This window comes from Diabrotica undecimpunctata, chromosome 4 (assembly GCF_040954645.1).
Source record: "Diabrotica undecimpunctata isolate CICGRU chromosome 4, icDiaUnde3, whole genome shotgun sequence".
In the NCBI taxonomy this organism is placed as follows: Eukaryota; Metazoa; Arthropoda; class Insecta; order Coleoptera; family Chrysomelidae; genus Diabrotica; species Diabrotica undecimpunctata.
The window spans coordinates 138,328,566-138,400,654 of record NC_092806.1 but is presented as its reverse complement, the minus strand read 5'-3'; the positions used below and the strand labels follow the sequence as shown (position 1 = coordinate 138,400,654).

The 72,089-nt window shown below is 34.0% G+C and overlaps 2 protein-coding genes across 4 annotated transcripts in view; both read right to left on the bottom strand.

Moving 5' to 3' along the window:
* Nucleotides 1-11,779: 11,779 nt before the first annotated feature.
* On the bottom strand, nt 11,780-50,288 carry LOC140438444 (transient receptor potential cation channel subfamily A member 1-like). Of its 3 annotated transcripts, none has more exons than XM_072528122.1 (5): nt 45,366-45,416; nt 35,376-35,522; nt 27,037-27,573; nt 18,459-18,910; nt 11,784-12,401 (listed from the first exon to the last, which is right to left on the bottom strand). In XM_072528122.1, exons 2-5 carry the CDS (start codon nt 35,477-35,479, stop codon nt 11,983-11,985), a joined length of 1,512 nt encoding a protein of 503 aa, XP_072384223.1. In that variant the 5' UTR covers nt 35,480-35,522; nt 45,366-45,416; the 3' UTR covers nt 11,784-11,982. The 3 variants fall into 3 exon arrangements, with proteins under 3 accessions (XP_072384224.1, XP_072384223.1, XP_072384222.1); XM_072528121.1 differs by lacking the exon at nt 45,366-45,416 and adding an exon at nt 50,162-50,288 and having other exon boundaries at nt 11,785-12,401; XM_072528123.1 differs by lacking the exons at nt 35,376-35,522; nt 45,366-45,416 and adding an exon at nt 50,162-50,288 and having other exon boundaries at nt 11,780-12,401.
* A 9,024-nt stretch (nt 50,289-59,312) lies between these two features.
* Nucleotides 59,313-72,089, bottom strand: part of LOC140438443 (uncharacterized) — a 16,380-nt gene continuing 3,603 nt past the window's right edge. Inside the window, exons 3-4 of the mRNA XM_072528120.1 lie at nt 66,447-67,382; nt 59,313-61,777 (exon numbers count right to left, since the gene is read on the bottom strand). Coding sequence (XP_072384221.1) covers nt 61,706-61,777; nt 66,447-67,382 — 1,008 coding nt within the window. The 3' untranslated portion in view covers nt 59,313-61,705. The remainder of the gene's footprint in view (nt 61,778-66,446; nt 67,383-72,089) is intronic.

Genomic DNA, 72,089 nt, shown 5'->3' with positions numbered 1-72,089 from the left:
TTGGAACTACGCCATTCAAAGTCTTGTCATATGCCTAAAATAACTAGTTCTTTGAGATGTGCCAACTGCAGCACGACAGCAAATGTTAGCAGAACACAGTGGAAATGTTTATCTTGCAATGTCGGACTTTGTTTTAAACACGACAAAAATTTTTTTGCAACGTTCCATGCAAAACAATAGGAAGAATAGGAAGAAAGAACCTACCTTGTTTTTATTTTTCATTTAATTTTTTGTTGCGCTGTGTTCCTGCTGGTATCTTGAAAATACCACATCCTGTAGGATTTACTTCAGGATCAGCATTGTTTATTTTGACTGAATTTGTTTTAGCAGTTCACTAAAATAAATAAATTTCACAAAAATCCTGTTTTTTTTAATTTAATAAAAATCGTGTTTCAAAGGGTTAAATAATAGACCATTCTGAAGTAATTCCAAACTTTCACCAAATGAAAAACGTGTAATAACCCTTGACAACAGTCAGTTCCTCTAAGGCGTAAAATATAATTATTGCTCCTCGTAAACAAAATGTCTTTATAAACGAATTGTGTAAACTATTCCGTTATTGATTTAGATACCCACCTCTTAATTATTTTTAAAAGCACAATGAAACAAACGATTACTAATAATATTAAGTCAAATTATTTTATGGATTTCAGCTCGAATTAGACATGCTTCTTATTATAATTGATGAATCTATAATTGTTTTTCAAGGTTGATTGATTGGTTATGAAAATTATGTAACGTTGGGGAAAAAGCAAATGTTTAATATTTATAGATCACACATAATTTTAATGACTAAAATGAAGTTTTTGAAATACATTAATTTGCTATATAGCAAATATGATCTAGCTTAACCGGGGATGCAGCTGTTTTTATTGCAAACGCTGTTTTTTATGTGTATTCCTTTGTTATTCATGTTTAATTGTGCTATAGTAACCTAATTACTTCAAGTTATACTGGAAGGAAAAGTACAGGGCAAAAGATCAGTAGGAAGACGCCAGAACTCGTGGCTGAAAGACCTGAGGAGATGGTTCGACCGCTCATCCGCAGAGATCTTTCGCGCAGCAGTTTCCGAAACTATAATTGCCATTTGGATCGCCAACCTTCGAAAGGAGACGGCGCAATGAGAAGAAGATAGTAACCTTTTATTCATTTAACTTGGATGTTTGTAATAATACGATATAGAAAAGCTACCCAAAAAATCGTATATTACTGATATCTACAAAATTCGCCTAATATACAATATACAGGGTGTTTCATTAAGAATTGTCCATATAGTAACTGGAGAAACCTTAGCACAAAATACAAAGATTTAACCTAAAACACTTAAATAAAATATTCCTTTCTTCCTTCCGTTGTTTTAATATCTTCCAATATTTGTTGTTCAAACTTGACAAACAGTTTACACATGTTAAGAATACTTTAACTACTGCTAAAAGATAGTTTTTCGCTATTACCAGAGGCGTGCTGTAGGAATATATACTTCCTTTTCGCCTCTCACAATCTACGCCACTGTCGTAATAATCATTCCATCATGTTTTTTTTTATATTTCATTACTTTCTACGTGAATATTATCCTTGTATCTCAATGCGATAGAGTAAGTAGTTTTCAGGTTATTTGCTTTTAAAGGTAATGTTTAAAATAGTTCACTAACATCCATTACTAGTGTCACTAATACAGTTTTACAATATAGTAAATATCATTTCAAATGATTTTTTCATATTAATGTTTTAGTTCATAAAAAAGCAGAACTATGATTATTATTATCCTAAAACAATTTCTCTTTCTTTCTTTTTTTCTTTTTTATGTTTTCAAATCGAGCTTGTTAATAAAATGATGGTTACATAAAACAAAACTATTGAAAAAAATATTTAATTGGACTATTGCAACAACAAATAAATTCATTGAAAGCGGTCTTCATACAGTTTAATACAAGTTTAATACATTTTTGAACTCTATCAGAAAAATTTCTCCTAACCATCAGAAATATGTTCGGTTGATTTCTAATAAAATTTGCAGCATTGTCTTATTTGTAGGTATAATTTTTGTCGGACATTAATTGCTTGAGCGTACACAAGTGTCTTCATATGTCCCCAAAAATAAAAATCTAAGGCTAAGGCATTAACATCAGGACTTCGAGCAGACCATGGAAACTCACTTCCTCGACCTATCCATTTATGAGGAAACTGATTGTTCAAATAATTTCGCACCAACAAGGGAAAATGTGGTGGGGTGGGTGCCATCTTAGATAAACCAATATCTATTGTTTGGTTTATTAGTAACTCTTTCAGTTCATCAAAAAGGGTATTTTGAAGAAATTCAAAATACGAATTGCCGTTGAAATTTGTAGGTGATTCAAAGCGACCTTTATATTATTTCTAATAAATATACATTTCAATTCCATTAAACAAAAAATATTGGAAGGTGTTAAAACAATGGGCTAAAATAATTTTAGAATATTTGTAATAAAACACTAGGTATATCGGTAAGGAGGAATATTCGGAACATTGGTAAGTGTTTTAGGTTAAATCTTCGTATTTTGTGCTAAGGTTTCTCCAGTTAATATATGGATAATTCTTAATGAAACACCCTGTCTACATATTTACAGTCACTTTTTACAATCTTTACACACTGTAACAATATTGTGCTGTATAGCGTACATACGTTCCTTTTGCACTAAGCACATATTTTATTCACTTTGTTTGCTCTTTGGACACCCGTAACACCTTTCCCTTTTTGGATGCTCTTCGTTGGGTTGAATGTACTCCTCCAGGATTTCGTCTCCATTGGTCCCAATTGTATCTAATACAGTCTTTATATTATCCTTTGTCTTCTTAGTTAATCTGAAGTATATAGCAGGATATCTAATTCTGTTTCTTATATGGGGTTCTACTAACTCCTTTGCCAATTACAAAGGAAACAGACGCATTTTATTTGAATTTGCTTAAATTCCATTTCGGATTGAGATTTTTTTATAAAATAAATGCATTTACTGTAGCTATGTCAAACTACTGTACAACCAGGAGATTAGAGCACACATCGGAATAGCTAGATCCACCTTTAATCGGATGGGGGTCCTCTTAAAGAGTTACAACCTCTCTCTTGATACAAATGTAAGAATGCTGCGATGCTACGTCTTCTCTGTTCTTTTTTATGGTGTTGAATCGTGGAGCTTGAACGAAGATATGTGCAGAAAACTGGAAGCATTTGATGTGGCTATATCGGAGAATACTTAAGATCCCGTGGACTGACCGAGTCACAAATGAGGAGGTCTTCAGAAGAATGAATAAGAACCGAGAAACCGAGAGGTACTGACCACCATTAAATCTCGAAAGTTACAATTCTTCGGACATATTATGCGAAATGAATCCAGATATGCACTCCTTCAAGCCATCCTGCAAGAAAAAATATTTGGAAAAAGAGGTCCAGGAAGAAGAACATCTTGGTTAAAGTACCTCAGAATCTGGTTCAATACAACATTTGTGGAGCTTTTCCGCGCTGCTGCAAATAAGATAAAGATTGCGACGATGATCACCAACATTCGTAACGGATAGGCACATCAAGAAGAAGAATGTCAAACTAGATTTATAAACAACATTCCTGACCACCTTTTAGACTGTCTATTGCAATTATATTCTGCCACCATCTTGTCTAGTTTATCTACCGCACCCTTAGTAGCGTTATGTAATTATCTGGCTTCTTTTTTTCTTTATTAGAAATATCCATATTATGATGTTCGAACGATAGCCTTATTTATTTCTGATACATCTTACATCGTACGATCTTACATTGACTGATTGAACTCCAAAAATGGATGAATATAGGGGTCGATTCCTAGATGGCAAAAAATCTGCAGGAATACAATTCTTATTGCTTCGTAAAGTTCCAATTGTTGTCAACAAATTCCTCGGCTAACTCTAAGGGCTCCCGCATTATTTTTAACCGTACAACTATTTAGTTGTTTGTCAAAAGACTACTGTATCAAATGGAGGCTAGCATACTATCGTCTAAATGATTGCTTGCCAGAATAGTCATAAAACCTAATCTAATCGATTGCCTTTTGACTGAAAAATCGCACAATGAACGATAAGCAAATCAATTTTCCATGGTACCAGATGGCTTCGCGCATACACTCAACTTAACAGTTGTCTGACTATGAAATACTGTGAAGCAAATGAAATACATCATAACAGTTGTTTAAACCTGTTCGTATTGCCATAGGACAGACACTTTTGGGACAACAAAATAAGGCAAGTACTGATGGATATTTAAAACCCGTTAACCTTACAATGAATTAGAAACAAACTTTATTTAAAAATATCCTTTATAAACGATTTGTTAATATAAAAACTCTATCGGGCCATTTATTTCTATATATACTCGGTTTTCGGGATGGCTATTCCATCATCAGTGCTTTCTAGGTTTACATATTTGAAGCCGCTAAATACATGGGTAAAACCCCTTTATAGTTAAATTAAATTAATTAATTACATTTTTGATGATAAAATACTGAGATGTTTAAGTTATGTAACTTAAACATCCTTAAACGCTTTGGGATGTACACGGAATTTTCTTTTTCTTTTTATTATCTTCCATATAAAGTATTGCACAAGCAAGAACTTTTTTGCTATACGACATGCTGACACACTGAAATCTTCAATGCAACTATCATAACTAAATAGTTTAGTCGAGAACAAATCGCAATACCGTCACGATTCGACTAAACTGTTTGGTCGTGAATAAATCGATAATATGCGGGGGCCCCAAGGAGGTAAAAAGTTGTCTATGGTGATGCCTTGAGCGGCAGTCACAACAGAAACCAAGTCTAACACAATCTTTTCCTTGATCATGTTGTGAAGCGTCTTCAACTGTTCCGAGGTACATTGGTAAATTCTTGCAGTATGATATCCCTGAATCGGCAAGAACCCAAATCTTTACACTATATTTGACAGGTTTGCTCTTCACGTACATCCTAAGGGGGCACCTGCGACGAAATAACACCAGTTGCTCATCTACTGTTAGATGACAGCATGGATTGTACTGCCTCTGTCAGTAGCCGGGGGATGCGCTCTTCTTCTAATCGGCGTAAAGCTGAGCGGGAAAAGAACAAATCTCAGGGGACAAGTTTTGCACGGAGAGTCTTAGGACTTTGCACCTCCTTAAACTATCCCAAGACCGCTGGGTACCCCCAACAATGATTGGGGGTGTGTAATCAATCTTTGATTGCACCCTTCACGTGGTGGCCCTGTTGAAACTAAACTCAGCGGATCTAGACTAGATAGTCGATAAACAATCCCCACGCCAAGCCGTGAGACACCGTGGTGAAGGCTGTGAGGCACTGTGGTGACAGTGTCGCAAACGGTTCCTTTGGGGCAACAGGTCACACCCCTTAGTATTTAGACCTTACCCTCGCAAGTGGAGCTCTGCGAGGGGTTGACTGTCTTTCCCTAGCTACGCGTGGGATCAATATGGAATCTCAAAAACAAACAAAAACAAATACAAAAAAAACTCAAGGCCAAAGGGTTCCCGATGCCAAAGGTCCAGGGAACTCCGGAGCCAAAATCACAGTTCCTAAAGCCGAAGGGCAGGGAGCTTCTGGAAAAAATCCGAACGCCGAAAGGCCCGGAATTTCTAAAGAAATCTCCCAAGCTGATAGGCAAGGAAACAAAAAGGCTGTCAGAGTAACAGCGTTGGAAGACGTTAATCTCATGACAGACGAAGAAATTAGGGCTGCAAAGCTATCTGGCGTTTCTAAAGCCAAAATCAGTAGGCTGGTGAAATAAGGCCAAGATTACGTTCAAGCCAAAAGGGCTGTAATCAAGGCCAATTTCATTAAGGCGACTGAAAGGGCAAAAGAGATGCCGTTAAAGCCAATAAAGGCCATGACAAAAGTAATACAAACCCAGAAGATCTATGGCCCAAAAAGGCTAAGGTCAGACGGAAGCACACCATCCGAAAGCCAACGCAAAGGGAAAAGGCCAAGAACCGAAAGTGTGACTTTCAGCGAAGCTGCCGCTTCTGTTAAGGTTGCAGTGGTCCTAACAGGATTCCCGGAAGCCAAGATGGATATAGACAAGCTTAAGGCAGTCGAAATAGCCATCTTGGTTGCGTATGACAAAATTCCGGAAGCAGGACCACAGGTTCGCTTTCTGAAGAGTACATACAGGCCGGGTTTCCTGGAACTTAACTGTGCGGACGACATAAGTGTGCGGTGGCTGAAGGAGGTGATTCCAACCCTGAGGCCTTGGGAGAGTGCATCTCTCAGGGCTGTGGAGGGGGAAGACATACCCAAGCCGCACTCATGCACTATCTTCGTACAGGACGAGCATGGGAAACGTCTTGAGTCCAAAAGGATCCTTAATAGATTAAGGATGAGTAACAATGGGCTCAGGACACATCTATGGACAGTCTGGGGTAGAAAACCTTTAGAGAAAGGGGTGTTATGGACCTTCTCGATGGATTCTGAATCTCGAGAAGAACTCCAGAAATTAAAAATGTCACCCTTTTTCGGAGTAGGACGGTTAACGTTCCGACCCAAAGAAGGGAAGACAAAAACACGGAATGAAAAGCCAGTAGCAACTCGTTCCAGTGAAACAGGGGAGACCTTCCTACATATGGAGGTTCAGGACGAGAAACAACCTTCTTCGGGTGGAGCTGACACACCCATAAGGACTAATGTCCAAGAGTGTGTCAGACCCACGAAAGAAGGAATGTCCACAGATCCAGAATCGGCCATCTCTTCGCAATGAAGAGAGAAATAAGGCTCCTGCAGGCCAATCTTCAACAAAAGCCGCATTGGCAACGCTAGTTAGAAGATTGGAACAAGAAGGCATTGATGTGGCCCTCCTGCAGGAGCCTTGGAGGATAGGTGAGAAGATTGCTGGCCTATCAACCAAACAAGGTAAGGTTTTATACACACCCAAAGCTATAAGGCCAAGGTCTTGTATAATTCACAGTAATAGAGTAGATTGTACATTAATCCCGGTGCTCTGCACTGATGATATTGTTACAGCTGTTCTAACTATAACCACGGAAGTAGGAGAGAAGAAACTGATGGTGTGTTCAGCCTAATTTTCAGGTGATGAGGCTCTGTGTCCACTAAGCATTATAAGCGACATAGTTGCATATTGTCTAGGAAAAGGATTACAACTCATTATAGGATGTGATTCCAACGCACACCACACCGTGTGGGGAAGCACAAACATTAATGCAAGGGGTGAGTCTATTTTGAATTTCATCTTATTCAAAGGTTTGGTTATATCCAATATAGGAAACAAGCCAACTTTTGTCACTAAGGCACGCAAAGAAGTGTTAGATTTAACACTCTGCACGAGCAGGATAAGTGATATAATAACAAATTGGGTTGTGTCTGACGAACCCTCATGTTCGGATCACAGACATATACGATTTGACCTTGATATTTTTCCATCGGGAATTAAATACAGGAATCCTAGGGATACAAACTGGGTAGGATATAGGGAGTCCCTCAGTAAAAATCTCGAGGAATGTACGATTTCGTTTAAAAGCCCAGAGGTTATAGATTCGGCGGCAGAAACGATAAGCGAAGCTATAATGGCGGCTTACCAGGAAAATTGTCCACAAAAAATAAGGAAAAGTACGGGCAGTAATACAGTCTGGTGGAACAACGGATTAAAGAAGATGAGGTCGGAAGACCGAAGCCTATTTAATAAAGCCAACAGTAACCAAGATTGGGATGCCTACAGGTATAAGCTAACGGTACACAATAAAGAAATTCGGAAAGCCAAAAGGAATTCATGGAGAGAGTTTTGCGAGGAGATTACAGATATCCCGGCATGTTCTCGAATCCATAAAGTCCTGGCAAAGGATGGTGCTACAACCAAAGAAGTAGGTTTCCTAAAGAAAGCTAATGGCAAATTTACGGACACCAAAGAGGAAAGTCTTAGAGAACTAATGAACACGCACTTTCCGGGCTCAACAATTCTGGATGATGCAGATAGGCAAACCAACATAGACCAAAGGCTCACTAGACCAAGGTCTACAGATTGGGAAATAGCCACAGCAATCACAAGACCAAACAGAATTAGATGGGTAATAAATAAGTTTCGGCCATATAAGTCTCCAGGGACAGATGGCATATATCCAATACTGTTGCATATGGGATTAGAGGTATTGATACCACACCTATGCAAGCTCCTCAAAGCAAGTTTAGCATGGGGGGTCGTACCGGAAATATGGCAAAAGGTCAAAGTCATATACTTGCCTAAGGTAGGTAAAGTATCAGACCTAACACCAAAGTCATATAGACCGATAAGCCTATCTTCTTTTCTATTAAAAACACTGGAGAGGCTTCTTGATAGGTACATTAGAGACGAAGTGCTAAAAGATAATCCTCTAAGCAATCGTCAATATGCATACCAACCTGGTAAATGTTGCAATCTGCGTTGGATGATCTAAATAGGCTTATTTCAAAGTCAATGGAAGGCAAAGAGATAGCAATGGCCGCTTTTTTAGATATAGAAGGGGCATTTAATAATGTTACCACCAGCTCTTTGATAGGGGCTATGAGTAGACGAGGCGCACCTGCGGTAATATGCAGATGGATAAGGGCATGTCTGGAGAATAGGACAGTAATGTCCACTCTGGGTAAAGCAACCATCAAAGCAAAAGTAGGTGGAGGCTGTCCACAAGGAGGAGTTCTGTCCCCTCTACTTTGGGCAACTTTGGTAGATGATCTCCACAGAAATCTGTCCACAGAAGGCTTTTATTGTCTGGGATATGCTGACGATATAGCAATCGTTGTCAGGGGCAGGTTTGCTCAAGTAGCGTCTGAGAGAATGCAAGCAGCCCTAAATATAGTTGACGACTTGTGTAAACAAGAGAGACTGATAGTCAATGCTCAGAAAATACAACTTGTCAACTTCACCAAAAAAACAGCACTACAAGGCCTAAAACCACCGGTGCTGGGAAGAACAGAGATTTCATTTGCCAAAGAAACAAAATACCTTGGGGTATATTTTGATCATAGGCTTACATGGAATACTCACATTCTAAAAACCACACAGAAAGCTACTATGTCCTTGGGCAGATGTAGAAGAATGTGCGGTAAGAATTGGGGACTTAACCCCAAAATGACTCTATGGTTATATACAAGGGTTATTAGACCCATGATAACCTATGGCTCGGTGACGTGGTGGACAAAGACGCAGCAAGTGGGAGCAATAAGGCTGCTAGGTAATACACAAAGGCTAGCATGCTTGTGTATTACGGGGGCCTTAAAAACAACTTCTACTGCATCGCTGGAAGTCGTGTTGAATCTACCACCACTTCATATCTTTATACAGGGCGAAGCCAGATCCGTGATGCACAGATTAATCCATAGTCAGCGACATATAAGCCAGATGCATGGTACTGACAACAGAAAGCTAATCGAGGAGCTAAACGCCGATATTGTGATGGGGAAATCTATCGATGCAACAGTTACGAGATATAGCTTTAACAATAAGTTCACAATTAAGATACCAGGCAGGGAAGACTGGAATAAAGGTGTACCCATACAAGCTGCTGCTTGTATGGGTACACGGATGGCTCAAGAACATCGGAGGGTGTGGGAGCCGGCATAGTAGGGACAAATCAAGGGATAGATTTCCCGGTAAATCTATCTAAGGATGTGACAGTTTTCCAGGCGGAAATAACTGCAATCCATCACTGCGTGGAAGAAATAGAAAGGCAGGAAAGAACGTTTTGTTCAGTTGCCATCTTCACAGATAGTCAGGCAGCGCTTAAGGCACTCAATTCTGTAGAGGTCAATTCTAAGCTAGTATGGGATTGCGTGTGTGCCCTAAATAAACTAGGAGGCCGTAGCAAGGTTACGGCAGCCTGGGTACCGGGGCACGAGGGTCATAAGGGCAATGAAAAAGCAGATGAAATGGCCAAACAAGGCTCATCATTGCCATTCATTGTACCGGAACCCTTCTGCGGAGTTGCTAAATCAGTAACAAGAACGGCTACAAGGAAGTGGGTAGCTCACAAATCTCTGGAATGGTGGAGGAATTCACCAGGACAAAGACAGGCGAAACAGTTCATTACAGAACATTCGCCAAAATTAACGGCAGACCTAATAAGCAAAGACAGGAAAACAGTCAAGGTCATAGTAGGTCTTCTAACAGGGCACTGTAAGCTGAATAGGCACTTGAAGCTGATGGGATTATCAGATGATGACCTATGCAAATTCTGTCACCTCGAAGAAGAAACAGCAGAGCACATTTTATGTCAGTGTGACAGTCTGGCAAATGTGCGGTTCTTTGCATTAGGAGGAGAAAATCCACCGGCAAATAGCTACATGGAAGCTACAGTCTCGAAGCTACTAGACTTTATAAAAAGGGTCAGGCTAGAGAATGTTATCTAGGACTAGAGGACCACAATAGATCTGAAAAGGTCGCAGTGGAATAGGCCGAAAGGCCACCTCTCTTAATCTAATCTAATCTAACTGCCTCTGTCAATTTTTTGCAAATATCTCGAATAGATCGCGGATTGATGCCAATTTATCTATCTTTAAAATTAAAGACAGTCAAGATTTCCTTTCACGCAAAAATAGTCTATGTATCTGTTGATACGTATTTCGCTTTAATAAAGCTCATCAGAACAGTTATTCATAGGCTTTCTCAACGTGAAAATTAATCTTTTCCTGTCTTTGTGAAGCAACGATAAAATGAATTGTGTTTCGAAACTATTTTACGGATTTATTATCTATCTTTCTTCGTTCTTGCCTGGTATTTATGTCATCAAAATCACATAAAACTTGATATTTAAGAAAAACGACTTCGGAGCATCCGGAAATCTTCATTTCACAGCATCTTTACTGGCTCGCGGTTACTTTTCGAAAATCCAGCATAGATTAGTAAACCTATGAACGCATATAACTGTTTGATGTACATTTTTCCACACCAAGAAATTTTCATTATTAAAGTTTTGTATTTCTAAACTACACCTCTGGTTAGTATAAGTGACTATTCATTCAATAATTTTAGGAAAAATGAAAAGCTTAAAGAGGTCTGCCATGTAGCATGAGGACAATATTGATGGAGCAGGTCCTGGTGGTTTCCCTATTATATTTTTTAAACGATTTTTTTTTGATGGTAGGTTCCTTCAGCCACATAGTATCATCTTTACCAAAGAACATATCTTGGAAGCTGATGTTGATGTCTTCCAAGTTATCTAACCTCTAGCGTTACCTCATTCACATCTTCATTAAGTAGTCTGCACAACTAAACAGGTACCAAATAGATTTTCAGGATTATTGGAAAATATATCGTCATGTAAAACAACAGTTAAATTTATTCACCACAATTTGAAGCAGCAATTCGATCAACCTAATCAAGAATTCTTCTTGTTCAGGACGAAACTTTCAACGCCATTGAGAAATAGTACTGGTCACTTACTATTTGTTTTCGAAAAGCACGACAACAATAAAAAGATTTTTAGATTTCGCATGTAGTTTATATAGATCAGAATTAAAATTTTATTACTTTCAGAAGACTTTCATTACATTATAAAGTAAGAACGAGTATCACTAAACACTTATTTAGAAAATGATTGTCCACGAAATCCTAAATATCAAAGCTAATAACCGATAACAGAATTAATTACTATTTAAATGAGAATAAGCCACAATTAAAGGTTAAAATACGTTTATTGACGTTTCAATTTTCACTTCGGAAATCGTTCTCAAAATTTTGTATTTTGAGTTTTTAAGACATTTTAAGGTTTAATAGATTATCTATATAGGTATCTTGCCTCGAGAATCATTTAAAGTTCGATCGTACGGTAAGAAGCTTAATAAAACTATGAAGTTCTTAGTTTAATGTACGCATAGTAAGATGCATTTACTTTATTGATAATAGTAAAAGATGTTGCAGAGTTAAGATATTTAATCTGGATTAATTTTTTAATGTCTTTATTTTTTTTTTAACATATTAATGTAAAATATATTACAATTAATTTTATCAACTGATTTTACAGACGGACAGCATGAAATTTTTTAAATCATAGGTATTTAGGTAACTACAAATTTTAACAACTATTTCTGGAGGCAACTGAGGCAAAATTCCATTAAATACCAAAATAAGTTCATCTATAATTAAATTTCTTTCTTCGGCAGCCTTCAAATTATGTGGAATCGTCTCTATAACCTTTTCATACTCCGGAAATATTGTGCAATATATATCATTACTGATCCAATCTGACAAGGATTGGATTATTGATCTTCTTTTTAGGTAGTTTGCAAGTCGGTGTTGATTAAAAATGTGTCTGAGGATTGTGTATAAGGAAATATTACTCCCCTCAAAGACAAAATCTTTCATTTTATTAACAGCATCTTCACAATTGTCCCACAAAAGTTGTATTGGAGAACCTGTTCTAGAACCTAAAAAAATATGACGGTTTAAAGATTAATGCATCGTTTATCAACCTATGGGGCGCGCATCTATATAACTCTACATGGGAGGCGTCGCCATATTAAAATAAAAAAAAACCTATAATTACCAATAAAAAAAATTAAACAGGCAGAAAAGCAAATAATAAACATTCTGACAGAAAAAATTAATTACAGTACACGATTAAACTAATATACTAAAGTAGAAACCCTCAATTTAGAAGAGTGATATCATAGTTTAAACGCGGAATATCCTCAAATTTTAATGTACACAGCGGCCCTCGAAAACTGCCTGTTTTCTCGATTGCAATTTGCGTTTCCTCATAAGAAATTACAGAATATATAAAGTAGTATATTTATTTGTGCTTCTCTATAGTAGACTTGACCAGAAGTTGTCGAACAGTGTAGCCAATTCTTGTTCACAAGTAGTAATTATAGTCATACAAAACCTGTATTCTTCCATGCAGCGATTATTACCGTCATAAAAATACAAAAAACTTGATCTTTTCAATAGTAAAAATTAAGCACAAAATTGTAATGAAATAAATTTTATTTATATGTTCCGTTTCGTTACATATTTAAATTTATAAAATAAAAATCGATATTTTAAAACAATATTTTTCAATCGTTTGGCAACTTTGGAATTAGCGACGGAACCCCGTTTCAATTCAGGTCCACAGAAAACCGTCAAACTAGTTTTTGTCGAGCGAGTGCCCATCAACAATAGGTTATTTACATTGGCGTATCTGAGAGTAGGGTATTTTATGCGATAAGTTTGTGTTATTGATAAAACGTGTTATTGATAATACGAGTGTTATAGTTTGTCGTTTTATAGTAAATGTTTAGTTATATTCTGTGATTATTTGGTTTGAGTTTTATTGGAGTTGGACGAAAAACCGAGTTGTTCCAAGAGAAGACTGCAAAATTCTGATGTTGATTCCAAAAATGAAATGCCGCAAAAGAGACGGAAAATGTTAACGTCCGAAGAGAAGGTAATAATACGAAACGTTTATGAAGCAATTGTCGGCAGAAAAATGGAATTAAATGTTAGCCAAGCGGTCGACATTTGTAGCAGTTTAATAAAAGTATCCGTTAGCTGTATTTATCGTGTACTTAAAAATACATCGGAAAATAAAAAGCAAGAAAAAGGTAAAACTAGAGGTAGGAAAAGCATTGTTTTGGATGACGAGACAAGGAATATTATACGTCGAAAAATTCATTCATTTTATTTTCGGAATGAAATTCCAACACTGAAAAATATTTCTCAAGAGCTCGAAAACGATGACTTCTTACCCAAGATATCTCGTAGAGTCTTAACCAGGACCATGCGTGAAATGAACTTTCGATATGTAAAACTCAACAGAAAAAGTATGCTATTAGAAAAAAATAAAATTATTGTGCGGAGAAGAAAATATTTAGAAGAAATACGCAAAATTCGCAGCACTGGACGCAAAATATGTTATTTGGATGAAACCTGGATTAACCAAGGTTGGAAAAGGTCATACAGTTGGAAAAGTTTGGCAAGATTTAAATGTCAAAAGTAAACGCGAAGCATTTATAGAAGGCTGATATATAGGATTAAAAGCTCCATCAGGAAAGGGACGGCGTTTAATCGTCACCCATATAGGAAGTGATACAGGGTTTCTTGATGATGGTTTTCTTCAATTTGAGTTAAAAAAAACAGGTGATTATTAAAGAAATTGAAAGGGAGGATTCAAGAATGGCTTACAGAAAAGGGGATTGCATACGAAGAATCAATGCTCAAAAAATTTAGCTCCTTGACATTGCACGGTTAAGGAAAATTGAATATCTTAAATATGCTGTAGATGAAACTGCAAAAGATTATGGTGTCAAAGTTCTGCGTCTACCACCTTATCATTGCGAACTTAATCCCATTGAACTTATCTGGGAGTAAGTGAAAGGAGATGTAGCACGCAATAACAAAACGTTCAAATTAAACGAAATTAAGAAACTTTTGATTCAAGCAATCCTCCATGTAACTCCAGCGAAATGGGCTAAATGTATAGGCTACATAATTAAAGAAGAACATCGTATGTGGGAACTTGACACTTATATCAAAGTTTTACTAGAGCCAATTATAATTACATCAGGTGGTGAAGATAATGACAGCGATAGCAGCACTGTATCTTCAGGTTTAGACAGCGAATAATATTTTCTAATAGTTTAATAAGAACATCAGCATAAAAAAACCAAAAACAAAAAAAAAACGAGAAGAACATAGTAAGTGTGTATAGTGTTTGTGTTTAAACACATCAAACATTATTTTTATTTTGTTTTTATAGAATTTTATTTTGTTTTATAGGATTTTATTTTGTTTTGTTTTATACTGTTTAAGTGTTTTGTTCATTTTATTTAATAAGACAATATGGCTCTTGGCGAACACCCATTTAAAAAAAGTATCGCGCCACAAGACATACCTCTGGGGTGGTGTGGAAACTGTCTTAAAATTTGTTTTAAAAAAATTTTATTGTGTAACTGTTTAAGGACGGGTCACGTCAAAAGACGTTTTAGCGTAACTTCCGCGACAGCCGGTTGGCATCAGTAAACTTTCTGCAAAATTACTTCTTTTTTATAGCTTTTTGTTTGTGGCATTCTGTATTTTTAGGGGAATGTAGGGAATGAGCCACAAAATATTTATTCATATGTTTATTTATTGACGTTTCGATCTCTATATCCAGAGACCGTTTTCAATTATACAAATGATAGTACTATTTATTTTCTATGGCTTTTCGCTTGTCGTTCTGTATTTTTAGAAATGATGTTGGGAATAAGCCACAATATATTTATTTAAATGTTTAATTTACGGACGTTTCGATCTCTATAAAGAGACCGTTTTCAAACATACAAATGACAGATATATTTATTTTTCTATAGCTGCTTGTTTGTGGCATTCTGTATTTTTAGGGAGAAGGTTGGACATAAGGCACAATATATCTATTTACATGTTTAATACATTGACGTTTCGATCTCTATTCCATTTTTAAAGATAGAAAAAAAAAGAAAATAAACAATATAAGATTATAAAAATATATAATAATAAACAAATAAAATAAATATTACTATCATTTATATCTTTGAAAGCGGTCTTTGGATATAGAGATCGAAACGTCAGTAAAAACTTGTAAATAAATATATTGTGGCCTATTTCGAACATTAATATTTGAAAAATAAAATATAATTAACGTTAAAATAAAAGTAAGTGTACGTCACTGGATTTCCAAACAGCTTTCCGCATTTTTGGGCCTTTAAACGATGACTCACTCTCTCAAATAGTGAAATTATACCATATTTAATTATTAAAGTATTAGTATTAGCAGCTACAGTCAAACAGGTATTTCGTGAAATTAAAAAGTCACAGCGCAGAAACAAATTTAAAAGTTGGGGTTCAGCAAAACCATTCATGCAGTTAACGTTATGCAGTAAGGTGGTGGCTATTTTTACACTATTGGATTAATTCTTTTATTATTTAAATTATAATAATACGTCAATGTTTACAAACATTGTTAGTATAAAGCAAGCAGCATTCGAAGCCCTTGGGGAAAAAGAACATATAACAAATAAACAGCACTATTATGAAATAAATGAACCAACAAAAAGAATAATCCAAGAAAAAAAGCAACTATACAGAAAATGGCTGACTACAAACAACGATGAAGTTTATAAAGAATATAGAGAAAAAGATAGAGAAGTGAAAAAACAAATAACACAGCAAAATAATGAAGAATGGGAAAGAATCTGCTTAAATATTGAAACATATATAGGAGGTACAAGAACTTCGGAGTCATGGAAAGTACTCAGAGGATTGAAACAAAACTCAAAAGAAAAAATTAAATTGGGAAATATACAGGACAAAGAATGGAAGGACTACTACAAGGAACTATTAACAGAACAAAGACCACAATTCATTGGAAAAGAAAACAGGCGAAGACGAAGCAGATTCCCACAACAAGAAATAGAAATAACAGATAGGGAAATGAGAACGGCCATAAAAGCAATCAAAAATAAGAAAGCACCGGGATCTGGAGGCATCTCACCTGAGCTTATAAAATACGGATCAAAAAAATTACACCGGATGATACAATGGATATTTCAGAAAGCCATAAATGGAGAACAGCTCCCAAAGGAATGGACGGCGGCATATATGACATCTATATTTAAGAAAGGAGATAGAAAACGATTTGAAAACTACAGAGGAATAAGCGTAATATCATCAATAGGAAGATTATATGGGAAGATACTGCGAGAAAAGATAGAGCAAGCGATAAAAGGCAAAATCGGAGAGGATCAGGCAGGCTTCACGGCAGGAAGATCATGCATAGACCACATATACACACTGGAACAACTGTTGGAAAAGAAAAAAGCAAAAAATAGAGATATACACTTGGCATTTGTGGACCTGAGAAAGGCGTATGACTCTGTACCAAGGTCAGAACTTTGGGAGGCAATGTACAAATTAGAAATACAGACGGAACTCATAGAAGCTACAAAAGCTCTGTATAAAGAAAATAAAGTGTCCATTAAAATGGGAACAAGAATCATAGGAGACTTCACCACAACAAAAGGGCTCCTGCAGGGTTGTTCCACATCTCCAACCCTATTCAAAATATACTTAGAGAAAGCCTTGACTACATGGAAAAGAAAATGCGAAGGCATGGGAGTACCGGTACGGAACAAATACCTATATACATTAAGTTTTGCAGACGATCAAGTAGTGATTGCACAAGACCAAGACGACCTCAGCTACATGATGAAGAAACTACAAGAAGAATATACCAAGGCTGGCCTAGATATTAACCTCGCGAAAACAGAGTACCTCTCTACAAGTGAAGAAGACATAGAAGATCTACAGATTGATGACAACGTAACAATCAAAGGAAAGGATAAATTCAAATACCTGGGGTTTATAATCACGAAAAAGGCAACAACAGAGGAAGAAATTACACAAAGATTAGGACAAACAAGAACAGCAATCCGACAACTTAACTCAGTATGGTGGGATAGACACCTAAATATGAAGACAAAAACGCAGATTTATAAAACATTAGTGCGAAGTATTATGACATATGGGGCTGAAAATTGGATCATAAACAAGAAAACCTGCAGTAAGATAGTAGCAACAGAGATGGAATGCCTGCGAAGATGCTGCAGAGTAACAAGAATGGATAGGAGAAGTAATGACGAAATAAAGCAAAGAACATCAATAGAAACAGACATACTAACATATATAGAACAAAAAAGACTAAAGTGGTATGGACATGTAAGAAGAACTAGCGACAGCAGATGGATAAAGAAAATAACCGAATGGAGCCCCATAGGAAGGAGGAAAAGAGGACGACCCCGAAAATCCTGGAGGAACGAAGTAGACGACGCCATGAGTAAGAGAGGACTAAACGATGGAGAATGGAACAACAGAGAGAGATGGAAACGGTTGAGCGAGGGAAGGCAGTGAATACTGTAGAATCCCTAAATATATATGTTTACAAACATAGAAGTTATAGTGAAAAATAAAATTTTAAATTTTCACTTTAACACCCTGTATCTTTCTTAATATCAATATTATATTTAAGCAAATTGGCTTAAATCGTAAAATAAATAGTGTAGAATCTAGTGTTTTTTTTTTGTACAAATGCTTAAGGGGCAACCTGTATATATTCCGATGATAATGCAATAATAATCGACGCGGATCAACCCGGTAGACCGCTGAGATTAATATTAATTCTTGTAATAGTAATAATATTAGCTCAATGTTTAATCCGTAAGTATTCCCCATTTAAGACAAACCCTTTTTTAAATTTTAGAAACTGTTGTTACCTACAACTTCTTGCATTTGCTAATCTATTAAATTTATATCATAACTTTGCAACACTGCACAAAATTATTCGGCGAGCTGTTCCCACGTTTTCGAATTTTGCCACTGTGCACCCAGAACCTGCGTCTCTTCTCTATTTTTGGCTAATATAATATGTATATAAATTTTTTAATTCACGATCTACTACTATACACATAATAATTGTTGTATTTACTTACTTTTCATAAATAGATGCTCCTGGTCGTATTGCCATAAAACAATGTATTTAACCATGTTTCGTTGAAAATCCAATTTAAAAAAACGATCAAAAAAGATATTCGCTAAAGGAACATGTCCATAGTTATCTTTTATATTAATATTTGCACCATTTAATATTAGAAATTCGACCATATGATATTGAAAATTGTCAACGGCAATATGTAGAGCAGTTTTTCCCCTAGAATCTTGTGCATTAATATCAGCACCTCTATCTAAAATAACTCTTGCTATACACGTTATATTCAATTCTGCAGCTTGGTGCAAAACAGTAGTACCAGAGTGTACATTTATATAGGTGTAGGTGTCATTAACTACTTTATAGATGATTCCATATTTTTGTAGTACCTTTCGTGGCATTTCGAGTAGTAGACATTCTGGCAGATTTTGTGCCGTTAAGATAACGCTAGCCCCACTAAAACAAGTAACAATCTGAAAAAGTACTAAATTGTGCTGAAAATATATGACATAAATGTAAAATACGAGAAACTTTAATCATTGTTATTTGATAATTCTTCTAAAAATACTAGAAAGTGCCATAAAATGCTTATATGGTCTAAATTTTAATGAAGAGATTTACCAACCAGCATCTATACTTAGTAAGCGGTAGGAGACTGGCAACATTTATGGATTTAATTTAGTGGCTATTGTAGGCGAGGACTGAGTATACTCATACATTAGTAACGCCGGTATAAATATGACCGACATTTGTTGATTGGCTATAGATATTGTAGCGTTTTACTAATAAAACGAGCTGTTGTAATTTATGTAAATATATTTATTTATCAGTTACCAATACGATATTATCTTATTAACTAAACTAATTTAAAATCAGCGCAGCTTATATATACAAGTTATTAGGTACCAGAATAATTTAGAATAGTCCACCTCTATTCTCGCTTGTATCAAGGTATTCACAGAAGGACTCGATCTAACAAACAGTCGATACATCATGAACATTCTCGAATACACATCATCGACTCGAGATGCAACCGGTATATGGGGTACGTCGAAATAAGCTTGTTCGTTATACTGCTCCCCTCTTAGATCTGAGCGTCCCGATCAGTAAATCTATATGTAGGCCGAGGGTGGTGAATCTACAGGACTCTCTAGTTCTGCATGAACACCTCAAGAAGAAATAACAGTCTATTGACTTTAATAGGCACGACTTCTTCAGTTATTTGCAATACACAGTAATTCGTACGCTGGTTTTTTGGAAGATCACTTCAAGCATGCTTCTCACAATCTTTCAATCTAAATTTTCTAGTGCATGGCCTATCTTTGGTACAGCCAAATGTTTGACGTCATGATTGCACATAATTTTTTTTTAATTAGTTAAAGCACGCTATATATCCTCGTAGCTTGCCCTGTCCGTATAAGACTTCCTGGTCACCATATACATCAAAGATCGAAGACCATCTTTTAATCGCAGTACTCTTCCAATTTTAGGCTGCTGATTTTTGAGCTCGTCTAAGCGACCGAACTTCTTATAAAATACGGACGAGATTCCTTTAGTCATCTCGAGGTCTTCTGCAACACAGTGGGCTAGAGAGAGATTTTCCAGAACAAAAAAGATCCCGTTGAACTTTTGTGGTTACACCGAATCTAGCATTTTTTCTTTTTGCGTAATTATATTGAAGGGTCTGTGCTTCTTTTGTTTCATTTGAGCCAGCATAAGATGCCAGACGATTTATGTGAACAACTTTTGAGTTTACCTTTTGGCAACTTCTAAATTCGGTAGATTAGGTCATTTATTCTCTTTTTAATTTCATACGGACCTTCCCATTTTCGTGGCAGTTTAGAAAACAAGCCTTAACGACTTTGTGGATTATAAAGCCAAACAAGATCACCTAATTCAAAGCTTTCATTTTTGCATCGAGAATTATATTGACCTTTCATTCTGTCACTGGCTAACTGGATGTGTTGTAAGGCAAGTTCATGAATGTTGTTCATTCAAAACTTTAGGTGGTCGACATATTCTTCACTTGCCAACATTAGGCAGGTTGGAGTCTGGTCTGTAGTTTCATTCACGGCCGAGTGGTAGGCCATTAGTAATAAATGAATGTGCTGGTCCTAATCTCATTAATGTTCGGATACAACTTTGGACAGGTGTTTACCCATCGTTTGATCTATCCTCTCAAGCGTTCCATATGATTGAGGATGCAGAGGTGTCGTTCTGGTCTTACTGACAGAAATTAATTCATAAACGTTTTGGAAGACGGTTGACTTGAAGTTTCGCCCTTGGTCGAAGTGGATTTCCAAGGGAACGCCAAATCGGCTAACAAATTATTCAACAATTACCTCTGCAACGGTAGCAGCTTCTTGATTTGTTATCGCATAGTCCTCAGTCCATTTCGTAAAATAATCTATGCCTACTAGGATATATTTATTTCCCTCATACGTTTCTGGAAACAGACCTGCAATGTCAATTGCTACTCTTTCCATAGGACTACCAACATTGTACTGTTTCATGGGTGCCCTCTTTTTACTAACTAGACTATTAGTGGTGGCACACAGTTCACATTTCCGGCACCATATTCTTACATCATCTTTACAGTTCACTCAATAAAACCGATCTCGAACCTTTTGCAGTCTTCGTAATACCAAAGTGTCCACCTGATGCATCGTCATGTAACTGACGCAATACTTCTGACACTTTACTTTTAGGTACAATCAAGTGGAGCTTAGATTCTATACATCTAAAATCTATTGGAGCTCATGAAGAGGAGGATTGCCCAAGAAATTGTCACAAATAAGCAGCAAATTGCGAGACTCATTGCTATCTGGCACAGAGAGGATAAAATAATAAAAAGACTGTCTGAAAAACATTTAAAGCATACCACGAAGGATCAAAGCTGTCATTGAAGCTAAAGGAGGTCACACGAAATATTAAAAAAAAATGTTATTTAAGATGAAAGAAAAAAATATTTCATAGTTTTATAAAAGAAGGTGTTCCTGATCTAGTTTTATATTATACTCATATCATTAGATGCTTATAATGCAGTTTTATCATTTATTAAACACCAAAATACAAAGTTTTTGCAATGATCATAATAATTTGATCAACCACTGTAGGTACTAGGCTAAAGTTGTCTTTTCTACTGCACTGTAAGGATGTTTCTTTGCCACTGTGAGGTGTTCTTACTTTTCCTTTTCCTGTTCCTAATTTTTGACAGATTTTACGTTTTTTATAAACTCAATTTATTGTGAAAATCAATACGGTTTTCATTTGTTTATTGTCAATTTTGACGCGCTATTAACAGTTATTGCTATCGTTGTCGCTATTTAATTAATCCATTCCCTGCCAACTTTTTTTTCTATTTGTTTTTTGTTAAAAGTTTGCCTTTTTGTCTTAAAAGTTACATAGTTTATTGAATACAATTTAAAAATTTTCGTTTTGTCGAGTTTTTTGTGATTTTTTGTGATTTGTGTCCCAAATCGTGGCAGGTGTCATGAAAAAAAAACGGTTAATTATTAAAAATATATTTTATCGAAGATTTAAAGGGGATTTACAAGGCATTAATTTACACTAATTTTAATATACATTTGATGCATTATTGTCTAGCATTAATCTTACATATTGCACATTTTCTTTGTTTATCTTTGTTAGTTCTTTCCAAAAAATGACCTATAGGATATTTCCTAACTGACTGTGGTACACGTTTAAGATAACTTTTGCAATGAGGGTCGGCCAAGATTTTTAGATTGAAAATTGACTTTACTTGAAGAAAAGCTCTAACTATTTCCCTTCTAAATTCCAAAATCGGTATAGTCTTATTAAAGTGACAATATAGTACATACGCATTTACAACTGTTATATCAATAACGTTTGTAAAAATGGGGAAATACCATTTATTCCCGTATTTGTATTCGATATTTATTGATGTACAAATCCAATGTATCCACGCCACCCGTAAATGTATTGTAAATATATAATATATATACAGTGAGATTGTGTCATGTTGATCTGTTTATTTTCAGTCCGTGACCATCGATTTATTTTGTCTAATGGACTCATCCCTTGGTAGTTTGATAACATTCTGACTTTATTGTCTTTCCATATGACACCAAACACATCATTTTTGGTATCAAATCTATAATCTATGGCACTTCTGTCTTCCTTCTTCAAGTCTGTTTCTGACTTCAGCAGACAATTGTACATTCTGTTAGATCCCACTGTACTGGTGGCTGCTATTTTTTATCCGTTAAAACCTTTATTAAGTTAAAACTTGCGAAAAAATTGTCAAAATAAAAAACGCGGTTTGGGGGTTTTTTGATAACAGATATATTACTCAGTATTACAGATGCTCACAAACCTGGGGTTTATGCTTTTCATTATTTTTTCCAGTTCTTTACTGTATAATTTGTCCACATAATTTGTGTAACACATTGTCCACAGTTTGAAGCCAAATCGAATTGGCTTTCCCCGAATAAATTGTTTAAAATAATTATGCATATAGTATGCATCTTTTCGAATATAAACAAGTATGGCAAAATAATGATATCAATTGTCATGGTCATGTCATACCTATTTAAACAAATGGCACAGTTTGATCAAAGAATATAGACGCATATTCTTTGGTTTAATTATCATATTTTTTATGCTTAAAAGAAATAAAAGAGTTCTATTTAAGCAATATACAGTGCAAATGGTCTGAATTAGCAATTTTTTTATGCTTGCTTTGGTTACAGTATATTGTTAAAGATTTGGTAACATTTGATACTTTACTTCCGAATTTAGTTTTTATTTTATTACAAAAAGAAAGTGTAATTCTCCCTAAAATTAGTTATGTTTAAAAGAAAACTATTTGTTTCTAAGCGTTATCAACAGAGGATTGTTACGAAAAACGTAGAGAATATGGTTGAAAATATTAATAACCCCGATATTCCATATTTTTTAAACCTTTCTTCGGAATCCCTAAGTGATCATTTTGATGAGAGTTTTACAGTTTCAGTCCAAATAGTTCAGATTACTTCTGATTTAAACTTTTCATCAAGATCATGTTAAGTATCTAAAATAATCCAAATGGACCACGTGGGCGACCATTCTGGTTTAGATCTTTTACAAAGCTTTTCTTTTAATGAAACTGAAGAAAGGTCTAAAGATGGTTGTAACGAGACTTTTACAAAACCTTATCGAGATCTTTTTAATTTTTCTAATAAATTATGCAACTGGACTTTGTCGTTTAAAATACTAGGTGATTTATTAAAAATTCATAAAGAAGTCCCTGATCTTTCTCATTTTGCCATCAGATGCTAGAACCCTTCTTGCTTCACCCAGAGAACTTAAATTTAAGGACGTTCTCTCTGGAAAATATTTCTACTTTGGTCTTAAAAAAAACACTCTGATCCATATGATTCAAATTTCAAAGGTGTTTCTACCTTGGCAAAAAACAATGTTATACAAATTTGTATAAATTTTGACGGAATCCCACTAAAAAAGAGTTTTAGTAGTCAGTTTTATCCTAGTTTGTGTAATTTGTTTATATATCCAAAAATTGTAGGTTTAGTAAGCATTTATCATGGTTATAAGAAACCAAAATTTGCAAAAGAATGTTTGATTGATTTTGTAACAGGAGCTGTTTTTTTAATATATATTTTAAGCTAAAATAATTAAGCATGGATAATCAAGTGTGTGGGGTAGTTAGACTATTGTTACAGGTTAATTTATATTTTAGTATAATAAGCTTTGCAAAATTGGTGAGGAGACCATAAACGAATTTGTTAGAAGAAGCCTTAAGAAGCTGATCCGCAATAAAATTCAAGGAAATTATAGTTGGCTAGGGAAAACAATGTAACGCGTTTGAAGACACACATATATATAGTTATGATTTTAAAAGGTTTGTAACTTGTAAACATACATCAATTTAAGGTATATTTAAGAATTTACACTATCGCTTAAGTGGCCACATACAGTCGATGAAGCATATTGTTAACTGTATCTTATTTATATCTAATTTAGATGGCAAAATTTACCAACTCTATAAATGTTCAGGTCTGGCTATGAGATTACTTTAAGAACTACAGCTAGAGATACGAGATGAAGGTTTGTTGTTGGCCGTATATTATATTTATACACTGTTACTTTTGTTTTTTAGGTGTCAAAAGGTAGTTACTGATCATTTGGTCATTACAAATAAATACCAATGGTTGGGTTGTTATTCTTCTAGTTCAGACGAGATTCAATGAAACTACAGCACTTGAAATTCATGTGCTTAATTGTACGCTTTTGTATGATGATTTATTCACAATAAGCAAAGTGGTTTTAACATTGACGTTACAAATGGTAAATTTTTTTCTGCCAACAAAAGATATCATATCCATCTTTTAGAATTACTGGTGGGTGCTTTGTTAATTTGTACATTATGATATGACGCATTATCAGTAACAACAACAGATCCAATAGGCAAATTGGGGATTAAATGTTCTTTCATCCATTTTTCATAATTTTCTGAATTGATCTTCTTCTTTTTTAAATGCCATCTCCGCGACGAAGGTTGGCAATCATCATGGCTATTCTGATCTTCGAGGCAGCTGCTCTGAACAATTGCCTTGAGCTGCAACCAAACCACTCTCTCAGGTTCTTCAACCAGGAAACGCGTCTTCTTCCTACGCTTCTCCTACCCTCTACTTTTCCTTAAATTATGAGTCTCAAGATGTTGTATCTTTCGCCTCTCATCACATGTCCAAGATATTGCAATTTCCTTCCTTTTATTGTATTTTCCATTTCCCTCTCTCTGTCTATTCTCCTTAACACTTCTTTATTCGTGACTCTATCTACGCATGGAATCCTTAACAATCTCCTAAATGTCTACATTTCAAACGCGTTAAGTCGATTTATTGTATTCCGGTTTAACGTCCATGATTCAGCTCCATAGTAGGGTACACTGAGTACATAACATTTAACTAGCCTTATTCTGAGGGCCAATGTCAGATCTTTGCTGCATAAAATCTTTTTCATTTTCACGAAGTTGGCACGTGCTTTTTCAATTCTGACTCTTTCTACAGTATAATCGTTATTTCGTGTGATTATCGTTCCCAAGCCGTTAACAAGTCAGTAATAATAACTTTATAATTACTGTTTTAAGATAACTGATACTAAATTAAAAATTAACTTTTACCAAACTTTATAGAGTATCAATTATTAAAGATGTTATTATAACAAACAAAAAGTTTGGTATCTATAAAACAATATGTGAACAATCAAACTCTATGTATTATTTAAGTGAGTAATAATTTTTGTAATTAGTGCCATTTCAAATAATTTAATTTGTTTAATATTGCAGCGCCACTGCATGGGTCTGATGAGATATTCTATTGTATGAGCGATTAACTGTTTCGTGGAAGGGCTCGCCACTTGATTTGAAATAAGCTGTAGTACTGATAGTTTGACAAAAAGTGATGATCTGGTATTTTGATCTGAATAAAAGTTTTAATTGTAACATAGTTATACGTCTTTTTATTTATGAAAACCCTCCTATATTTTTTAATAAACATAAATAGAAAAAAACCAGAAAAAGAGATGGTATACTACGTTTGATACGAAAAAAAAATACCAGGTAGTAAAGACTGGTAGAAAAGATAGCAAGCGTATATCTGAAACTTTTTTAAAATATTACAGAATTATATACTCTAAAAGGAACCCGATTTGCTTAAAGACGAAATTTACTACCAATATGTACTGCCGCTAATTGCTCTTCTATTACATATTCAACCAGTAGTCTTACTTAATGTCTACTACACTATGTCCCTGAAAACTCTGTCAGATGCCTTCTCAAGAATAATAATTAAACTACGTAGGTCCAAAACAGAATATTTGGAATGTTCTTTTACAAATATCATTTTCAATGAAAGTAGTAAAATTAGATTAGGATGGATGAAATAGAGAGACGAGCAGAATGCTGTGTGATAGAAAGTTACAAATAGAACGAAAAGACTACCGTGAGACCATTTATGATGTGTGGTACTGAATTTTGGGCAGTAAAAAAGAATTTTGGTGTGGAAATACCAAATTACATTGTTGAAATAAAAGACGCTAATCCAATTTTTGACTTTCTAAGAAAAGCTAATCCCTCCCTGCTATTTCTATTTTTGACATACTTTGTTGCATATGTTGACATTAACGATATTAATATACAACTAGTATATTACATCCTTGGTCCACATTAATTTCGATTTCAAAATAAGAAAAGGCTTCGTTGTATAACCTTGTTTTAGGCAACCCGTCATTACATTCCGAATACGAAGACTGTTCGCGGTGCATAAAATCCTGAACATGTCCAGGACAAGTTTACGTTGACGCCTGCGCCTTAAAAACTAATCCCGAACTTACTCGGGATATGTCCGAGGTATGTTCCGCGAATACAGCTATTGTAGTTGACACAAAGCCACTTACTTTAAAATTTATGATAACTGCTGCCAACTGATACAAAAAACAACTTGATTCCCAAATGGGGATCATAGCAGGGAATGGGATTAATTAGTATCATTATTATTTTCATTACACAATATACATTATTACTATTTAAATTAAAGACTTACTTTTGCAATAGTATATCAATAACATCTACGAGACTCCGTTCAACCGCAAAATGTAATGCAGTCCAGCCTTCGACAGTCTGTTGATTAACATCTGCTCCTGCTTCTACTAAAATTCTAACCATAGTTGTAGTATCTTTCATTAAGCAAGTAGGTGGATCCCAACGGGAGTGTTTAAGGAACTTACTACCAGTATTATCGTAAAAAGAATACAGTACTCGGGGTATACTGATTGTATAATCTGATTTAGAACCGCGATTTATTATTGACCATTTTGCCATTTTCACATTTTCTGCATATACAGCTTCGTGCAAAGGTGTAAATCCACTATTGTTTTTACTATTAACATCGGACATGTGTTTCAAAAGCAGGCGTACCGTGTATATACTCGTAGTTCCGAATCGTGCTGCCAAATGCAATGGCGTGTTACCCCCTGTATCTACATTATTAACACATGCTCCTGATTTTATAAGCCACCCTGCCAGTTCTTCGTTGCCATATTTTAGAGCATTATGTAAGGGAGTGTTATTCCAGATATCCCTAAAAATAAATAATATTGAATAGTTGTGATACTCTTAAATTATATGAGATTTAAAGAATAGTAACTTTATGTACAAACAACTATTTCAATTAATGTAAGCTTATTTATACCAATACTGGATAAAGGATCCACCACTCTAAAAGGGTAGTTTTAGTTTGAGATCAGTAGGGAAACACGGCATATTTTTCATTTTTTGGTGTGGTAAGCAAATTTTTAATATTTCACATATTTGGTTGTAAAGATTTTATTTTTAGAGATAATGTAATTTTTTTAATTATGTTGATAGAACAATTCTTCTTCTTTCTTAAACTAATCTTAAAACTATTGTAACTTTATCCTTTTCTGACTTATATTGTCGCAAAAATTTGACATTAACCAATTTGATCCCACGACATTTTTTTTTCGATAATACAAGATTTTTTTGAATGTTCTTGTTGGATCTGGGTTAAATAGTAACAGTTCATTGTTATTTGACATAAAACAATTAAATTTTTTACAAAAAGTAGGTGTACTCATACGAGTACGATGAGCTGATCGGGAGTCAAAACTATAAGAATGCAAATATGTTATTCTCTTACAGTATAGATACATACTTGGGTATATGCTGTGTTATATTCTAACTAGAATGAAATTGTACAAAACAATCGTGTTCAATACACAGAGTAACTTCACACTTTATACAAATCCAACGTATTTTTTGATGGCATAAGCGACATCGAAGTTGTTTGTCTATTTTCTTTGGAAAATGCCCGCTTCCATCCAATTTTAGACTAATTTTGTTACAGATCCTGCTAGTCGTTTTCTAGAATAAGTAGATTTCCCAAAACTTCTTAAATAATGACGTACTACATCTCATTGAGAAGCCAAAAGATCCATTTCAGCAAATATTTGTAACTTCCATGATTTAACAAGAGCTGAGTTGAGCATGTGGGTTAAAATGGATCACCACCAGTTTTTACCTTGTATACTGACTCGGTCGTTATTAATCGATTGGTCAAAAAAATCAACGCCGCCCATTGAAGAGTTGTATTATGAGAAAAGTTTTGGTTGGGGTACATCAATTTTTTGTTTGGCAGCAGCACACCAACGATTCACTTTTGAAAGTGGTTCAATACTATCGTAATTTAATGCCATTGTGACCACATTATTGTCCTTTCATTAAAAAACAAAACCAATAGACTTGTTTTGTGAATAGTATTCGAAATATCCACGATTCTTCTTTTTCGTTACAGCGAAAGGTAATAAAGGACATTTTTTCATACGATTTTATCTTGCTGTCTCTGTTGCCCTAAAGCCCTTCTCTTTTAAAGTTTCCATCAAATTGTAACTAATAAAATAATTGTCAAAAAATACTTTGTGGTCAGTAGGCATATCAACGACATCAAGCATTTTTAGAACAACTTGTTGGCAACGCCGCGACTTTTGATTTATACACTAACCAGTTGAACTACAAAGCATCCAGTCCTTGTACCCAAATCTTAGTGGCTGTCCCCTTATGAACTGTTTAGATGAGTGATGCCCAAAATATGTCATCAATCGCTTCATCAATTGATAAGTCCTTGTGAAATATGCCAAATTGTTGAAATTTTTTATTTAGTTTGTTTATGACTTTATACATTCTGTCACTTTTATTAATATTTGCGAATTTATTAATTTGCGAATTATCTGTCAAATGTAGGTATTTTTTACTTTCTTGAAAACGGTTCCTTGAATTTGCATTAGTCACGAGGGGGACTTGCAGATCCTCATCTAAATACCAATAGTTGCGCTCTCGTGGCAATCTATGGTATCCACTAAAAAGTAAAATAGCCAGAAATATCTTTATCTCTTCTTGCGTTACATGAAATTGATGATTATTATTTTGAGCGGCATATAAATTTGTCTGCTGTGTATCAATGTGCTCAATAATTTCATTGTCGAAAAATTTCTCAAACATTTCTATAGGATATTTACCTCGGATTTGTTCTTTCATATTATCCAGACGACCCTCGTAACCTGTTGTAGATGTCATACTAATATCAGTAATTTATTCCGTTCAGTCAGATTTCTTGGTTTTATTTTGACCCTTCAGTAAATTTTCTCTTCTAATGGCAAGAGGAAGATTGTCTGCTTTGTCGTTATCAAAGTCATCACTCATTTAATGAACCTCTATTTCTCCAGGAACGTCATTCGATAATCTTTGAGTCTGAAGATCATCCTTATCGTTTTCCTCATTGTCAGTTTGATAGTCAGTCTCAAGAGGAATAACTACCACCGATACATTTATGAGTGGAACTCATACAATAATAAAAAAAATCTTATACTGAATAAATAAACATTACTAGTACTTACCCTTACAACAATAAAAGTTAAAAAAATGATAAATAGTGTCAAAATCACAAAATAACAAACACTTCAATGATCCAACAGAAATATGGAGGTTAGCTCATAATTACTGCGGCAAAAATTAGGAAGAAGAGCCCACCTAGGGTATAATTTATGAAAATCTAGTAGAACACTTCCTAGTAGAATCGGATATACACGTGGAGTACCACTTTTTCACCAGATGTATCACTACTAGGCCATTTTTGCTGCTGTACTTTATTATTATCATATTTTAAGCACTACAATAACTAATTAAACCAAAAAAATCGCCTGCGGGAAACGGAAACATATAGGTTTTTGTTACAGAGGTCCAGACTACTCAAAATAAACTGTTGTTGGTCTAGCCAGTTAAGAGTCATAAACAGGGAACTTTTTTGCTTATTTTTTGGCATGTAAGGGAGAAAATCGTCACAGCACATGCGATTTTCTTTACAAAATACAATTCAGTTTTCACGCAGCTTTACCTAGGAAACCCCACAATTTTCTATTTTACTCTTCTTGATTTCATCTTCCTGTACTCTCAAAGCGGCTACAGACACAACTGCAAGCTTGTCCAGCATGCTTGATCAATCTTTTTGTACAAGTATGTACAATCTGCCTTTTGCACCACACGTACAATCATGCTTAATAAAAATAAAGGTAGTTTAATAAAATATGTCGAGTTCGGACGACGATACGCTCTGTTTGGCCGCTTTTGTTTTTGTGAAAAAAAGAAAATCTTGAATAAAAAAGCGTGCCGTGTAGTGTAAACAATGGTTGATAAAAAGAAAAACCTATTCTCACATTAGCTTACTAAGTGAGCGAAAAATATATCCGCGTGATTGACACATTTTATCTTAGAATGGATAAACAGACGTATTTAAACCTTTTTTCTCTTGTATTATTGATTCAAAAGCATAATACGATCACGATAGAAGCCAGAACACCACATGAAAGATTAACGGTAACATCGCGATTTCTTGCGACTGGAAGGAGTTATGAAGACTGGAAGTATTCAACTATTATTTAACCACAAGCATTAAGTTATATAGTTCCTGAAACCTGCCACGTCATTTATAAGGTGCTAAGAAGCAGATATTTGAAGGTGAGTAAAAGAACTACTTTATCTCAGTTATTTATTAATTTTTTAACGAACGTACAAAAAGTAGGTACATATTGTATATAATATACTACATATTAGAAAATAACATTAGGCATCAATAAAATTAGAAATATAGGTAGCGATAGACTGATTGGAATTGTTATTACTGTCATTAGTTATTACTGGAGAAAGGGATTCATAATGTATCGGAGATTTAGGAAAAGTTAAGCGGAAATGGGCGTGATAAGTATTTAAATGTTGAGGTGAAGGATAATCTGTAAAATATTTAGTGTTTAGTTTACCACAAATACGATGGGACGCAGTTAACTGACCCATTTCTACCCTAAATAATATATCGTTAATTATTTTTTCTGCTAACAATCTCTAAATATTATTTGTTATGTCTCTTATTTTCAGAGCGACGTTTTCTCCAAAAATGCCATGTCTATCTTCACTTAGCTTAGGTTTTTTTAAAATGGCATTCAATTGCTTCCAACACATTTATCAATTTTGCGTTAAAGTGGTCTGGAAATGAAGCTTTTTTTGGGATCGATTGTGTGACCTCAGTTGTTTGACAGCCAGTATCATCATGTCTTGTTGATTCATCCTCTTCAATAGGTTGGTCTACATTTTCTATAAAATTTTCAGTCGGTTGGGCTTCAACTTCATCTTGAAAATAATATTTACTAAATATATAAATACATATAAAATCTACTATATTAGATATAATGTAGTTCTAATATTTCTTCTCCAGGTTCCACAAACTGAAAACGATCAGATTGTTATAGCAAAGGATTTCGAACAGATATGGAATTTTCCTCATTGTCTTGACAACCTAGATGGAAAATATATCGATATAATTACTCCATCCAACAGTATATCTTTTTTTTTAATACAAATAAACACAGTTTAGTTTTACTTGCCATAGCAGATGTAAATTATAAATTTATTTTATTTGTTTTCGGTACAAAATGGCAGAAGTATCAGAAGGGGGTGTCCTTCAAAATACGAAATTTTGTAGAAGACTTCAGGGAAACTTATTAAACATTCCCGATGAAACAGAAGTTGCAAATGAGTCATGAAAGCTACCGTTTGTTTTTGACGCAGATGATGCTTTTGCTTTGAGGCCTGATATGCTGAAACCATACAGACAAAGTAATTTAACTTGTATTGAAAAAAAAAAATTTACAACTGTAAATTATCGAGAGCACGGAGAATTGTGGAGAACCTCTTTGGGATTATGGCAATACGCTCTAGAATTTTTCACACCTCTATCAATTTAGATATATGTCAAATTGAAAAAATAGTAAAAGCTACTTGTGCTTTCCACAATTATTTAATGTTGACAGTAAACCAAACTTAGCTCCACCAAACTCTTTTCACTTAGAAGACATAGAAAGTCGTATGATTCGCGCTGGCTTGACCTCTGAAAGTTCTAACATGTCATTATTACAAAGGTCAAATATGACAGCAAATACACCATTTAATTCTAAAGAAGTTAGAGAAGAATTTATGAATTACTTTTCCAATGAAGGAGCAGTACCTTGGCAACAACAGTTTATACATTAATAAAATATGGTATATTAAGTATGTGTTGACTTTTATGCAAATAAATAAAGGTAAAATGTATAATTAATTCAATTTATGTAAATAACTACTTATTATGTACAAATATGGAAAAAAATTAAAACTCATCTCCGTCTCATTCCAGTTAGATAATGATTTTCTAGGTGTCTCTTAATCTCGTAAAAAGTGAAACAGGTAGCAATGCCAAAGTGTAGGCTCATAAGGTTTATCTGCATGCATTCCACCGTGATCCGCATCTTTAACTTTTTTCTTGAAGTTTTCTTAAAGACATGGCTGATTTTAATATTCTTAAATAAACTCTTCCAATATTTCACGGTTAACCTTTTTTAGATCACTAGTCATCAAATTACTCAAATCAACATAACGGACGTCAACTTGTTCAAGCTTGAAAATCTTGGGTACACACGTACGGTTTTGCTTGCGCAAGCGCGCTTAATTCAAGCATGCATATTTAAGATTCTTTCAATTCTCAAGCCGCTTGTACAATCACAAAGCTTGCATTTGCCTTCAGACACTCCAGCGTGTTTGTACAAAAAGATTGAATGTTCAATCACAAATTAATCCATTAATTTGTAATCTCACATTATTCTTAAATTCTTAACCTTTTATAGGGTCACCGTGTATATTTGAAACATTCTGAAACATATCGGAAACACTACTTCTTCTTTTTTATGTGCCGTCTTCTACCGAAGGTTGGCGACCATCAAACGATAGGTTTCTCTGTTTTGTGCCGCATGTATTATGTTCGCAGCTTCTGGTATTTGAAACCATTCTCTCATGTTTCTCAGCCAGGATTTCTTCTTTCTGTCTAAACCTCTTCTACCTTCAATTTTGCCTTCCACGTTAAGCTGAAGTAGACTGTACTTATCATTACGGAACACATGGCTCAGGTATGACGCTTTCCTCCTTTTAACAGTTGTTAACAATTCCACCTCTTTACCCATTCGTCTTAATACCTCTGTGTTGGTCACTCTGTCTGTCCAAGGTATTCTCAGTATGCGTCGATACAGCCACATTTCTAGAGCCGCTAACTTCTTTATAGTTGCTGCTGTTAACGTCCACCCTTCAACTCGAGAGTACGTAGAATTTCGTGGCGCGCCATCGGAGGTTAACGCTTAGGTGACGGTTGCTTAAGAGCTTTCTCATTTTGATGAATTTGGATCTTGTTATTTTAATTCGGATCTTAATCTCTACGTCTGGGTCTCACTTATCATTTACTGTATATCCCAGATATTTAAATCGGTGTACTCTTTCAATACGTTCGGCTTCAATATTCAGGTCGATATGTTGAATGTTCTTTTTACTGATCACCATAAATTTAGTTTTCTTTCTATTGATCTTCAGTCCAAATTGGTTGCCAGTTGTATTAACTCTATTTAGCATCATCTGTAAATCTTCGATGTTATCGGCCAGTATAACAGTATCATCTGCATATAGAAAATTACTTATTGGTACGCCATTAATCTTGATGCCCTCGTTGTACTCTTCCAGTGCCTCTAGAAATATTTGTTCCGTGTACAGGTTGAAAAGCAGTGGCTAAAGAATACAGCCCTATCTAACCCCTCTCGAAATGGTTACGTTTTCACTCACGATATATCCATTCTTCGTGTGGGCTGTTTGATTCCAATATCGATTTTTTATAATCTGGATGTCCTTAGTGTCAAGTCCTGTAAGATGTAATAGTTCTATGAGTTTGTCATGTTTGATAGCATCGAATGCTTTCTCATATCGATAAAACAGGCGTAAACATCTTTCTGTTGATCCAGACATTTTTGAATCAAGACTTGTATTGCAAAGAGCGGCTCTCGAGTTTCAAAACCGCATCTAAAACCGAACTGTGTTTTACTTATGCTGGGTTCTAATTTTACTCGTATTCTGGAATGGATAATACGCAAGAATACTTTAAGGGTATGACTCATTAAACTTATAAGGCGATATTCACTACACGTCTTAGACGTCTTAGAAAGAACGCTACGAAGAATGAAAAAATATAAAGAAATACTCAACACTATAAAGAAAAGAAAAATAAGCTACTTTGGTCACATACTAAGAAACGAGAAATATGAATTGATGCGGCTGGTCATACAAGGAAAGCTGGAAGGCAAAAGAGGACCGGGGAGAAAACTCACGTCCTGGCTGAAGAATCTGAGATAATTGAGTGGGAAAACGTCAATAGAACTTTTCAGAACGGCTGCATATAAAGTCAAATGGGCCATGATGATCGCCAATGTCTTTAGAGATGAGGCACGTTAAGACGAAGAAGAAACATATCGTGTAATATTTTAATAATTAGAGTCTATTAACCTGCAAACCTGTACTTAATAAATTGCCAAATAATATATTTTCTAACTGAACTTCCTAAGTGTTGCAATAACGGCCTATATTGAATTGTATTGTAAGCTCATAGTTCAAAGTTTGTTAGTATGATAGAAGAATTAACCTCTGTGCTGAGGTGTACATTATTTATGAAATTATAAATTGGGGTTTTGAGCTCATTTGAGCGCAGTCTTTTGTAGAAAGTTACCTAATTAACAACTAGAGTGTAATTATCAGTAGCTGTTAATTAAACTATAATTTTTACTTCACACTTTAACCATTTATTTACCATCGTCGATCGAGAAGAATCGGACAAAGATGCATTAGAAAACAATTCAATTCTGATATTTACATCGAATCTGTTCATTGAACAAGCATGTTGGACAAGCTTGCATGCTTACTATTGAAATTCGACGATCTATAATATATTGTAAATAAAATATAATTACTCACCTAGAATTAAGATCTATTTTTCCGAACTTTTTTCGAAGTTTCAGTTGATAGTATCTTTGATAAATGAGTTTTAAACGTGGTTGATCAGGTCTTTTTTCCTCCATGTATTTAAAATATGTTTTTATTCACTTCCTAATAACTGTTATTCTAAAAATAAAATATTTTCACAACATATACAGGTAGGTTCAGACCTAGCTAGACATTTTGTTAGGGTAAAGTTCGCTTAAGTCGAGTAGACTAGTTACCTAAATCAAGTCAAGTAGAATTCATTAATTACACCTAGTTATTGTTTAAAAAAAAGGGGTTAGTCTTTGTATGTGGGTATATTTTATTTTATAAAAACCCTTAAAAGGGCAACATTACAAGCACGAACGTTTTCGGAACAACTGTTCCATCATCAGGTTAAAATGCCTAAAATAAGTATAAACCATTTAGTTACAGCAAACGTGGTTTAAAATTTTGACTAAGGTTAAAAAACAATAAAATGGTTATACTTACAGGTTAACATGGCTGAGCCACCAAAATATTTGGGTAAAAACCCTTTAAAATGAAAAATGTTACCAAAGATTGTACATGATTTTTATAATGTTATATGATGTTTAATATTTTAATTAGATTTTACTTCAGGTAACATACACCCATGCTTAAGTGAGTTCCAGTGTCCGGAGAGTAAACCTCTTCAAACGGACTACGGTAGGCAACTGATTGATGAGATACTCATGAGCGGTGTCAAAACAAAATGTCAATGAACCATGAAACAGTGTTAGTTAAACATTATATTACTACAGCCAAAAGATTAAAAAACTTTGATGATGTTAAAATGATAACAGTAATCCAGGTGTTGGAGTTTAAAAATTTTTTTCTATAATTATTTAATATTGGATGTAAAAGATGTAAATTACTTGTGTTGTTGAAGGTCATGTTTAAGAAGATGACGTATGCATTAGGCAGCTTATGTTACTCTTTATCGTATGGAGTGTGGTCTAAAAGGTGTAATTTGTGAGGAATTAGCTGAAATATATGGAAATGTCCTTTTATGTTGCTAACATCTAGGACAAGGAAGAATAATTAGTATATATTTGTAGCTAATGTAAGACTTTTTTAAGTAGATGAAATTGTTTAATACTGCTAGTATCGTAAAAATTTTTTTTAATATAAGTGAGTCCAATAGTTTGAGAAAAATGATTGAAAATCTTCCGGCTGAAGGAATTAAAGTTATAATTTATGTGATTAAATTTAAAAATTTTTATGGAAAGACTGAGATCCTCAGAGACCTGGCAGGAATAACAGTAAATGGAATGACTAAAGAATAAAGGAGAGTGGGTTAAAGGGAAATGAATGAGTTAATCAACAAAATTAGAGATGATAGAGGTCCTTCATGCTTAAAGCATCTAGCACCCTGAACAAAATATATTTTGGTTGTATTAAAATCCGATAAATAAAAGTCTGAAATTTTATTTGTGAGTAAGGTGTACTAAGTTGTTGACTAAGAGAGGGGGGAGCAATGGTTGATTAAAGGTTTAGGTAAAGTGGGAGAAAGTGAATTCTGATGAATTGCTGGATTGTGTTTAAATGTTTACTGAGTTTAGAACTAATGGGTGGATGGTAGATATATGAAAAGACAGAGAACTAGCAAAAGAAAAAAGAATGGACAGGAATATGGTGAAAAAGTGAAGATTGTAAAATAATGAAATAGTGAGGTATAAAAGATATGATGTTAACAATAGGGGGCTGAAAATTCTTTTGGATGGAGTGTTGTGACAGTAGTGTAGAGAGAATGGTTGTTTTTTAAAAAAACAATAATTGTTGAGAAGGATTAAGGTGTTGACATTTATAGACGAAGGACAGATGAAGAAGATGGGGTAAATTTGAGAAGTGTGGGTTATGAGAAGAGTTGTCGGTGTAAGGGTTGAAAGTCACGGTTGAAAGATACATGGCGATTAACGCAGTTGGGGCTTCTTTGCTTTTCCTTGACTATTTCCAAGTCTTCATATAGATCTAATTTTAGAAAATTTTTTTGGGGTATATTATGTAACAAAGAGACGTCTTCTGGTATGTTGAGGGTATGTTTATGTTGTGCAAGATGTTGTGAGAAGGTGGAAGTGTTCTCTTTTTTAGTGTGTTCTTGGGAACGGGAAGTTAGTGATCTACAGGTTCTACCTATATATGTAGCATCACAATCAGAGCACTGTAATTTGTAAACACCACTACGATCCATGTAGTTGATGCAATCTTTTGAATTGGTTAAACATTGTCCTAGATTGTTCAGGACTTTAAAAGAAATGTGGGTATTCTCAACAGATCTTTTTAGGATATATCTGATATCTCCAGAAAGACGTTCTTGAAGGTAAGGTAAGGAAGCATAATGAGGTTTAATGGTCAAGTCTCTGGGGAACGCAGCCTCTCTCAAAAGTTTGAGTTGTCTCTTATTAATAAGTTTGTTAATGAGGTTGGGGTCATAACCATTGTTGGATGCTATTTGTTTTAGAATATTGAGTTCTGTTTGGTAGTTAGATTGTGATAGTGGGATTGTTTCTAGGCGGTGAATATAACTATGGAAGGCTGCATATTTATGTGACATTGGGTGGTTGGAAGATAAAGGTATGATATGATCGGTTTGTGTAGGTTTCCTATAGATACTGAAATCGAAATGGTCGTTTAATCTGGTAATAGTAAGGTCGAGGAAATTAATTGATTGAGACGACTCTAGTTCCATGGTGAACTTTATGTTTGGGTGGATTAGATTTATTTTGGAGAGTAATAGATCAGCTGAATTCGAGTTACCTGATATGAAGACTAAACAGTCATCAACATATCGAAACCAATGGAGAATTTCAGGATTTTTCATAATGTGTGTGGATTCTAAGTGATCCATAAAAATATCAGCTAGGAGAGGGGAAAGGCAACTACCCATGGCTAAGCCATCAGGTTGTCTGTAAAATTTACTATTGAAAACAAAAAAGTCTTGAGCTAGACAAGTTTGTAATAATTGAATAATTGAGTTAGTGGTAGACATAGTGATAGAATTTGCTCGTAGAAGAGAGTGGACCAGATTAATAGTTTCTTGTTTGGGGACTGAAGTAAACAAATTGCTGACATCAAATGAAAGCATTGTGATGTTGGGATGAAGATTTATTTGTTGGAGATTGTTGACTAGATGAATTGTATTTTTGACTGAAAAGCGAGGGGTGAAGTTCGTCATATTGTTAATGAGATTCAATATGAATTTTGACAGGATAGAAACTGGAGTGTTTATAAAACTAACAACAGGACGAATGGGAATTCCCTCTTTGTGTATCTTAGGTAAACCATACAATCTGGGTGTTAATGGGTTGCTAGGTATTTTATAATATGGAGCATCATGTTCTGACAAAAATTCTGTGAAAAGTTTATTGGTAGCTTTGATTTTATTAATGAACTTTTTTGTTGGATCTTCGGGGAGTGGAGTGAAATTGTTATCTGAAAGAAATGTAGTGACCTTGTCGTTATATAACTTCTGATCAAGAATGACTAGACAATTGCCTTTGTCTGCTTTACTAATGATTAAATTATGGGATTTAATTTTGTCTTTAATAGACTTGAGGATATGGAGTTGGTCTTTCTGTTTTTTGTATGAAAATTGTGGAAAAGGAAATTTCATACAAAAAACAGAAAGACCAACTCCATATCCTCAAGTCTATTAAAGACAAAATTAAATCCCATAATTTAATCATTAGTAAAGCAGACAAAGGCAATTGTCTAGTCATTCTTGATCAGAAGTTATATAACGACAAGGTCACTACATTTCTTTCAGATAACAATTTCACTCCACTCCCCGAAGATCCAACAAAAAAGTTCATTAATAAAATCAAAGCTACCAATAAACTTTTCACAAAATTTTTGTCAGAACATGATGCTCCATATTATAAAATACCTAGCAACCCATTAACACCCAGATTGTATGGTTTACCTAAGATACACAAAGAGGGAATTCCCATTCGTCCTGTTGTTAGTTTTATAAACACTCCAGTTTCTATCCTGTCAAAATTCATATTGAATCTCATTAACAATATGACGAACTTCACCCCTCGCTTTTCAGTCAAAAATACAATTCATCTAGTCAACAATCTCCAACAAATAAATCTTCATCCCAACATCACAATGCTTTCATTTGATGTCAGCAATTTGTTTACTTCAGTCCCCAAACAAGAAACTATTAATCTGGTCCACTCTCTTCTACGAGCAAATTCTATCACTATGTCTACCACTAACTCAATTATTCAATTATTACAAACTTGTCTAGCTCAAGACTTTTTTGTTTTCAATAGTAAATTTTACAGACAACCTGATGGCTTAGCCATGGGTAGTTGCCTTTTCCCTCTCCTAGCTGATATTTTTATGGATCACTTAGAATCCACACACATTATGAAAAATCCTGAAATTCTCCATTGGTTTCGATATGTTGATGACTGTTTAGTCTTCATATCAGGTAACTCGAATTCAGCTGATCTATTACTCTCCAAAATAAATCAAATCCACCCAAACATAAAGTTCACCATGGAACTAGAGTCGTCTCAATCAATTAATTTCCTCGACCTTACTATTACCAGATTAAACGACCATTTCGATTTCAGTATCTATAGGAAACCTACACAAACCGATCATATCATACCTTTATCTTCCAACCACCCAATGTCACATAAATATGCAGCCTTCCATAGTTATATTCACCGCCTAGAAACAATCCCACTATCACAATCTAACTACCAAACAGAACTCAATATTCTAAAACAAATAGCATTCAACAATGGTTATGACCCCAACCTCATTAACAAACTTATTAATAAGAGACAACTCAAACTTTTGAGAGAGGCTGCGTTCCCCAGAGACTTGACCATTAAACCTCATTATGCTTCCTTACCTTACCTTCAAGAACGTCTTTCTGGAGATATCAGATATATCCTAAAAAGATCTGTTGAGAATACCCACATTTCTTTTAAAGTCCTGAACAATCTAGGACAATGTTTAACCAATTCAAAAGATTGCATCAACTACATGGATCGTAGTGGTGTTTACAAATTACAGTGCTCTGATTGTGATGCTACATATATAGGTAGAACCTGTAGATCACTAACTTCCCGTTCCCAAGAACACACTAAAAAAGAGAACACTTCCACCTTCTCACAACATCTTGCACAACATAAACATACCCTCAACATACCAGAAGACGTCTCTTTGTTACATAATATACCCCAAAAAAAAATTTTCTAAAATTAGATCTATATGAAGACTTGGAAATAGTCAAGGAAAAGCAAAGAAGCCCCAACTGCGTTAATCGCCATGTATCTTTCAACCGTGACTTTCAACCCTTATACCGACAACTCTTCTCATAACCCACACTTCTCAAATTTACCCCATCTTCTTCATCTGTCCTTCGTCTATAAATGTCAACACCTTAATCCTTCTCAACAATTATTGTTTTTTTAAAAAACAACCATTCTCTCTACACTACTGTCACAACACTCCATCCAAAAGAATTTTCAGCCCCCTATTGTTAACATCATATCTTTTATACCTCACTATTTCATTATTTTACAATCTTCACTTTTTCACCATATTCCTGTCCATTCTTTTTTCTTTTGCTAGTTCTCTGTCTTTTCATATATCTACCATCCACCCATTAGTTCTAAACTCAGTAAACATTTAAACACAATCCAGCAATTCATCAGAATTCACTTTCTCCCACTTTACCTAAACCTTTAATCAACCATTGCTCCCCCCTCTCTTAGTCAACAACTAGAAAGAAGAAAAACAATAATATTAATATAAAATGAGACGCACCAGCTTGAAGGTAACAACAATACCTGCAAAAGTTGGTTCATTCGTCGACAGTGAATTTGTTAAACATTGTGTCTTAACAATCGCCAAAGTATATCCGGAGAACAAAAAAATCCTTCGGAGAGAAAGTCTCAGTCTCTCTTCTAAAACTTACACCCGACGCTCCGAAGAGTGCGGTGGTAACTTTCATAAACAGCTCAAAGATAAAGCACAGTCTATTGATTTTTCTCTAGTTCTCTATTGCATGAATTTATTTTATTTTATTTTTTGACAAAATAAAATAAAATTATATTAAATTACTCTTAATAGATACATAATATATAACAAGCGAGTCTTCTACAGCTGGCGCCGCTTCTCGCATCCTAATTTCCAGCGTTTTCTGTCGAAGCAATCTTCAGTTGTTAAATCTCTGGCAGTCATTGCATCGTCGACATCGTCTCTCCAGGATCGTCTTGGTCTACCTCGTTTTCTTCTAGTTGGCGGAGTCCATTCTTCTATTTTTTTTTGGCCATCTATTTTCAGGCATTCTCTGAAGGTGTCCATACCAGTTAAGTCTTTTGGCTTCGATTGTGTCTATTATGTCTAGATTGATTTCCATTTCTCTCCGAATATCTTCGTTTCTCACCCTATCAAGTCTAGTGAGTAGTCTAGTCAACATCGTCTCCAGTAGTTCATTTCCATGGCCTTAATTTTTGATTTTGTTTCTTTGGTTGATTTCCCAGAGTTCGGCGCCGTACAGCCCAATACTTTTTATTATTGTTTTATAGATTCTTCTTTTATTTTCTTTTGTTATTTTTTTATTCCATAATAGTCCGTGTAGCTGTCTAGTGGCTGATCTTGCTTGGCCAATCTTGGAGTGTATTTCTTCGCTACTTCCTGCTTTTGATGTTATTAACATCTCTTAATAGATGTATGTAGAATTCACCGTTACACACTATTTTTTATTATCCGATTTTTGAGAAAAAAAAATGGTGCCCATTTGGAAACATTATGTATAAAAACTTTTATTAGAACCAATTGTCATACACATAAGATCGATGTATTGTCAGTATCAAACTATTCCAAATTGTGAAACTTCTTAAAACAGTTACTACTTTTAGAATGAAAGCATAAATGCACCTTCCATTTCTCGCACTGGACCCTTGATTTTCCCTTACAGTTTATCATCTTAGATCTTTCCCTGTTTACAGTCCAGTTTGGCCAGTGTAAAAACTGACCTAGGTTCAATGCATCTTCTTTTGGATGGTTGTTCGGGTGTGGAACTTCTAGACCGACCCACTTTTCTTTTTTGTAAAACACCACTGTTAGTTAGTTGTTCAGATAGAATTGATTAATCTCTTCAGTTTTTTAAATTTGTTTTTTATTCTCCTATCTATAGCCAAGCATTAACTACTGCTACATACAGCATATGATAGAAAATACAGTGGTAGCCTTTTTTGCTTTTGATTTTGATTCGATATAATCCCAATAAGGAATCTTGCAGATCCACACCGCATATGTGCCTGTTACATTGTTATACAATGTCGTACAATGTTGAGTAATCCATTTCTTTTCTAGTTCTTTCGGTGTGAAAGAATCTTTCCACTTTGGCTGTTGGTTGAGTTCCACAATAATCTGACAGTAAAGACACAATTTTGTTGTCACATCATGGACTGTATGTATTGCAGTATTCTCATAAGTACCAAAGTGTTCCTGAATGCTTCCCCTTTGTAATTTTTTAATTTCTTTCTTTTGCCAACTTATATAATTCAGAATTCGACTTTTACGGATTGTTGCGATAGAATATATGCCTTGTTTTGACAAATATGACACCAGTGGTATACTTGAAAAATAATTATCGTAAAAGAGTTTGTGGTGTTTATTGGACGGTATTTCTCTGCTCAATCGAACTGCAACATTACTAGCAGCTCCCAAATTTACTTTATTCGATAATTCTGTGCAACCATCTTTTCCAGCTAAAATTTCAAAATTATATGAAAATCCTGAGATTCCTGAGATAACTCACATCTTGTTTCCCCATTTATGAGGCTTTTTGGGATTGTATGTCTTTATACTCCAACGTCCTTTGAATGATATAACTTGTTCGTTACAAGATAATTAGTGTTCTATCAAGGGTGAGTTTTTATCAAGACTCCATGTATTTTCTAAATTAATACTAAAATAAAGAAACATTTTGATCGTTTCAAAACGATTAATAGGCATTACGTCTGCATCTTGTGAAATTCTTGTTGTCGAAGTCCAATAGCGTCTTGTAGTAGATTGTCTTATTAAAGACATCCACAGCCAATACCCCAATAGAATTTTCAATTTCCACAAGACATGTGGTAATTGGCTTTTGTGGATTTGTTTGAGCGCTGTATATACAAGTTTGTCGAACTACCACAATTATAAAATCTGGTGTCAAAAAAAAACTAATTAATTTGTAAGGAGAATTGAGCTGCAATATGTTGGTTGGAAGTAATTCACTATCTTCAAAATGTAGTTCATCTACATTTCGCACAGTTTTTGAAATACGCCATGTCATATAACTTTTTTTGATAGATTTTTGTTTCGTAGATAGTTTTCAGTATCCGATTCATCGGTTGATAAATCATCATCTTCATTATTAGAATCTTCTTGACTGTAAATGATTACTCTAGCCCTGGTAGTTTGTGTAGCTAACGGCTCAACGTTATCTTCATCAGATAGTTCCGAATCTTTACTTTCTGAAGAAATCTGTAGTAACTAATAGGGCTGAATATTTTTTGCTTTATTGTTGTAAAACGATGTTGTTGGAATACTCTAAAATTCATCTATTTTTATTTCTGAAAAGAAAGTTTACTTCAGGTTTATTTAAATTAATTTATTTAAATCTATAATGTATTAAAGAAGTCTAAGAACTTGCAAAAAACAAACTAAAAATATTTTCTTTTTTCAGTGTCAAAATTTACCTTTAACGCACAATGTTCCTGTATGGGAACAGTAAAAATTTGGGTCAAATGCTAATAACAACAAAGTTAATTTATTATTTTAATATATCAGTAGATCCTTACAACACTTATAAACGCATATATAATTTTTATTTCTCAAACTTACCTTATTTTTAGCTAATATTCTAAAATAAAATACACGTGCTACACCAACAACCTACTCCAAGGTCACTTCAAACAAAACTTATATTTATTCAGACAACCGATGTATATCAGCAACACACAATACACATCCAAGAACGAATGTTCCCAAGAGGAAAAATGTCAACGCGGTTAAAATTGTCGATAGCAAATATTCATGGAAATTGTATATTTTGAGTTCCCATTTGGGTCCTTTATGCAATAGAGGGCAAGAAATTGATAGAACTACGGTTCGGTCAAATATAGCATACAGCACAGTTCCTCTTATTTGTAAGTGGTGCTGATAAAAACTTTAATGTTTATGACGAGCTTATAAAAATATGCAATTTAGGTATTGCTACAGAGGAAGATTAATTCCGTTATTTGGAAGAAGGCGTTGAGCTACTATAATTAGGCTGGAAAAAGTTTATAATTGTTGCTACTGATGTAAGTAAGATAAAGAACGGAAAAAACAATGGTTTAACAAACGTCAGCCATAGTGTACAACTTTACATATCGATGGCTTAATGCTAATACCCCGTATCTGCAAAATTTTGAAATTTCATTTTTTGTCCAAAGATGTCCCTAGCAGTGTCTTTCATCTCTCTGCAAATTCCCAGTATCGTAAACGGATTAGAACGCGCCAAATTATTATTCTTATAATAAACGATATCGTAGACACTACGCATCCACTGCTAATACCCTGTATCATTCATTTCGTACATTGCTTTAATGGCCAAATGTGAAGCTGCACAAAGACGTCATCGTTATTAAAGGAGAAATACGAGAGAAATCGGTAAGTATCTGATTTTTTATTAATAAATGTGTGAACTTATCATTTAAACTTTCAAAATGCTTGTATTTGATTAAATTGGTAGAAAAACATTGAATATTTACCAAAGCTAAAGATACGGGGTATTGTAAATATGGAAAAAAATGAATGTTTACAAATAAACTCGAGATACGGGATATTGTCTGTTCAGTATTCATGAATTACATGATGAAGTATTATTAATACTTTATGAAAAATTAAATGAATGGTTGTGGTTCTAAAAATAATTATTGTCCTAAAAATATTTTTTACCCTTTAAGCTGATAGTTCCTTGTTTTAGTTTCTCGTACTATTGAACTAGATTATTCTGTAATTCCCGTAGAGAGACCTTTTGTATTTTATTTTTCATTTTCATGTGTATTTGCTACAAGAAATAGCTGACCTAAATTTCTACAATTAAATAAAACAAAAATGACTTTCAGTGTTATGACAAATTTCCCTTTTTTACAGATAAATAAGTCAAACTGTGAAAATAATTGCTTATTGCAACGAAAAATCAAATGTAGCTGCAGACAATCAGTCTTTAAGTAGTACCGAAGAACCGGATATGAACCAAGTGATACAAATTCAGAATCAAGTATATCAGATAGCTGATAAAATAACAAATAATAATTCAGAGGACCTAGCTTCCTGTGCCAGTTCTATTGACGACAAGAATGCTAAACATAATCAAGATCAAATAGACCAGACCCTCAATGATATAGAGAGCGATATTCCGGACGATTTGGCTTTCACTTCTATTCAAAATGACGATCAACTCCTAGTATTATACGACGAGGTGCTCGAGAACCTAGAACAGTATGTTCCTATTACTGATCTCCAGCCGGCTAAAGATGTTCTAATAGAGTTTGTTGACAATTATTTCGCTGAAGAAGAAAGTTCTGGAAGCAGAAAGAGAAAAGTTCTTGCGTCTGAATGGCCGAGAAATAAAATTAAGAAATTAAGATTAACTGGTAAAGCGTATAAAGGTTATCAAAGGAATAGAAATGGCGTTATTACACAAGGGGTATCCAGACCTGAAAGAAAAATAACCAACGCATGCAAATCTACTGCATATTTAAAGTCAAAGTAACGCTTCTGTCAAACGTTTTCAGAAGAAGACAGATCTTCGATTTTTGATAAATTCTGGGTGAATTTGGACTCATGGGAGGAGAAAAAGGTCTACGTTACCGGGAATGTGGAATATGTGGCAAAAATTAGACAGTCCACTGAAGGTCCTTCTCGTAGAAGGGGAACTTATTTTTACTACCTAAGAACAAAAGAGAATGACAGAAAAAGGGTATGCAAAAAAATGTTTTTAGGAACTTTGGGAATCAAGGAAGATATGGTTCACAATTGGGTGGCTAATACAGAACATGGACTGAGAATTGATAACCCAGAAGGAGTTACGTCTGTAAGATCAAGATCTAATGATCTGATCAAGATCATTGGCTAGAATCGTTGCCAAAACTGAGCTCGCATTACTGTAGAAAAAATACCCAAAAGCCATATTATCTTAACCAATTTTTTCTACTAAAATGGATCTTTTCCAGACTTATGAAAATTATTCTGAATATCACAATAAGCAGAAATATGTCTTAAGCTTTCCAGTATTTGATGACATATTTAGGCAAATGAGCCTATCTTTATACAAGCCAAAAAAAAAGACAGATGCGGACTTATGCTGCTCCTTCGAAAACAATAGCATAAATGAAGCAGACTACAAGAAGCATTTGGAAAAAAAGCATAGGGCCAGAAAATAAAAGGAAAAATATAAGAAGAAAGCGTTGAAGGGAGAAAAATCCGCTCTGGTTGTAAATGTTCAAGCTGTTAAAATATGCCCTGTTATAAACGCAAGTGCAGTTTACTATAAAATGAAATAGAACTGTCATAATTTTACAGTATACAACTTAGCAACTCATCAAAGTACTTGTTATTGGTGGAACGAAACCGAATCTGACTTAACAGCATCATTTTTATTGCATTACATTGAAGAAAAGTGCACAGATCCAAAACTGCTAATTACCATTTATTCGGATGGATACTGTTATCAGAACAGAAATGTGGAAATGGCCAATGCTTTGTTTCACTACAGCTTGAAAAATAATGTGCTCATAGATCAAAAGTTTCTAGAATGCAGACATATGCAGATGGAATGCAATGCAATCCATGATATGATCGAAAAAAATTAAAAAATCGGCATATCCATCGGCAATCCATTTCCAATAGATAATTATTATTTGACACATGAATTTTTTAGAGACTACCCTCAGCTATCTACATGGAGCAATTCTATTCGTCCAGAGAAAAAGCCAAGTGTGCCAACAGTTACCGATCTTAGACAATTACACTACAATCCGGAAAAGAAAACATCAAAATCAAAATTAATTTTATAAAATTAATTTTGATGATGATCTTCAAGCTTTACTCATAAGACAAATAAAATATCCTTAAATTTTCAACTACCCTCTATTCTATTGCATAAGGAAAGATTAAAAATTTCATTCAAAAAGTGGTCACTTACCAGAACTGACATATCTTTTGACTGCCGATTGCAGATATTTTTATGATAACTTACCTCATTTTTCAAAGTAACACTGTATTAAGAGTTATATTCTTCTTTAATGAATAAAAACCTCATTTTTCAAAATAACATTGCATGAAGAGTTATCAGTCAAATTAAAAGACGTTATCCACTTACTGAATGCAAGAGACATACCTCTAGGAATAATCAAAACGATCTAAAACATCTACCAAAACAACACAATAAAAGTAAAAGTAGAAGAAGAACTAACCGACCCTATTGAAGCTGGCAATGGGATAAGACAGGGAGATTCCCTGAGTCCTATATTGTTCAACCTGATTATGCTATAATCTGCTATTCAGACGACGCAATACTACTCTCTCAAAGTGAAGATGATTTACAACGTATGCTGCACCAATTTAATATAACCGCCAGAAAATTTTACATGTTAATTTCCCCAACAAAGACAAAATGCATGGTTATAACAGCAAGTTTACTAAGATGTAAATTGGAGCTGGAAGGTCAGATATTAGAACAAGTAATGGAGTTTAAATATCTAGGCATCACATTATCTAGCTACGGAAAACTCGAAACCGAAGTGGAAGATCAAGTGAATAGAGCAAACAGAGCCGCAGGCTGCCTAAACGAAACAATATGGAGAAATAAAAATATCGGGAAAGAAACGAAAGGCAGAATTTACAAAACAGTCATCAGACCAATAATGACATACGCGGCAGAAACAAGAACTGACACAGAGAGAACAAAAAGGATGATAGAAACAGCAGAGATGAAAACACTTAGAAAAATTTATGGTAAGACACTATGGGGCAGAGCTAGAAGTACAGATATACTATATAGATGCAAGGTGGAGAACATCAAAAACTGGGTAAGAAATAGAAGAGTAGAATGGAACGATCATATAAGCCGAATGACAACAAATAGAGTAGTAAAGACGGCAAGAGACGGTTCCCCAATAGGAAGACGATCAGTAGGAAGACCACGCAAATGATGGAATGACAACTTACTGGAGGCACATTGAAAAACAGAGAGAGTCGTGTCTATATAAAAAGAAGAAGAAGAAGAAGATGTAATGTTTTCAGTGTTTAAAGGGCTTTTTTTTGTTTCCTATAAAATTTCACTTTTTGCATATACGGGGTATTAGCATTAATCCATCGATATAGTGCTAAATCATTTAAAATCATTTATTAAACTGGTCAAACATTTATAGCCAAACCAGTGGGACATTTTAACTTCAAAACTTCGTTAAGTAAAAACATCTGTAAAACCGTGGAAATATCAAATTTCCTACAGAAAGTCATTGTTACTCGACTTCATCTAGCTAGGGCATACTCCACTTATCAACGAGCATATATACTTTATTTAAAAACTGCAATTCTCCACTCAGTGTTAGTCATGTCCCAAAGTATCCAAGATACCAGTTGAAAAGGCGGACTAACAGTATCACCGGATCATCAAGTAATATATTAAACATATAAGTAAATTATCTGATGTAATTGTATGTATACTTCATCTAATTTACATTCCGTTGCACGTCATCGGCGTCATAGCCCGTGACGTCACATGATACCAACACGAAATATTTAGGCGGTAGGTGTGTTTATTTTTAGAACCACTTTGCCGAGTACACTGGCATTACAGCCACTTGACATATTTTATTATATACGCGTAGAAATAATATTTAAAGATTTCTATTAATGTTAACTTAAAAAAATAGGTACATAATAATATGTTTCATTTAATTTGTATAAATGCATTATAAAGCGTTTTTATGAAGAACATTTGTTCGGAACACACTGTAACTGTAATCGAATTAAGGTGAAATTTTGGCATAAATTTGACTTATTTGACAGTTGCGGTGTTGACACTTTAGTTTTGTTTTTATTATTTACTATTAATTAAACTATGTTGTTTTTTAAACAAACGGCTCAAATTGTTTTTGACAAAATTATTTTTTAACTCTTGTTTTGTTTCTATTTATTTACATTAAATATTAATTTATTTTGTTGTATAATCCACTTTTGCAATAATTATGTGACCTATTTGATTTAAAATGGATTCAGAAATTTTTTATACTTTGGCAACTATGTCAACTTCGATCTCTGACGTAGATAATGACGTGTAACGGTTTGTAAATTAGATGGACTGTATCTAAAAATATTAATAAAATACAATAACAAACCAATTGTCAACAAACATTTAGTTGTAATAAATATGTTACCATACTGTTGTGAATTTAAATAGAGATTTCACTAGAAAACGACAAGAACCTAAGATACTACCCCTAAAAGCAAAACATTACAGTGCACAGATTCTAAACATGCCGGTGGGAGATGGCTTCTATGCGTTGTATTATAGTTGGTGTATGAGAGAAAAAGTTTTCGAAATAATGAAATAACAAATTTTATAATATTATTTGTTATTTCTTTATTTTGAAAACTTTCTCTCATACATCGACTATAATACAGCACATAGAAGCCATCTCCCACCGGCACATTTAGAATCTGTGCACTTGTATGTCGTTTACCTGCACTTTTACACCCATAAGACACTATAACAAACAGAAACTACAAATTTTTTTTTAATTAACAAAATCGAAGCACATAACGCAGTTTTTGTATACTCGACTACATGCTAAAATTAGAAACTCGCGAATCGATATGTACGTCTCATAATGTTATTCTATTCACGTCGAGTTAGGAAAAATATTTACTTAGTTCTTTTTACAAACAAATGCGCCATGATTGTGTTTAATGAATATGGACCTTTCAGGTCTGATTTCTTATTTTTTTTTTTTTAATCAGAACCTGACTACTTTAGATCTTTTATTACTGTATATGGTACTCAACAAAAATTATTAAACAAAACTCAATTGTCCCCCTTAGCGGGAAGGGGCACTGCACGATCGTGACGTTCAGGCTTATATTAATTTAGTGCACGATCGTGACGGTGTTAGAGTTTCAGTGTAAAATAATACACACACGAAACTATTTTTGGTATAAACATATTTTTATTCATTATTAATAATGGTAGAAACTAAAACAATAATGTAACTTAAAATAGTACGTCGTATAAAAACAGTTTTGTTTCCTTAACAAACAAAGATAAACCCCACATTTGGTACATAATATCTATGATCTACTTTTATATCATTCCATGCTGCATGCTCTTGAGCTGCCTATTTCATCGAATGGCGAAAGATGGTCATATCCATTATAACTTTTGACCACGGAAGGTTGATTAGTGATACGGAATTTAGTCGTATTAGCGCACATATTCCCATCTTTATCAGTGTCTATTCTTCTTTTACGCTCTGGTTTGTTGATTAGGCCATCTGTCACTTACATTCAAAATTGCCGTAAATACATTATTTTACATTTGATTGAATTTCTTTTTTTTTTTTTTTTCTTCTTCTTCTTTTTATATAGACATGACTCTGTCTGTTTTTCAATGTGCTTCCAGTAAGATGTCATTCCATCGTTTGCGTGGTCTTCCTACTGATCGTCTTCCTATTGGGGAACCGTCTCTTGCCGTCTTTACTACTGTTTTTGTTGTCATTCGGCTTATATGATCGTTCCATTCTACTTTTCTATTTCTTACCCAGTTTTTGATGTTCTCCACCTTGCATCTATGTCGTATATCTGTACTTCTAGCTCTGTCCCATAGTGTCTTACCATCAATTTTTCCAAGTGTTTTCATCTCTGCTGTTTCAAACATCCTTTTTGTTCTCTCTGTGTCAGGTCTTGTTTCTGCCGCGTATGTCATTATTGGTCTGATGACTGTTTTGTAAATTCTGCCTTTCGTTTCTTTTCCGATATTTTTATTTCTCCATATTATTTCGTTTAGGCAGCCTGCTGCTCTGTTTGCTCTATTCACTTGATCTTCCTTCGGTTTCGAGCTTTCCGTAGCTTGATAATGTGATGCCTAGATATTTAAACTCCAACCCTTGTTCTAAGATCCGACCTTCCAGCTCCAATTTACATCTTAGTAGATTTGCTGTTATAACCATGCATTTTGTCTTTGTTGGGAAAATTAACATGTTAATGTTTCTGGCGGTTATATTAAATTGGTGCAGCATACGTTGTAAATCATCTTCACTTCAAGAGAGTAGTATTGCGTCGTCTGCATAGCAGATTATTTTAAGTTGTTTTTCTCCCATTTGGTATCCTTTTTTATTTCTTACTTTTTTTATTATTTCATCCATAATCAGGTTGAACAATAGAGGACTCAGGGAATCTCCCTGTCTTATCCCATTGCCAGCTTCAATAGGTTCGGTTAGTTCTTCTTCTACTTTTACTTTTATTGTGTTATTTTGGTAGATATTTTCGATCGTTTTGATTATTCCTACAGGTATGTCTCTTGCATTCAGTAAGTGGATAACGTCTTTTAATTTGACCCGGTCAAATGCTTTTTTAAGGTTCACGAAACATAGATATGCCAGTTTGTTGTATTCTAATGACTTGTCTTGCACTTGCCTCATTATAAATATAGCGTCGGTGCATGATCTTCCCGACCTAAAACCTTGTTGTTCTTCTGCTAGTGTTATAATTTCATTCAATTTGTTTGTTATCATGAAAAAGACAGAAAAGATTTGATTTCACGTTCAAAGCGTCTATGTATCTATTGATACGTATTTCGACTTAAAAAGTCTCATCAGAATAGTTATTCATAGCCGTTCTTAACGTGAAAAATAATCTTCTGTGTCTTATTAGAAGCAACAATAACATGGCTTCGTTATGGACGCAATAGCGACATCTGATAGAAAAATCGGTAAGATAGTTTCGAAACAAATTCAGATTTCTGCTTTAATCTGGAGCCTTCTAAAAATTGCAAGACATGACCAGACGATGATAAAGATGTTAAAACTAAACTATTTGTTATCACTTTGGTTATTAATTTGAGTGTTGTGTTTAATAAATTAATTCCTCTGTAATTTTCCGGGTCCGATTTGTCTCCCTTTTTGAAGAGAGGTATTAGGATGCTTGACCTCCATTCTTGAGGAATTCTGTTTTGTTCCATTATTTTTTGAATTAGTTTTAGTAGTTGTTTGGTCAGATCTGGTCCTCCGTACTTTAGGAGTTCGTTCGGTGTTCTGTCCTCTTCTGGTGATTTTCTATTATTTAATTTCCTTAATGCTTCCTTTACCTCTTCCTCCTCAATATTTATTTCCTCGTTTGTCGTCACCTCTGGTGTTGGTGGGTTATCATCGTCACCTTTAGCAAACAGGGATCAAAAGTAGTCTACCCACGCTTCCTTCTGAATGTAATTCGTTTTTATTAGTCCGTTCATCTCTTTTCTTTGTCCTCTAATCATTCTCCATATTTCTTTTTGTGTTCCGTAGAAATCGTGTTCCATATGTTTTAAGAAATTCTGCTAGTGTTCCTTTTTTATTTGTCTAACTAAAGTATTCGTTTCATTTCTGATTCGTTTATAGTGGTTATATGCGTGTTGTGTTTGTTGTGTTCTGTATTGTAAAAAGGCTTTCTTCTTTTCTTCACATTTTGTCTTCACTTTGATTGAATTTAATACGTACAATCGGCAAGCATTTGACATCGACCAGTCAAAGAAATGAAGAATGACTTCTAGACAGGGCTCTGGCTCATAAAAAGGCGCCAACCCAAACTCTAAACAAATGCGCCAGATCCCCTTCTAAACTTTTTACATTAAACGTTTTTGAAATCCTTATAAATATAAAGTAAATCAATAATTTTTGTAATTTTTTTTAACTTTAATTTTAATTTAAATCCATAAAATAATCTGCCATTTTTATTGAGATTAAGCCACAATTTTCGGACACAGATTCGACTACGAACTTTTTAACCGTAACAACTTTAATATACGCTCTTTGAATTGGAATTACCTCGGCTTCTGGCACCAGACTTGGCCTTCAATTATTGATCCTCGTTAAAGAGTTTAGACTGTACTCATTGCGATAACGAGGCATCTGATAAGTCCTTTATCGTTATTTTTCATCACTAGCTCCCCGTAACGGGAGTGGGTAATTTGTACACCTGCTGTTTTCCCTAGATGTGGTAACCGTTTCTCAGGCTTCCTCTTCGTAATTTAACCCTGTTTCTCCATAACCCGTTACAACTATGGTATACTCCATTTCACGAAAATACGACTGTTTTAAATTCGGTTTAAGGTATCGACTTAAATGGTCCAATGTGCTGAATTGTACAATAGTAAATTTTTAAAATACTGTTATGGCAGATATAAATCTTAGATTTAAATATGAAGTCATGATATAAATATAGAGTTGATAGTTTATAGAACAGTTGTAATTCAGATTTTGAATTATATAATTACTATCATTGAGTTGTAAACAAGTTAGGTTTTGAATTAAATGATTTAAACGAAGTGTAACAATACTTAAGTGATTAAATAGTGTGCTTTATTTAGTCGAATATTCAATTAGTATTAAAAGAAAACAAAAAAACTTATTCTCTTATTCTCCCAATCTCCTAAAACAATCATCAACCATCGGATTCACAGCCATAATCACTGTCGTCGGTATCCTCATTCGGATGGTAAATTATAACAGGATTAACTGCTTCGATGTGACCTTCACAGATCCACCATTCTTCAATTAAGTCTTTTATTATTTATACATTTTTTTACACTTTTTCCCCAAATTTTAGGAGTGGCAATATCCAATGCTTGTTGCCATATTTCCAAGACTGCCTTGTCACTGTAACCCTTATATCCAATATGGTTATCATAATATGTTTTGCATATCCCCCAAATATATTCAATTGGATTGAATTGGCAATGATAGGGTTTTTGTGCATGACTTTTAGCTAACGTTAGTAATTGAGGCTTAAAACAGTATTGAGGAAATGTAATATTTTTATTCGTTATCCATTCTTTTATTTTATCTACATTCCAGGTGTTTGTTGGTTGCTTATTTAAAATTTCCGAATGATACACAGCATTATCCAGTACTATAAGGGATGGTTCATGTAAACTTGGCAACAGTTTTTCTTTCAACCATTTCACAAACATCTCCGTATTCATATTGTCATGATAATCGGCTGATTTGATTTTGATGAAAACACAAGATCTGCTCCCTCAATAAAACCATGTGTTCCACTTGCGTGCACTATAATATATCTCTTTCCCTCGTTATCGATGTGTTTTATAGATTTTATGCTCTCGTCCTGCCAAATTCGTTTGATACCGCCTTTAGCAAAAATCCATGTTTCGTCTAAATAAACGAAGGAAGAACATTCTTTTTTAAATTTGTTATAATTTCTTAAAAATTCTATTCTTTTGTGAACGACACTAGCTCTTTCACACAAAGCCTTTCTATTGTCTTCCTTTTTGAACTTAAATCCAATCTGTCTTAAAACTCTCCAGAGATTTGTTCTGGAAATTTCAAATATATTTCTGTCTTTTAATTTTTGTAGCACTGAATCTAAAGAAACATGTTCTTTATTTTCGCGCATTTTATATATTGTCTCACGGATTTCAAATTTGCAACCTTCGGGAAGATCTATAGTCTTTGGTTGTCGGCGAGATTTATATCGTACGACATTTTGTTCACTTTGTCCACTTTTTTTTTTGCTTTTTGCAAAACCGACTTTAGTATTGTTCTATTCGGATCTCGGTTATTTAGGCTTTTTATGTTCCACGTCGCCATTCTCATTATATTTTTCGTTTTCCAGTTCGTCGTCCTTTTTCTCGCCTTTGTCGTTACCATATTTTCTATCCTAGTCCGAGGTTCTTTGAGCTTTTTTTTATTTTTATATGACAGGCTGCTAACCTAACCCTACAACCTTCCTCCTTTATCCGGGCTTGGGACCGGCAACATCACCCACCAAGCTACTTGATCCACCTAGTGAGCAATGCAGGCGGAGTTAACTCTTTGCTTATGTTTTATTTAATGTTATTAGAGTTTTTCAGTTCAGTTTTACATAATAATTTATATTCTTCTTTTTAGTGGATTGGTATATATTGAGAAAGTTTAGACCTTTTGACAGTAATAAATCTCTCAGTTGCATTTAAATGTCTATTGATACATTGACAACTGTTGCTAATATGTCATAATTTCTATTTAGGTTATCCAAAGTATGTATACTGTTTTGTTATGAAAGAATAGTTAATTTATTTAATTTTATATTTTTTCTCATTTTATAAAAATTTCCCATATGAATTTTTATATTCTATATGTAAACTAAAAATAATTCCGTCATGATCAGAATTTGATATCATATTGAAAAGTAAATCTTCAAAACTTACAATGTCTTGTTCAAGAAAAAATTAATTGGATCTTTGAAAGTATAGCCTTGGAATATGGATAAATTGGCACTGTTACAAAATTCAAAAGGTTACAAAATTTTTTGTAACCTCTTGCTTGAATATGCTGGATGTAACCTTAAGCCATTTGGTAGAGTAAGTTATTATCTTTTTATTTATTATTATTATATTATCTATTTTATTATCTTTTTTAAAAACTCTTCTGAAGCTATTTTCTTGTGGCATCTTAATGTAATGTAATATTTTTGTTGGAAATAAGCCACAATGTAATTTTTGACATTTCGATTTCGATAAATCGTGTTTATCGTGTTTAATCGTGTAGAATAAATTTTGTTTTTTGTTATTTGGTGAAAAATTCTTCTAATAATTTAATTTTATCTGACATTTATATTGACAATTTAGACATATATTATACATTTTAAATGGATAATATATGTATGGAACAACACACATGGAGAAGTCATTAGTACTCTGGTCTGGACATGAAACTCGACATGAAAGAGGATGTGGCTTTGTAATACATGAAAGACTACAATCAGAATTATTAGACTTTAAACCAATAAACGAACGAATCTGCATCATAAGATTAAGAGGAAAATGGTCCAATTTCACAATATTTTCAGTCTATGCACCAACCGAAGACGCATTAGAGGATGATAAAAATGAATTCTACGACTCTCTAAATCAACTATACTCAGAAGCTCCTAACCACGATATTAAAATAATACTAGGTGATCTAAACGCAAAGGTAGGCACAGAAGATTACGTAATATCGGTGGCAGGAAGATATAGTCTACATGAAGTTACAAACGATAATGGATCACGTGTGGTCGATATTGCGACAGGCTGCAACTTAGCCATCAAAAGCACCCAGTTCTCTAGAAAAAAGATCCATAAGGCAACATGGAGATCAAATGATGGAAGAACAGCATTCTGGCAGCATAATAAGTGTAAGAACTATGAGAGGGCCGGACAGCGACACAGACCAATTTCTCGTAAAAGCCAAGCTCAGAACAAGAATTTCAACACAAACAATAGATAAACACACAAAGATCGAAGATCGATGGAATGTGGCGAAGCTAAAAGAAGAAAATAATCAAAGACAGTACCAAGTAGAATTAAGAAATCGGTTTCAGGTTTTGGAAATAAATGAAAATGAAAATGAAGATATAGATCAGCGATGGAACTCCATGAAAACAACTATTACAGAAGCAGCAGAAAAATCTATCGGAAAAATGAAAAACACAAAAAAGAAAAAATGGTTCGACGACGAATGTAAAAGAACTCTAAAAGAAGCAAACAAAAGAAGAATTGATTATCTGTCGAGTCCATCAGAAGAAAAACCTATACGATTCCACAGAGAGAGAGCTGCAGCTAGAAGAACACGTAGACAAAAAAAGAGACAATGTCTACAGCAACAAATTTAAAAAGTAGAAGGAGAACACAGACGAAATCAAAATAAAAATTTCTACAGAGAAGTAAGACAGCTAAAGAAAAGCTCGTACATAAGCACACCCAACTTCGTAAGAGATAAAAATGGAGAAATGCTGGCTGCTGAAAAAAAAATAATAGAAAGATGGCCTGAATACCCACTGATGAAAACAATGAAAATGGTGGAAAAAACGGAGAACATGAGTATCAAACGGTCGAATTAGAAATACCCCCACCAAGCATGGAAGAAATTAGCATGCCATAAAAACGCTTAAAAACGATAAATCACCTGGTCTGGACAATATTGATGCCGAGCTAATTAAAACACGCGGTCATGAACTCATAAGTAAAATCCATCAATGAATAGAAATGGCCTGGCAACAAGAAATAATGCTGAAAGAATAGTGTGGTAGTATTATTGTACCAATACACAAGAAAGGAAAAAAGGAATCATGCATGAATTACAGAGGAATCTCACTAATCAACACTACTTATAAAATATTGACTTCGATATTATTAAAAAGATTAGTACCATATTCCGAAGAAATAGTTGGTGACTACCAGTGTGGCTTCAGGCCTGGCAAATCGACTATTAATCAAATATTTACAATAAGACAAATGCTTGAAAAGTATTGGGAATATAATCACGACGTGCATCAGATTTTTATAGACTTCAAACAGGCTTATGATTCAATTAATCGTGCAACATTATGGAAGGCAATGATCAAGCTCGGCGCACCCAAAAACTAGCTGCGGTAACACAAATGTGTGTAAGTAACTCTTTTGCACAAGTTAGAATAGGGGGAAAAATATCAAATGCTTTCTGCGTAAATTCTAGACTGAGACAGGGAGATGCGTTGTCCCCATTCTTGTTTAACCTGGCCTTAGAATATGTCATGCGAAAAATATATCCAAAAATCAAACCAGACATAACTGCTCGGGGAGCAAAAATCATACTCGCCTTTGCCGATGACGTAGACGCAGCAGCACAACCAACATTAGAAATTAAGGATATTTTCTCGAGCTTTGAAGAAGCTACATTAAACATCGGTCTAAAAATAAATGAAGACAAAACAAAATACAAGGTCGTCTCAAAACAAGAACGACAGCGAATAAGTCAAAACATTACTATAAATGATCACAACTTCGAAGTGGTTAAAGAATTTAAATATCTAGGAGCAACAATCACAAATGACAATAAATTAGAGCCAGAAGTTAAAACGAGAATAATGGCAGGAAACAGATCTTTCTTTGCAATGAAACATCTAATGAAGTCAAAACTTCTTCCACCAGATACAAAAATATGGATATATAAGACCATAGTACGACCAGCAGTCGCGTATGGAAGCGAAATATGGACACTAACAAAAAGAGAAATAAATAAATTGCTGGTCTGGAAACGTAAAATTCTTCGAATGATATATGGCCCTTGCAGAGACAGCGTGATAAACGAATGGAGGGGCAGATACAATAACGAGCTAGATTCTACTAGTCAGATATATAAAGGCCAATAGACTCAGATGGCAGGGCATGTGATACGCAGTAACGACAATCGCCTTATAAACAATGTGTTCTGGGAAAGGTCAGAAGGAAGAAGGTCTGTAGGGCGGCCTAGAAAAAGGTGGAAAGATGCAGCCAAAGAAGATCTAGAGAAAATGGGAATTACTGGCACAGAACCGACAAACATGGAAGGCAATAGTAAACGCGGCAAATACTCACGAAGAGTTGTAGCGCCATTGATGATGATGATGAATATACATTTTAAAGTAGATAATTTTAAATGATATTTTCAAAACTGTTGAGTTGCGTTTCTGGGACGACTTTATTCTAAAGTCTTTATCTTGCAAAACCTGTTTAAAAATTATATCCGAGTAGATGTTAAATAATAACGAGGAGAGCATGCATAGAGCAGTTCCATGGTACCATAAATTCAGGTCTTTTTTGCTTTAAATGTGAATTAGAAATAAAAGAATAAGATATATGTTTTTTCTTGTTTATTTTTTTAAAATCTAAAGACATTGTATTTACTATACATTAAATCTAAATTTACACTCACGATGAGTATTCACTGGAAAAATATCAACAATTTAATATTTTTAAATTTGTAATTTTTTAAACAAATATCTACCGAATTTGAACAAATACCATAACTTCTACTAGAACTAAAATATTAAGAGTTTAAAATCCTGTAGGAGAAAAGTTTCGCATAAATCTAATTTTTATTACAATCAACACAATTATCACGTTGAATAAACCCAATAAACTAAATCACAACACTAAGTACAGAATTACTATCCAATTAAGGGAACGGTATGGAAGACAAATTTGAAAAAAAAAATTAAATTAAAAAAGCCAAAAATGTGTGAATAATAAATAAACCAATAAGAGGTAGGACAGCAAAAAACTAGCTAAAAAACCAAGAGTACAAAAGAGACCTAAAAAACCTACAGAACCAACTAAGTCAAACAGAAGGAATTTAAGACATTTTTAACATGATACTGTCTATAAAATACAACGATTTTCGGAAAGAAGCATATAAATATAATAGAAGGAAATTAGATAAAACAGAGAAACGATTGCAGAAACGAAAACATACCGAAAACATGGAAGAAATGGATATGTAACATAACATTAAAATAAGCACTAAGACACTAAAAGACATAAGAATTATAAGAATTCGTGAACAAGAAGACTTATCAAAAGAACTACCAGCTATAAAATAAAAATGAACCAGAATACAATGACTAAATATAAAAATAAGATTAAGTAATATAACACTGAAAACTATAATTTATTATAATAGCTATTTAGGTAAAGTGCCTTTCTCAAGTGAGCTTGTTATGCGTCTAATACTTTATAGTCTTTAACTGAGTAAATTGAGGTGAAAATTGTTACTGTAACTATGCCTGTATTTTTTAATTTGTCAATTAAGGCCTTTATTGTGAATGTGAATAATTTTAAATTAATTATTAAAATGATCTATAAGGTAAAGTGCATAACTAGAATCTGTTTTTCCATTATTGAAATCACTTTCGTGTTCTGCTATCCTTTTGTTAAAGGTTCCACCCGGTTGACCACTGTTTGGTGGAAAGACTAATTTCAGGGCTTTCTTATAGTAGCTATTGTTTACAGCTTTTTGTCTAATGATATTCAATATTATCTCAAAGCTGTTTTTTGACATTGGAATTTCTTCAATCCCCCTCCACTAAACTTATTTAGTTAAAGACTATTAATTGTTAGACACATAACAAATATAGGTGCTTAAGAAAGGTACTCTACAGAAACAGCTGTAGTAAAAATAAATTATAATAAATTTTGTGGAAGTTTTGAAAACAAAAGTTGTCTTGTTGTGTCAGTGTTACTTGCTAAAATAAAGTTCCATCAAGGAACGGTCTAATCTATTACTTATAAAAATAAGAACTTTCTTAAGAAATAAAAATGTTGGGGCACCAATAGTCGCTGTAGTCCCACACTCCGCAAATGATAATATTACTCATTAATAGTGAACTAATTAAAGATGAATAAAAAACAACTGAAGCAAGACAGTACCAAGTCGGAAGGTAGTTACACTCGGTAAACAATCTGGGAAAAAAACTAGTAAAATACCATAAGTAGTTTTTTATAAAGCGAGAGTCCGCTCGCGACTACTGCAGTGTTAAAAAATGACTAGAAAAACTAGAAGATACAGAACGAAACAAACACATATATCATAAATAATAAAAAGAAAATACTGTACAGACATATTATAACTACATACGTATTTCGGAAATGCTGATTTAAAAAAAAATGAGAAAAAAGTATCGGAATAATTAGGAGCAAATGAAAATTAATAACAGAACTAGAGTGAAAAACTGATGCTAAAGCCACTCTTATAGCAAATAAAATATTTTCTGGAGTGATTCCTACGTAGGAGTAGTTAATTACACCTTCAAACAATCAAATCTGATTGAAATGCAATTAATTTATGAACAAATAAAGCGAAGAAAAGGGAAAGTGGAGAAAAGTAAATTTAAAAAACCAGAAATAAAAGAGATACAATCTAGTGGGTTTAACAAAACAATGCACAGGTAAAAAAGAATACCGAAAAAGTTACAAGAAAAGAAATTAAAAACCACAAATTTTGGAAACAAATAATAATCCCAATAATTACATAGAGAAAGTTGCAAAACAAAGAATTGAATGTGAATAATTCTTATTAGCAAAACAATAATTATGCACACAAGACCAGTATTTCGCTTCAACGACTTGCGAGTAGTAAAACTTAAAAGCATAAAAAAATATAAAAAACAAAAAACATAAAAAACAAAAAATAAACATAAAAAATCTCAAAACATTCTACAAGCTTTAAATATAGTACACTGGTATTTACATAATGGACAAGTTAGTTCAAGCTACTCTTTAAGCCTGCTAATTCTCTATGAAGTTTCCTCAGAGCTTCAGTCTGGTTAATAATCTGAAAACATAGATATTACAAAATTAGTATTATAATTGATATTAATCAGTGGTGTATGTAAATATAGAATTTATAATATAAAATTAATGGATATCAAAAATCATTTGCTAATAAAAGGATCGGTAACACGGCACATACTTCAACTAACGGAGAAAAAAGAGTTAGGTTTTAAATAATGATCACCTAATAAAAAGAGACCAAAAATAATTTAAAAATTATCGAAGTATATTAAAGTGCATGGATTAGAGCATATTAGGAACTTTCTCTAAAAGGCGATGGAGCAATGAAATATACATTTAGGGGATTTCAACAGTAGGGTAGGAATAAAAGATTAAATATACACTAGACCTAGACATATAGAACCATATGGAGAAATGACCAGAAATAACAATGGAAGAAGATTGATAGAATTTTGCACTTTAAGCAATATGACTTTAAAATTGCATTAAAACAATATCAGAAAAATATACAATATCTACAATAAATATAAGAAGGAAAGAGAAAAGGTATAACTTATTGGTACCAACAGCAAAGAGAGACAATTTTGAAAAGTTCAGAGAGAAAATGAAAGAAGATGGCAAAAGTAACCAGAAGATATTTTATAGAACCCTAAAGACGATAAAATAGCAGAAACGAAAGAATTAGTTAAAAGATGGAAACAACACTTCGATGAACTGTTAACGGAAATAAAACGGACATTAATGGAAAACAAAATAATATCTTGAAAGATCTTTTTCTTTTTTATGTAGACATGACTATGTCTGTTTTTTTTTAGTGTGCCTCCAATAAGTTGTCATTCCATTGTTTATGTGCTCTTCCTACTAATCGTCTTCCTATTGAGAAAGCGTCTCTTGCCGTCTTTACTACTCTATTTGATGTCATTCGGCCCTCACTATCGTTTCATTCTACTCTTCTATTTCTTGCTTAGTTCTTGATGTTCTCCACCTTACAAGTAATTCGTATGTTTGTACTTCTAGCTTTGTCCGATAGTGTTTCACTATCAATTTTTCATCTCTGCTGTTTCTAACATTATTTTTGTCCTGTCTGTGTCAGGTTGTGTTTCTGCCGCGTGTGTTATTATTGGTCTGATGACTGTTTTGTACACTCTATCTTCATGTTTCATTTAGACAGGCTACGGCTCTGTTTGCTCTATTGACTTGATCTTTCACTTCCGTTACAACCATAATTTAGTCTTTTTTGGGGAAATTAACAGTTACACTTTCTTGTGGTTATATTAAATTGGTGCAGCATACGGTGTAAATCATTTGCACTCTGAGAGAATTATTGCGTCGTCTGCATAGCAGATTATTTTTAGTTGTTTTTTTTTTCGTATGAAGATTGAAAGGTAACACAGAAAACTCAATAAACAAGGAAGAACTAGAGAAAGTACTAAAAACGTTGAAGTATGAAAAAGCTCTTGGGGTGGATAGAATTACAAAAGAAATTATAAAAAATATGGGTAAAAATGGAAAACAAATATTACTAACAATGAATAAAATATGGAAAAATAAAGGTATACCTTAAGATATTTCTGAAGAGGCTCTAAAAGATATTGATGAAGGCATCTTAATAAATGGAGTCAAGCACCATAACCTGCGGTATGCAGATGATACAACAGTGTTTTCCAATACCATAGGAGAGCTGCAAAACTTAATGAACAAGATAACGGCAAGAGGTAGAACATATGGACTGGATATAAACACCAGCAAAACCAAGCTAATGATCGTCAGCAAGAAAAACATAACTGTAGCAAATCCGTATGTGAACCAAATGAGAATTGAACGTGTCTCACAGTACAACTACTTGGGAACTATAATCAATGAGTCGTGAGACAATACGCAAGAGATTAAATGTCGTATCGGAAAGGCAAAAAGTGCATTCTTGACAATGAGCTCTGTATTTTAGAGCCATGACCTCACCGTAGAAACAAAACTAAGGCTCCTTAAATGTTACGTGTACTCAGTGCTTCTGTACGGAGTAGAAACATGGACATTAAAGGCGGAAACTCTATCAAAACTTCAGGCTTTTGAGCTATGATTATACAGAAGGATCCTGAAGATACCAGGGACAGACAAAGTCACCAATGAAGAAGTACTGCGGAGGATGAACACAACCGCGGATTTGGTCAACATCGTGAAGGGTCGTAAGCTGTAGTACTTAAGATATATAATGAGAAATCAAGGCAGATACGAGCATACTTTAATGCATTTTGCAAAGTAAAATTGAAGGAAAAAGGGCCCCAGGACGAAGAAGAATATCCTGGCTTGCTAACCTGAGAGCATGGTATAGAAAGACCTCAACACAGCTATTCCATATAGCAGCCAACAAAGTCATCATAGCCAGAATGATTGCCAACGTTGTGAAACAGACAGGCACCCTAAGAAGAAATACCTGAAGATTAAAAAGTCTCACTAATTGTCTTCTTCTTCATGTGCTATCTTCTCTAAGAAGGTTAGCAACCATCATGGCAATTCGCACTTTCGATACCGATGCGCTAAACAGGTCAGCAGAAGTGCAGTTAAACCAAGCTCTCAAATTGTTTAACCAGGAGATCTATGATAATACGGAGAACACGTAGCATCTCAGAAGTCTTATCTTTAAAGAAATTGAAATGTCTGCTCTGCTGCAGAGTACTTTTTCAGTTTGTTGAAAGAATTTCTTGCCTGTCCTATTCTTGCCTTAATCTCTTCTGTGTACTCATTATTTTCGTTAATTATTGTACCCAGACATTTATATTTTTCAACTTTTTTAATTTGTTCTCCATATATTGTTATGTTCTATTGGCGCTGTTGGGCTTTTGTAATTACCATAAATTGTGTCTTTTTTGTGTTTATGGACAGTCCATTTTCTTCACTGACTTCTACCACTCTGTCAACCATTTGTTGTAAATCCTCAAGACATTTCGCTAATAAAATAGTGTCGTCGGCAAACCGTATACTATTGATTGGTCGGCCATTTACTTTTATTCCCATAGTTAGTTCTTCTAGTGCTTCCCGGATTATTTTTTCAGAATACAAATTGAACAAAGTAGGAGACAGGGCACAGCCCTGCCTGACGCCCCTCTCAATCTGTATTTCATTTGAAAAGACGTTGTTCTCTTTTACGACAGCGATCTAATTGTATCCATATACAAAAAGAAATAGGAGAGAATGTAATAACTACAGAGGATTGACGTTGCTATGTACATGTATAAAACTCTTAGAAAAAATAAATGAATAAATAAACAAACGAATAAGAACAATGTCAACACACATAAGACGAAGCACAAAGTGGATTTAGAAGTAGTAGGAGTATACAGGATCATATATTTTCTTTAAAGCGGATAACACAAAAACCGCTGCAAGAAAAAAATAAAATATACGTCGAATTCCTTGACATAGAACAAGCCTTCGATAATGTATCAAGTCAGAAACTATGCAAAATATTAGAGAAAAAGATATAGATAAGTTACTAACATAAGAATGATACAAAAAATACAGAATGAGAACAACAATGCCGCAATTAGTAATAATGTAACATCAGAAATGTTTACAATAAATTGAGGCTTAAGACACAGGGAGGAACACTTAGCCCAACACTATTTATAATATTTACGGACAAAATTATTAAGATATGGAAAACAAGAAGCAAAAAACTGAATGTAGAGTTTCTAGAGTAGAAATCTGCAAAGACAAGAAATCTCGGAAGGAGTATTTGCTGAGGAGTTGGTGCTAATTGCAAAAACTGAAAAAGAACTTCCGAATAATTTGAATATATGAAAAGCAGTACTCACGGAAAATATGAAAATATAGTAAATATAGATAAATAACGTATTATTTCATATACAAAGTAATTTACCGCAAATATATTTCTGTGGTGATTCAGAAACGTAATTATAATTGTTAAGATTTCTATCATTTTTAATAAAAATCTTTGCCTTTATGGTGTTTTTGTCTTTAGTTTTTGTTCCCTATAAATCAGAGCTCTGCTAATAATCAAATCCTCTTCCATGTAAGTACTCCACAACAGTCTAGTAAATTACCAATATATACAAAAAAAAAACTTAACAAAAGTGAAATTGAATTTTTAAGGCGATCAGCTGAAAAATTGAGGCCGGAGATTATGGTTTACAAAATACACAATAACAATATCAAAACATGAAAATTGATATAATTTAAGCAAGTACAGAAGTTAGCTGAGCAATGACTACAGAAACAAATTCTAAAATGAAAACCAGGATGCGAAAAGAATAAAGACCAATGCAAATTTTTTGATAGCATCTACATAGAAATACCAAAAATAAATCTTGAGGAAGCTCTATAAAAAAATCTAGGTTAATGGAGGCTACAGATCAAAAGAAAAGTGTAACGATAGAGTGGACCAGAAGACAACAAAAGATAACATGTAAGTATAACAACAATAAAAAATAAACGAATATATGCTTGGATGTTCTAAAAAAAAATAAAGAACGGTACACGACAAAAAAAAACTTATAATGATAATAGAACACACGTGGCAGACCATAAGGTAGCATAGGGAAATATGGAGACGTAGAAAAATTTGCGAAAAATGTTAGGAAAAAAGAGTTTGTATTCAGAAGTCGATGATGATAATACTGCACAAAGGAAGAAGAAATAATAAAAATATTTAATGCTGTAAAAAATACAATATAATATAAAGTAGCACTTACCTCTTTATGGGTATTATCAGATTTAGTCATCAATTCAGTTTTATCTTCCTCAAGCTCATCTAATTCTTTGTGGTTAATCTGCAGTTGCATTGATAATGTGTTATAAATATCCTCGTTATCAAAATTCTCATAATCACAAATAAAAATGTCATCGAACTCATTTAATTCTATATCACTGTTTATAGAAATATCAAGTTCCAATGTTTTGTCATCGTCGGTCAAATTTAAAATTTCTTGGTTTAATATTGATGAGTCGTTATCAGGCAATTCTTCAATTTGATCATCACATCTTTGTCTGTTACTGCATCTATCTCCAGCAGTGTCACTGTTTTTAAAAATAGCATCTTCAATGAGCGAATTTTGTGTGGATAAAGGTTGTATTTTAGAGTTATCGATTGTACTATAAATACAATTTAGTATTTTATTTGACAACTGGGTTTTGTAGAGACCAGTATGATTGATCGTGTGCCTTATGTTGATTTCAGAATTGTTGTGACATTGATTTAGCAGAACAACTTCTTTGAATTCATTAAACGAACTATTTAGAGTATCTACATATCGGCTAATATTTTCTACTCTTTGTAAAATGTCCTGCTCAAAGTTTGTTCTATGGAAATTAGTGCAATTATTTGAGTGTATAACTCCCATATTCCAACTATCAAGATGTTCTAAACTGTGATAACTATAGTAATCATCATCAATGAATTCCTCACTCATCCAAAATTGCGCATCATTGAATTTCCTTTGACAATTGCATTTACATTCTTTGTTTTTATCTATTCTTTTTGTTAATGAGCTAATCGTTTCTTTAAAATAATTTCTCTTGGAGTCAGATCTGTCAAAAATGCTTCTTCTTTTAGGAATTTTTTCAGAATTGGTAAGGTTGACTTTTTGCTTATTTGAGATCGAGCAGGCTGGTAGACTTCTTCGAATATTCTAAAAAAAGAATATAAAATAATTTAGTGAGTCAAAATGAATTTACGTTTATATTCACATTTTTGGCTATGTCATGAACAAAAATAAACAGCAAAAACGAAAAATGCAATGCGTTTTAATCAGCGCTATTAATGATCTCATATTTTAAAGAGATTTTAAGAATGAATGAACGGCACACCATAAGCAAACAGCAATATCAAGAGTTTTTCAACACACTCGGCAATAGGTTTCTCACAAGAGGCGACTACAATGCTAAACACACTTACTGGGAATCTAGAATAATAAATCCAAAAGGCATATGCTAGAAATTATGATTTCTAATAATAACACCAGGAAGGCGAAAAAACTTCGATGTTTTGTAAATATTTTTCTTTCTTACTATTAATTTAATTATTATTTTAAACAGATAATACATGGATATGCACCGACAGGAAACTCAACAAACGAGAAAGCTGAATCATTTTACGAAGATCTGCCAACAGCAAGGAACCAAGAAAAATCACACTTCGTAATAATCACAGGAGATTTTAATGCAAAAATTGGAACAAAAGAAGAGGACGACACACAATATATCGGTCGCTTTGGGCTGGACAACAGGAACGAAAGGGGTGAGATGTTGTACAACTACTTAAACAACGAAAATTTATTTTGTCTCAATACTTTCTTTAAAAAATCTAAACAACGTAAATGGATATGGATCAGACTACACAAGAACACTAAGAACGAAATAGGCTACATACTCTCCAATAACAAAAACATATGCATCGACGTGACAGTACTAAACAAATTCTATACCGGGAGTGACCATAGATTGGTTAGAGCGAATATTAAAATACAGACGAGAGTAGAACGAAACAAACTTATCAAACGAAAACAATACCCAACCACCGATGTCCTGTTTCAACAACAACAACTTTCGGACAGCTTCAAAAGTTTAAACAAAAACACGAAGAAAGAAATTAGAAACGATCATAGAAACTATGCTAACAATCTAATAACAAAATAATACAAGATAACTGCAGTATGAAAGTACTGAAAGCAAAAAACTCAAACGGCATAACAAAAAGCATAGAAATAAAAAATGAGAAAAACGTCACCGTCCGAGACAGAAAGGAAATAAGCGAGGCCATTAAAAAATTCCTACACTAAATTATACTCGATAAATACACAACCACAACAACGACGTACTAAGTGAACAATAATTATCACCGTCTCAGAAGAAATACCGGACATAACCGACTATGAAATAAGAATGGCCCTAAATCAACTAAAAATTAATAAATGTCCGAGAGAGGATAAAATTACAGTTGAAATATTGAAAATTGGTGGCAGAAAAATGAAACAGGTATTAAATATTTTATTTAATAAAGTAATTGATGAAGGAAAAATTCCTCAAGAATGGTACAACTCTGAAGTCATTCTTCTATTCAAGAAAGAAGACAAAGCAAACATCGAGAATTACCACCAATATCCTTGGCATCACATCTGTATAAATTACTAACTAAAATCATAACCAACCGCCTAACACATAAGTTCGATTTCTATCAAGCTATCAGATTCAGAAAACATTTTAGTACCATAGACCTCTTGCACACCGTAAGAACAGTGATAGAAAAATGCACCGAGTATAATGTTCCAATTCATGTGGCGTTCGTCGATTTCCATAAAGCATTCGATTCCATCGGATTATGGGCAGTGCTCGAATCTCTAGAAAATGCACGTATAGATTCAAGATACAATAAGATAATTAAAAACATATACTAAAATGCCACCATGCAGATAAAGCTGGACCAAAGCACAAAAACTAATCTCATAAGACTACAACGGGGAGTAAGACAAGGAGACACCATCTCTCCCAAACTATCCACCCTTGCTCTAGAAGACATTTTTAAGAAACTAGAATGGAACAACAAGGGTATTAACGTTGACGGATCATACTTAAACCACTTGAGATTCGCAGATGATATAGTTTATAATAAAAAAAAATGTATAACACATGCATACTACCAGTTTGTACCTACGGCTTGGAGACAGTAGCCGTTACCAAAAAATCTACTAAAAAATTAGAAACAACGCAAAGAGCAATGGAACGGATCATGCTTGAAATAACACTGAGAGACAAGATTAGAAACACCGAGATAAGACGTAGAACGAAGATTAGGGATATTGTGAAACAAATTACAAAAATGAAATGGCGCTGGACAGGTCACGTAGCTCGATATAATGACAACAGGTGGACATAGAGAATTCTACAATGGAGATAAAGGACGACAACAAGAAGCAATGGGAAGACCTCAAAAAAGATGGGTAGATGACATAAAAGCAGTGGCAGGCAAACAGTGGATTAAATTGGCGCAAGAAAGAGAAAGATGGAAGCAATTGGGAGAGACCTACATTCAGGAGTGGATGGAAAATGGTTGACAAAGAGAGAGAGAGAGAGATTATTTTAAAAAATTATGACAATACATAGATTTTATGAATCTGGAGTTTTACCAGAACATCAAAGAATAACAAAAGAATGTACAAAAATATTCAGAGACAAATAGGAACCGAAATACGAAAGGCCAAAGAAAATATCCATCAAAGGATATAATTATAAACTATGCTACGAAAAAATCGGCGGTACACAGTTTGATTTTCGAAACGCAGTGTATACGAGAGATGCTCTCTTTAGCATAAAACTGCTATTTTAACGATGTAGAGATGTGAATTGCGATATTTATGCATGCTTCATTGATTACCATAAAGCGTTCGATAGAGTAAAATACGACGATCTGATGGAGATATTAACAAATATTGGAATATGCACCTGTGATCTAAGAATTATTAGCAATCTTTACTGGAATCAACCATCGCATCGTCTGTCCGTACAGAGGCAGGAGAATCCGATATCAAAATCAAACGTGGGGTCCGACAAGGATGTATACTATCACCCTTGCTGTTTTACATATAGTCTGAGAAAATCTTTCAAGAAGCAGTAGAGGATGTTGAAGCCGGAATTCGAATTAACGGAGAATGTACCAATAATATCAGATACGCGGATGACACGGTGGTATTCGCTGACAGTTATAAAGCCCTCCAGGAATTAATAAATAAAACCACAGAAGTGAGTCAGAGATATGGACTTTCACTGAACATTAAGAAAACAAAAGGATGATGATCTCTGAAAAGCAACAGCAAATTGAAATAATCAGTGTGAGTGGTCAACCAATAGAAAGAGTAAAAACATACACCTACATTGGTACGAACCTCAATGAAAATTAAGACCATTCCCTAGAAATAAAATATAGGGTAGAGAAAGCAAGATCTGCATTTGAAAAAATGGCTAAGGTATTAAAATGCCATGATTTATTAGTACCCTTAAAAATCAGGTTACTATGATGTTATAGCTTTCCTATACTGTTGTACGGAGTTGAGTCGTGGACTCTCATAGACTCTACCTGCAAGAACACAATAAAAACACCCAAAAACGAAGACCTCGGTCACATCATGAGGAACAACGGAAGATATGGGCTGTTGAAATTAATTCTACAAGGAATAGTCAAAGGAAAACGAGGACCAGGAAGACGAAGGATTTCCTGGTTGAAAAATCTACGTACGTGGTTTAATACTACAAACAAAAATCTTTTCAGAGCAGTAGTGTGTAAGATACAGAGTGCCATGATTGTCGCCAACATCCGAAACGGAAAGGCACTACAAGAAAAATATGTTTACTTTCTGTTTTCATTAGGTCTATGAAATCTTGAGTTTTTAAAGGTCTCCTTAGTCTAAAGCCTAAAATTTAAGAGGCTTAGAAGCCTTTGAAATTTATATTTATAAAAGACTCGTTAAAATAATCTGGATGGATCATGTATGTATTTCTTAAAAGATTAGTACTTCTTATTCTTAAAAGGCTTAATAAAAAAGAACACTAAGAAATAGTGAAGCACATCTTTTAAAGTTATTTATCTAATGAAGAGGCTAAAAAAAATTTTTACTTTGAAAAGGCCTTTGACAAAGTACGCCACAATATACTTAAAGAAATCCTTGAAGGTAAGAACATCGACACCAGACACATACAAATAATATTAAATCTGTACTGGAATCAGCGAGATAATATAAAAATAGAAGACCAAACATCGGACGAAATAGAAATACGTAGAGGAGTATAACAGGGTTGTATATTGTCACAGCTATTGTTTAATATCTACAGCGAACAAATATGCCAAGAAGCCCACATGCAAACGAAGGGATAATAGTCAATGGAGAAGTTGTCAATAACATTCGATATGCTGACGATACTGTGATAATGGCAAGAACAGCGGAAGATCTACAACATCTAGTTGAAAGTATGAATGAGATATGTAATAACTACGGCATAAGGATGAACGTCAAAAAAACCAAATATATGACCCTCAGTAAAAATCCAATACATGACACTAGTATCGCAATAAACGGAATCCAACTCGAAAAAGTAAACGAATACAAATACTTGGGAACCCTCATCAATGAAACAGGTGAAAAAAATCACGAGATAAAAAGACGTATTGAAATTGCCAGGTCTACCTTTATAAAAATGAAAAAATTATTTTGTAATCGTGATATTAGTATTCATTTACGAACTAGAATGTTAAAATGCTATGTATTCAGTACTTTGCTTAACGGTGTTGAGGCATGGACTCTTAAACAAAAGAATGTTAAAAATCTTGTAAGCTTTGAGATGTGGTG

Excerpts from the sequence above, each read along its gene's own strand:
- LOC140438444 (XM_072528121.1), bottom strand. The coding sequence starts at position 35,479 with ATGGAGGAAAAAAGACCTGATCAACCACGTTTAAAACTCATTTATCAA. Across the intron at positions 18,911-27,036 it reads ATTGATATACTATTGCAAAA|TGGGGCTAGCGTTATCTTAA; the intron begins GTAAGTCTTTAA and ends TACTTGTTTTAG. Across the intron at positions 12,402-18,458 it reads GGAGCATCTATTTATGAAAA|GTTCTAGAACAGGTTCTCCA; the intron begins GTAAGTAAATAC and ends ATATTTTTTTAG.